Source organism: Trachypithecus francoisi, unplaced genomic scaffold (genome assembly GCF_009764315.1).
Source record: "Trachypithecus francoisi isolate TF-2019V2 unplaced genomic scaffold, Tfra_2.0 Lachesis_group8, whole genome shotgun sequence".
NCBI classification, from domain to species: domain Eukaryota; kingdom Metazoa; phylum Chordata; class Mammalia; order Primates; family Cercopithecidae; genus Trachypithecus; species Trachypithecus francoisi.
This window is the reverse complement of record NW_022681473.1, coordinates 5,007,278-5,077,850: the sequence shown is the minus strand read 5'-3', so window position 1 is coordinate 5,077,850 and position 70,573 is coordinate 5,007,278. Positions and strand designations below refer to the sequence as shown.

At 54.4% G+C, this 70,573-nt stretch overlaps 2 long non-coding RNA genes across 2 annotated transcripts; both read left to right on the top strand.

Annotated features, from left to right (window-relative positions):
- The first annotated feature begins 14,751 nt into the window (after nt 1–14,751).
- LOC117080445 lies at nt 14,752–19,949 on the top strand. The gene is made up of 3 exons (XR_004435828.1): nt 14,752–14,943; nt 18,954–19,111; nt 19,379–19,949. It is a non-coding gene; the product is annotated as an uncharacterized LOC117080445 (long non-coding RNA).
- A 37,238-nt stretch (nt 19,950–57,187) lies between these two features.
- LOC117080987 lies at nt 57,188–65,773 on the top strand. Its single transcript, XR_004436039.1, has 5 exons — nt 57,188–57,565; nt 57,669–57,772; nt 59,550–59,961; nt 62,738–63,674; nt 64,337–65,773. It is a non-coding gene; the product is annotated as an uncharacterized LOC117080987 (long non-coding RNA).
- Nucleotides 65,774–70,573: the final 4,800 nt, after the last annotated feature.

Here is a 70,573-nt window from a genome sequence, read left to right as displayed (position 1 = left end):
CACGTGACTGGTCAGGTGAGTGCCCAGGGCCTCGCTACGCTGTCCCGAGACCATCCAAGGGGCCGCCCGCCCACGCCACTTGGACAGCATGCAGCCTGGAGGTACTGCCCTGGACTCCTCCGCGTTTCAACATGACCCCTGACCCTGCTCGCTGCACGGAACACACGGAGCGCTTTAGGGAACGGGGCCACAGCCCAGGCCCTGCCGCCTCCTACCTGCCCAGACGCCTCATGCTGCATGGGGTTCCCAGAGCTGAGGCAGCCAAGGGTCAGCCCCAGCACTGCTAGCGTCAGGGGCTGCTTGGAGCCTGACATCTTCCACCCCTCCGCACCGGGCCCTTCACACTCGGCTGGGAGCTTCCCCCAGCGATGCCACACTGATCCTGCCCACCACCTGAAATCCGGCCCGCTCACTAGACCCACTTCACAGGAAAAGAAACCGAGGCTCAGCCTGAAGATGCCGCTTGCCCTGGGACACTTGGAGAAACAGAAGGAGAGGCCGACGGCTGAACCAACGCTGACCCCAGGCCTTTGCTTACCCAAGCACCTGCTCATGGGCATTTGGGTGGTTTCCAGCTTGGGACTGTGACAAATAAAGCCGCTGGGAACCTTCGTGTATGAGATCTGGGGAGGCTGTGCACTTTAATCTCCCTTTGGAGAATACCCAGGAGTGGAACGGCTGAGTCACACAGAGATGGATGTTTAGCTTCGGAAGAATCTGCAGAAGAGGTTTCCAAAGAGCTGGTACCCGTGGTGTGGGAGGGGTCCAGTGGCCCCATGTCCTCGCTGGCGCTGAGTCAGTCAGTCATTCTTATTTCAACGTCCTACCAGGCGGGTACTGGGTCACACTCGCTGGGGTTCATCGGGGACTCGAGTGACCTGGGCTAGGCCATTTGATGTCCCAGAACTCACTGCGGTTCTGTTCTTCCCTGTCTTTTTTTAAGTCTTTTTCTCCTTGTATTCCGTTTTGGAGAATTTCTATGACTGTGTTGTCAAGTTCATTATTCCCTTTTTTTTTCTTTTACACTGTCTCATCTGCTGTTAATCTCTTGTATCACATTGTTTTTAATCTTGGATGCTGCAGATTTTCTGCAAGCAGCTCAGTATGGGTCTCCTTCTTACCTCCCAGCCTTTCTCACCTGGGCAGGTGCAGTGCTGGCCTCTGGCCTGGCCGTCTGCCTCCACTCACACCCCCTCCACTCTGTGCTCCCCATGCCCCATGGCTGTGTGCTTTCTTCTAGCCATGTGGAAATTCCTCTGTTGGCTCCCTTTGCGTTTCGAAGAAAATTCCTCTCATGGTCTACAGAGTTTTCACAGCTTGGCCTCCACGCGTTTCTTCCTCCCCAAACCCCTCAATGCCCCATGTCCTGGCCCCTGGCACACTGGGCCGCTTTTCCTCCCTAAAGCATAACCCACTGAGTCCTCCCACCTCTGAGCTACGCTCGTGCCTCTGTTAGGAATCACACACACATTCACACATGCACACACACTCACACACATGTATGCAGGCACAGAAACGTCCCCTAAACCTGTCTGCACACAGACACACTCAAACTCGTGCACATGCACGTATGTGCACACACAGACACACAGACACACACAGGCACATTCATGCACAAAGCACACACATGGACATGTGTGCACACAGAGATACACATGCATACACACACGTGTACACAGATGAGCGTGCATGTGCACATATGCATATGTGTGTGTGCAGGCCCCACATGGCCAACTCCTCTTCCAGGAGACCCTTGACAATTTTTGTAATTGTATTATTCGCTTGTCTGATGAACCTGGATATTTTTTCTTTCCTCCCCACCAGAATCCAGCCTTCTTGAGAGCAGGGCCTAGCACATAGCAGGTGACCAGCGAATGAATGAATTAATTAATGAATTAATGAATGTGCGGATGGATAGAGGGAAAAGCAGGTAAATAGGCTACACCTGCTCTATTCAAAGGGGTGTGGCTTTGAACCCTAGCCCTTCTGCCCCCACACCATGGCCACCAGCACGTTATTTAACCTCCTGGCCCCCTGCTTCTGGATGGTAGGATAAGTGGATCTCACATGGCCCACGGTGAATGGTTGAGCTGATTCCCTCTCTTTCCCACTCGGCTGCGTGTCCCCTGTCCTGTGGGTCTTGCCCAGACGCCATCGCCTCACAGTGTCTAGCCCACCGTAGCTGCCCAGCAAGAATTTTGCTGAAAGGATGGCCATCCTGGGGCTGAGGTCCCAGCAACAGCAGCCCTGCCTGTCCAGCTCTCGCTCTCCCTCCCTCTCCCCAGCACCTTCTCTCTCATCACTGCCGCTTCCATTTTGCCCTCACTCTCTGCAAAACACCTGCAAGCCCAGGTCTCTTGGGCCCAGAACCTGGGGCCCAGGGAAATGGCTGCTCCACGTGCCCTGAGAAGTCAGAAGGCAGGTGGCCAGGTCTAGGGTGTGGCCTGGAGGAACCCGAGCTGCTGGAGACCGGCACGTGCTCACTGCTAGTGACTGGGAAAGCTGTGTGAGCAGGGGCCTTTGCTTTATGGTGATGTGACCTTGATGCGATGGTGGTCCCTGGAGAACTCCATTGTGCTTCTCAGCAGGCTCCCGGGAGGGACAGGGCCCTGTGCTCTCCTTCCAGAGTGAGGCTTGTCCACTTACCTTATGGTGCTAGGAACTGCCTGCAATGGGGGCTGTAGGGTCAGGAAGGGGGCTGTGGGGAGGGAGTGTGGGGCCCTGAACAGGACTGCTCTGCTCTGCTGCTCACATCCTGGGAACTCCATGCCTCCATTTTCTCTCCTGTCAAATGGATGGCAAAGCTACACCCCTTTGAACAGAATAGCTGCCTGGTCTTCAACTGGTGTGGAACCCAGCAAGTGTTAGCCCTTTCCCAGAAGAATAAAGCAAGAACAGTTTTACTCTTAGCTGATCACAGACACCAAGTCCAAAGGCTGGGATCTATGTGCTGGGATGTCTCCCGTCATGCCCACCCAAGAGGGAGGCCCTTGTACTGCAGTGTAGGGGGGTCTTGACACTCTCACTCTCTCTACCCATCAGTCTTTTCCACCCTCTGCCTACCTGGGGACACAAGGCTCTGGGGCTCAGAGGGTAACGAAGGGCTCCACCCTGGGGCTGGGGAAAGAGGTTTCTCCCTGCATGTCCCTGGAGGTGTCCTACCTCTTCTCCCTGGCGGAGTAGCTTCCACCCAAACCCTGACTCTTATGACTAGAGACGCCATTCATGTCATCTCTCTGAAGTCCCATCTGTGTCACCAGGTTTGTCTCTATGGGCCAGGGTGCTGATGGGGTGAGGCTGTGGATCTGCAGAGAGAGGACACACAGGTCTGCGGATGAATTCCTGATCGTGGATATGGACAGGGAGAAGCAAGGAGATCGTAGAGGTTTCTGGATGGAGCTAGTGGAGGGGCGGCAGTGGGATTTACTGAGATGGGGAAGACGGGGGTTGAGTTGCCTGGGAAAGGATTGGACACCCGCTTGGACACATTCTGCTTGACATGTCTGGGAGACCCCAAAGGGAGATGTCAAGTGGATGGCCGGATATGTGGGTCCAGAGTTCAGAGAAGAGGTCACGGCTGGAGAGACAAATCTGGAAGTCACTGGTATAAGGATATTTCAATCCATGGGAACCGATGAGGTCACCCAGGGAGAAGAAGGGTAGAAAGAGAAGAAACCAAGGAACCCCCAAATCCCATGGGACCAGAAGTCCCAGGCGATCAGGGATCGTAACGTTCCACACATCGCTACACTCCAGCCCCAGAGGCGCGCCCCCTTCAACAGGCACCCACCAAATCCTTGCTGACTGCAGGAGCAATGATGTCCGGGGGTCTCCAGGAGACCAGCAACTGGGGCAGCAAGAAAAACAGGGAGTGGAGAACTGGAGATGCTGGGAGAAGAGAGTGCTGGGAGGCTAGAGTGGCCTCCTGGAGGGGAGGGGAACATGGGACTTAGGATTTTGAGGGCTGGGGTGACTCCGGGGGGATGGTCTCTGATGGAACCACCTGCATAGGTTTGTGGGCCAAGGCCAGGAAGTCCTTGGGGAAGGGGGAGGGGCAGGGTATGATCACAAGGGAGAAGCAGTGGTATGAGACCTGAGACGGGGCAGATAGTTGACACACTGGGAGACTGAGGCCTGGGGAGGGGACATGGCTGCCCAGGCCACATTGCCAGTGAGAGGAGCCAAGACTGGCACCCGGGCAGCTGAGGCCAAAGTGCAGAGGCTCAGCCTCCAGGACATCTGCAGAACTGTGAGGATCTGCTGCGGCTTTCGGGAGTTTTCTTTCCTTTTCTCTATTTGTGAAATTACAATTAAATGCTCAAATCAGCTAGGGAAGCCGGAGCACTGGTCCCAACCCCGACAGGACCCACGTCTCCCTATGCCCGGCCCTACCCCAGCCCAGGCAGGGCCCTCTGGATTTCCAGGGCCTGGCCCTTCCCTGCTCTGGCTCAGACTTCCAGGCCCCAGGCCCTGGGGAGGGAGGGCCCAGGACTGAATTCCTAGGGCCGGATGGTGCAGGGTGGGAAGACCCACCTCCTGGGAGGTCGCTGGTTCATGAATTCGAAGGATCTTCCTTTGAATTTTCAAGAGGTGACACCTGAGACCTGCGAGAAAAAGACCAAAGCTGCCTGGGAAACCCAAGGTCAGACAAAGGCAAAGGCAGGAGGCTGGTCAGGGCTCAGGAGCGGGGCGAAGCTGGGAGGCTTCAGGAAGGGTGGGCAGGCCAGGCCCACGTGCTCTCAGCTATCCTGGAGGCCTAAACTCATGGGCCCCCAGGGCCCAAATGCACCCTTCACAGCACTCCCTAAAGAAAGGGGCAGGGAGGAAGGGGCAGGCCCTACCCCAAAAGTCAGGACCTGGAGCCTGCTTGTTCTCTCCAGGTTTGGTGCAGGGCTCCCAGCATTGAACTGAGGAGGGGACCACACCTCATCCAGGGGAATAGATGAGGTCACCCAGGGAGAAGATGGAGAGAGAGAAAAGAGAAGAAACAAAGGAACCCCCAAATCCCAAGGACCAGAAGCCCCAGGCTATCAGGTGATAGAAGCCCCACATTGAACTTGCCCGGGAGGCTTACACGTGGGTGCCACAAAAGGCCAGAGACCTACCCAGGCAGAGGTTTGCATCCTACGACCATGCCCTCGCCTGGGAACTCAAGGGGAATGTGGGCATCGGACTGCCCCAGGCAGTTGGACTGCTGCTGTGTGACCATGGGCGGCTCACAGCCCTCTCTGAGCCTGGGCATCTAGGAGCAAAGTCCCTTGGAGTGAGTGCTCAGCACCTAGCAAGGACACGCTCCCTTAAAGAGTTGTCCATATCCTTACCCCGGGCCAGATGTTAGGAATTTGAGCTGCTGGCACAGGTCAGGGGCCAGCTCAGGGCAGGCACGGGGTGGGAGGGTCCACCCAGGAGCAAACTGCATTCTTGAAAGCTTTTTTTTTTTTTTAAATGGTCTGCCCTCTTGTCCTTCCCATTTTGTGTTTGTCCCTTTCTTCTTTTGCCACCCTCTTCTGAGGCTTTTAGGACCTTCAAATTAGTTGAATACTGGGACGACAACGGGCTTGGAAACACACAAATCAACTCTAATTAGATCCTCCACGTTCGGAGGAAGAGACAAGACCTTTGTCCCCCGGGGCAGTGCCTCTGCCACCGAAGTGACGTTGCAGAAGCTTCCAACAGCTCAGATTCCCTGGCAGTCCCCCTTTGCATAATCCACCAAAATCTGCCACACAAAAGCCACTTGGGAGTGAATCTGGGATATAGGGAACATGGAGGAAGGTGTTCTGTTGAGACAGATGTTCTCAGGAGATCCACAGCCTCAGATCACACCAAGAAGAGCAGGAGCTCGTGTTTGGGCTCTGAACCCAAACCAGCAGCGACTTGAACCGGAATGTGGGGCTGGGGTTCTCCCAGGTGTGGGCTTGTAAGGGCTTCTGGGCAACCCCATCTCAGCAGAGCGCTGGGAAATCCAGCTAGGGCCGTCTTGTCTGTGGGATGGCAGGGGTGCCTCTGCTCAGGCAAGGTGTGGGGGCCGCTGACCACTCGGCCCAGAGCTCTGGTGGTCCACGGTGCAGAGTGTCTAAGTATGACCCAAGGGGCCTTCCCAGCCTGGGGCCACTGACGGGCAGGTGACACAGACACCTTGCCTGGCTTGGTGGACCTACAAATTGTATCATGGATTTGTTAGCCATTCAGCAACAGTCTGCTAAATGATGAGTGTGAGCCAGCACCCTAGGAATTGCAGGTGTAACAGCAAATGGGACAAAGACGCCGCCCTGACAGGGCTTACCGTGGAAGGGATGGGAAATCCAGACCCACAGCTAAGGGCAGGGCCAGAGGGCGCTGAGTGCTGGACAAAGTGAGACGAGGGAAGTGGGTGCGGACTGAACTGCAACCCCCCCCCCACAAGATGTTTATGTTGAAGTCTTAACCCCCAGGACCCCAGAACAATTCCTGATTTGGATACAGGGCCTTTACAGTGGTCACCAAGTTCAGAGGAGGCCATTAGGGTGGGCCCTAATCCAATATGACTGCAGTCCTACTAAAAGGGGGAAGTTCAGGCACAGAGGCCGCACGGGAGGGAAGCTGATGTACTGCAAGCCAAGGAGAGGAACCTGGGCCAGTTCCTTCCCTGCAGCCTCGGAAGGAGCCTGCCCTGCCTTCACCTTGATCTTCGACTTTGATTTCTATCAGTTAAGCTGCCTGGTCTGCGGACCTTCTGGCCCAGCATGTGGGGTTTGTACGCCACATGTCTCCAGGGCTCTGCAGCCCAGCACCGGGGACCCCACCGTTGTTATGACCTCCACTTTCCAGAGGGGGAAACTGAGGCTCACAGAGGCGGAGTCACTTGGACAAGCCCCACAGACAATGGCCCAGGCTTGCTAGACTCTAGGGACAGGGCCCTTCCTTCCCCTCGATGGGGCCACTGACCTCGACACGTGGACGGTGTTGGTGCAGTAGGGAATGAACCAGCTCACGTGCCCGGCCCACTGGCCAGACCACAGCATGGCTCTAGCTGCCCCATCCCTGGCTGCATTGCTCACAGCCGACAGGGGCAGACAGGTGTAGACACAGCTGCCCAGCCCTGCCACCCGGCATCCCAGGAATGTGGTCAGCCACCCACACCACTGCCCCCACCCCAGTCAGGCGTGCTGTGTCGGCCCTGGGCCCTCCTGCCCTTCCCTTCAAGCCCCTCAGGTTGCCCAACTCCCAGGGTCATGGCGTTCACTGTTCATGTCCAGGGGAAGAAAGGCCAGGACAAGGGGCTGGCCCTGGGCCTGCACCAACCAAGGCTCCCGCTCTAAGGGCCTGACAGCTGCTGCTTTGCCCTTAGAGGGGCCTTTTAGAGAGACAGGAGGAAAGAGAGAGCAAGAGAGAGTGAGAGAGAGGGACTGAGAGAGAGAGAGAGAGACAGAGAGAGAGACAGGGAGAGAGGGAGAGAGAGACAGAGAGACAGAGAGAAAGGGAGAGACAGAGACAGATACAGAGAGAAAGGGAGAGAGAGACAGAGAAAGAGAGAGAGAGACAGATACAGAGAGACAGAAAGGGATAGAGAGACAGAGACAGAGGCAGAGACAGAGAGACAGAGAGAAAGGGAGAGAGAGGCAGAGACAGAGAACGCTCCAACCAAATATCCTGTTCCAGTTTTGAGCACAGCTTGGAGGTGTCCCCCTGCTAGGGGAGGGGTTCCAGACTCCACCGTGTCTCTTTAGTGAAGAATCTCCTGAAAGCCCCCTGGAGAACTGTGGGTGCTTCTCCCACCCGCCCCATCTTGTCAGGAGCCTTGCTGATTGAATACCTGGCTCCCCTGAAGAAGCCTCCGGAGACTGCAAGGCAGAGGGCGGGCACAAGTGCAGGCACCAGGTTTGGTTGCCAGGCTGACCCTCAGGCTGGGTCTGGGGGTGCAGGAAGGTCACGCCCTTCCTTTGAAGACAAAGGGCCAACTGGGGTGGGGAGGGGGCTTCCCTCTGAACACCTCCCCCTGCCCTCCCCTGCTGCACTGGGGGCCCAGCGACTGCCTTTCCTCATGCAAACCAGGATGTACGGCCTGATCCACTAGGGAGAGCCCGGCATGGGGGCAGACGAGTCCTGACTGCAGGGGAGATGTGCAAGCGAGGAAGGGTGGTCCTGAGGAAGGGTGGTCCGCAGGGGGACTTCAGCCTCCAGAGCCAGGTGGCCACAGCTCCCCTAGGTCACATCCCATTCCTCAGTCCAAAGCGCAGGGTCTGATCACAGTGAGGCCCCAAAAAGGCTGGGCCTGTGCGGACACACTTCTCGCTTATTGCTTCCACTAACCCCACAAAGAAGACAGCTCCATCTCAAAGATGAGGAACCTCAGTCATGACAGGTTAAAAGAGCAGGGTGAGGGCACGGGATTGCAGTGGGCAAAGCCAGCCAGGCTCCTTCTGCGGTGTACCCTGGCACTCAGAGGAGCCTCTGAATACAAAACCAGGATTGCACTGAGACAGCCCTGCTGTTTCCGCGTGGACGTGGAATGAAGTCAGCCCTGGTGATGCCAGAGAGACAGGCGGAGCGTCGATGACAGCCTCCTGGCTCCTAGTGGCTCAGGTGTGGCCCGGTGTGAAAACCTCAACCATCCCAGAACTGACATGCTGAAGGCTCCTCTTGTTCCTTGATCAGCCAGACATTGGCTCCAGGACCAAGGCGGGGCCCACATAGGGTCTGGTTGGTGGGGTGGGCCTGCCCACGGCCCTGACAGCCCCTGTTGTCCTAGGCAGGGAGTGGGGGACAGGTCTTCAGGGCCTGGAGAGGTATTCCCAGGACAGGCGGGCTGGGGTGTGTGGGCGCTCCCGGGAGGTCCTGGCAGCCGGCGAGTGCAGACCAGGCTTGCGGACAAAGGAGAGAGTGCAGACGCAGTCAGCCCCCAGACCCACCGCCGGCGCCCGGGTGCACTGGGCCCTGCGTCTAAGGAAGCCCCTTACCCCTTGGGTTTGCCTCTTTCCTTTGGAAACACAGCAAGACAGATGAACCAGATTTCCTGCTGCACTCTGTACAGACGTCCCCACACGTCCCTAGGGTCCTCCCAGGGACCACCCCAAGGCTCCATCTCCCCCCTCCACCCCTTGCAAGGCACACATTTACGCCCCTTCCCAGGAGGACCTCTGAATCCCTGAACCTAGTGGGGTTCATTAGCCCACCTTTGTCCTGCAGGGAACTCTCTCACTCCCAGCTCTAGAGTCCCTGCTGGCTCCTGCTGTCTGCAGAACAAAGCCCAGAGACCTCCCACACCTGGCCTTCCCAGCCTCAGCCTGAGGCACTCAGCCCTCCACCCCCAAGGCCTTCAGCACACTTGTCATCTTTCCCCTGGAGGTCCCACACCCCACCAAGGCCCTGCACCTCCCCACCTCTGAGCTTCCCACCTGGACTCCTCTTTCTCCCAGCAATGACTCCCCTTAAGACCCAAATTAGCACCCCCTCTTCCAGGAAGTCTTCCAGTTGTCCTGGTGGTGCCTTCTGCCTGTCCGTCCTACTTAGAGCCCTGGAGTGGCTGAATACTGCATGCTTTCGCCCCCCCCAACACCGAAGAGTACGGCCAGGGGAACCCGTGAGTGTGACCTCATTTACAAAAGGAGTCGTTGTGCCTGCAGAGACGGCAAAAGATCTCAAGAAGCGATCATCCTGGACTAGGGTGGCCCTAAATCCAATAACAAGTGTCCTTATAAGAAGAAGAAAGGACAAAGAGAGACTGGGGAGAGGGTCTGCTGCGCCAAGCTGGCTTTGAGGCCAAGCAAGAAGCCAATGACCTTGGTGGACCTTGGCCACACCTTGGCTGTTGACCCGGCCCAGGCCCACTGCTCCCACCTCTTGTTTCCTCAGAGAGGCCCTTGAAGAGCAAGGCCACATGACAATGGAGGTGGAGGGTGAGGCGATGAGGCCACAAACCAGGGGAAGCCAAGGGCGGCTGAAGCCACCAGAAGAGCCATGAGAGGGGCCAGGGCTGGGTTCTTCCTCACAGCCCTCGGAGACGCCAACCCCGCTGACACCTGGATCTCCACTCCTGGCCTCCGGAACTGTGCAAGAGTAAGTTTCTGCCTCTTTCTGCAGGAAACCACCCAGGGTGTGGTGACTTGTCCAGCAGCCCCTGACACTCTGGCAAGCTCTATCCCCCCGTCCCCTCCTCCTAGCAGCTGTGACCTCACGTTCTTCTCCTGGACTCTGTTGGATTCATGACAAGAATATCTCAATAAAAGCATGTTAAAGGAATGATCTGTCAGGGGTGTTTCACCACCTCACGCTTCCAGCTGAAGGCTCACCTCCTCCCAGGGGCGAATCTGGATGGTTCATCCAACTTCTTGCAAACATAAGAGCAGGAAGGCAGGTGCGTAAGAATGAATGATGTACCGATAAGGATTCCAGCTAAGCTATTATAACAAAGACTGCAAAATACAGTAGCAGAAGCCCGGCTCTTGATTTCTTTTTCCCATAGGACCCCACATAGTCAATCCAGGACAAATATGGCAGCATGGGCTGGGCGTGGTGGCTCACTCTTGTAATCCCAGCACTTTGGGCGGCCGAGGCAGGTGCATCACCTGAGGTCAGGAATTCCAGGCCAGCCTGCCAACATGGTGAAATCTTGTCTCTACTAAAAATACAAAAAATCAGCAGGGCATTGGGGCAGGCACCTGTAATCCCAGCTACTTGGGAGGCTGAGGCAGGAGAATAGCTTGAACCTGGGAGGCAGAGGTTGCAGTGAGCCAAGGTCACGCCATTGCACTCCAGCCTGGGCAGCAAGAGTGAAACTCCATCTCAAAAACAACAATGACCAAAAAACAAACAAACACAAAACAAATATGGCAGTATGATACTGGTGACCCAGGCTCTCTCACACCTGAGGGTTGCCCTGTCTACAAGGGCCAAATGGACTCATGCCTCCTTTGTACCCCAGCCTGTGGAAGGGGGAGAAGAAGGGAAAAGCTCATTGGTCTGAGGCAGGATATAGCCACTGCACATGACTCCTTCACTCATAGATCTATCATGCTGCCCAACACCATCGAGGATGGCTCACAGTCCATTCGCCCAGGGTATGGCATGGCCGGACCTAGCCACAAGAAGTCTGGGAAATGAAGCTTTCGCCAGGCACCCACCGCCCAGCTCAATTTGCTCTCTGTAGAGCAGTTCTCAAAGTGTGGTTTCAGGAGAGCTGAGAGGTTGCAGTTAATTTCATGAAGACACTGAGGCATGAATTGTCTTTTTTCTTTTCATTCTCTCATGACCGTGCAGTGGAGTTTCCCAGAGGCCACAGGACCCACGATGACACTGTCACTCTGAGAGCTAACAGAATGTGTGCTTGCAGAGTCATGCGTTTTACAAATTTCTATGTTTTCATTTCTAACTCAGTAAATATCAGTAGGTAAAACCCGTAACAACAAAATCTCTCTGGGGTCCTCAATAACTTTTAAGAGGCAAACGGGTCCCAAGACCAGAAATTTTACAAACTGCTGGAATAGAAGAATACAAACAGATACTGGGCATTGGGCTGGCAGAGATAGATGCTACAGGCCGGGCAAAGTGGGTCACGCCTGTAATCCCAGCACTTCAGGAGGCTGACGTGGGTGGATCACCTGAGGTCAGGAGTTTGAGACCAGCCTGGTCAACACGTGGAAACCCCATCTCTACTAAAAATACAAAAATTAGCTGGGTGTGGTGGGTGTCTGTAATCCCAGCTACTCAGGAGGCTGAGACAGGAGAATCGCTTGAACCCAGGACGTGGACGTTGCAGTGAGCCGAGATCGCACCACTGCACTCCAGCCTGACGACAGAGTAAGACTCCATCTCAAGGCAGGTGGATCACCTGAGGTTAGGAGTTTGAGACCAACCGGACCAACATGGAGAAACCCCATCTCTACTAAAAATACAAAATTAGCCAGGTGTGATGGTGCATACCTGTAATCCCAGCTACTTGGGAGGCTGAGGCAGGAGAATCGCTCGAACCGGGGAGGTGGAGGTTGCGGTGAGCCGAGATCACACCACTGCACTCCAGCCTGGGCAACAAGAGTGAAACTCCATCTCAAAAAAAAAAAAAAAAAAGAAAAAAAGAAACAAAGAAAGTAGATGCTACAACTGGAAACCTACATGAATTTTTCAGGCCGCCCTCTGCTGCATACTCAAGCCCTCATGAAACCACCTGGGAGACCAGAGTCTGGCTCATAGAAATTTGGGAACAGATGCATTTCTCACCAGTCCTGATCCTAACCACTGCAGCCATGAGTCAGTGCCTGCCCCGGTGCTCAGTGATCCGCTCGCATTTTGTTGCGGAAGCCTCCTCACACCAGTCCCTGCGAGTGTGCTGCACCTGGGGATGCCCTTCCCCTATAGCAACAGGCAGAGATAGGTTCCAGTCCTCGTCTTGCCACTCCCAAATTGTGGGGCCCTTTGCAGATTACTCTGAACCTCAGTTCTCTCATCTTTAAAATGGGGCTTGTCAAGGGGTCACAGGAAGCTGTTTGCACAGTTCTAATTCGGAAGTTCCATAAAAGGTCCACCCCAGCCATGCACACGGTAGGTGTGTTGGCAGAGAAGTCCCTGCCGGGGAAGATTCAAGCTTCTGAAACGCTCCGAAATGTCACTCTGCATCTCACCAGCCTTCCATGACTCCCCAGGGCTTGGGACATCTCCTCACTTTGGCATTCAAGGCCTTCCTCATCCTGGCCTCAACCTACCTTGCAAAAGCACTTTCTAGACAGTTTTGAAATCTGGCTTCTGATGGTCTAATTTTCCCAAGTAGGGGGTCTTCCCCTGAAGAGCAGGCCCATTCTGTCAGCCACACAATCACTTCATCTGGGGAGGGGAGGCCGGAAGCTGGCCCATTAACCACGTTCTCCTCAATGAGCATTTGTAAACACATGCCTTCTTTATAACATCGGCAAACAGAACATGTTTTCCTACTTAACAGGAAATGCAGCAGAATGGCTGGGTTCCCCAACAGGGGCCCCAGCCGTTTCATACACGTGGCATATGAAGCTAGGACAAGGCCAGTGACCAAGAGGGGTGGCCAAGGCCCTCTGCTTTGCAGGAGAAGTTCCCAGCAGTTTGCACGTGTCCGCGGCCCCCCCCCCCCCCACAGCACTGGCCAGGAAGGGGCCCTACCTCCTCCCACGGCCCTGTCTTTGTCCCCAGCAGGGCTGCCTGCTTACACTGGAAGGCTGCAGTTCTTTCCCTGGAACTGGAATCAGTCGGGGCTATAGGCAAAGAAATCCACTTCTAGCTATGTAAGCCCTTTCACTGTGACAAGACCTTGAATGTCAACCTTGGAAGCCCAAGGGCTATTGTCAGGAGCTCCAGCCAAGCCTCAGATTGACGCAATTGCACGAGAACCCCGAACGGTCTGGGGGGGGAAAATTCTCCTGCTCCTTCTCCCTCGGGGGAGGGGGGCCCTCGCAAGGTAGGCGGTGGCTGCAGGCAGCTGAGGCTGCGCCATTCACGGCTGCAGGACCAAGGCCCCACGCGGAGCGGAGACCAGGCGGCCACAGCCGCTGATTGGGCGTCGCGGCCGGGGGCTCAGCCAATCGGCTGTCTGGGAAGCGGGGCCATTCATGAAAGCGCAGCGGAGAGGAAGCGCGGGGGCGGGGAGCCAGGGTTATCACCGCAGCTCGTCCGCCCCGTCACGGCCGCCGCACCTTCTGCCGGGTCTTGCTGCGGCTCGAGCGGCGCTGGCTCCTCGCAGGGCAGACCCCCGCCAGAGGCTGCGGAAGAGGCCAGGCTTTCTGGAAGCGCCTCCCAGGCAGGGCCTGGCAGCCAAACGCCGCCTGCTTCGGTCAACTGTGGCCATGAAGTCATTTTTTTCCCCTGCTGATTGAAATCATCTGTTTTCAGTTCCCTGACAAATTCATTGAGTTCCCTCTGAGGCTGGGGCCTCTCGGCTGCTGAGTCTCAGTGTGTAGCTGCAGCCCAGACCCACACAATTTCATCTTCTTGGATTTACATGGTCTCCGCTTTCCAGAGCCCCAGTGAAAGACGCGTTTGTGTAGGAGATGTGGGGTTGGGTTTAGCAGCCCTGGCCCTGGGGAGAATGCCTCTAAGATGGCTATCTGCTGGGCTCTGGGCCCCAAACGCTGGCCCTCGGGTCTGTAAGTTTCCTGGGGCCCCAGATGACGGCATGGCCAAGAACAGCCCAGAATCCTCCACATCATCTCTCTGAAAAGGGAAATGGCCCAGTGGAATGCTGGCCTCTCCCTGCAGGATGAGCACTCATTTCCTCTTGGGATCTAGCAAGTGGCTTAAAAACACACTCATGCAAAGGGCCCACGTAGAGCTGTACTTGTGGGGAGGGGAGGAGTCTGCTTTTTCCCTTACCTCAGGGAGGTGTGGGGTGGCAGGCTGCTGACTAGGGCCCCGACCCCACCGCCTTGCCTGTGTCCTCCTCTGTAAAATGGGCATAGGAGCACCTAGCCTTTGGTCATGCACGCGCCCAGGAAAGTCACAAACGCAGGGCAGCACAGTGCCTGGCATGTGGCCAGAGCTTAGTCACCAGCGTCGGTTTTTGTTGGTGACATGAGCAGTGACATAGAGGTCAAAAGTGATGCTCAATTCCATTTCCGGGTGCGACACAGCCCCGGCAGGGGGTGCTGGGCTCTGGAGCCCTGGGGACCCCTGCTTCTCAAGCCACTGTCACCCCCAGCGACATACCTGAGCCACTGGGAGCATGAGCACCAGGGAACTTTTTCTCAATGGGAAGATTTCTTCACAGCAAGCGTTTCGCAAACCTCTCTGGGGCTGTCAATAACGAGTCCTTGCTTCTTGACTTCCAAGTGTGTTACATAAGCCTAAGAGGTTGGTCGAAACAGACACGCGCACACACACACACAAATGTGGCTGGAGAGAGTGGATGGGCAGGCTCTGCAGCTGTTCAAACTTTCTCGGCCACCTTCCCAGGCCACGAGGACTCCCTGCTCATGGGCCTGTCGGAACTGTGCTGGGGAATGTGAGGTATGAGATCCGGGAGAGGAGAGCCCGGGAAGCCAGGGCTGCAGGGGAGGCGGAGGGCGGGGCCCCACATGGCTTTTCCCGCAGGCAGGACCTCGGGTTCCACCCCAGCAGCCTCTGTGTTTGGTGGGGGGCAGAGAAGGGTGTCCCTGCCCGTGGGCCCCTCACGTTGGCTCTGCAGCACCCATGCGGGAAGAGGGTGCACACAGAGGGACGGGGGCACCAAGGCCTGGGGTTGGACAAGATTGTTGTCCCCCACAGCTGATCCCTCCACAGGCCGCGTGAGCCGGGGAGGTGGGGGCTGCCCGGCACAAAAAGAGGAAGCAGACAGAGGAGCTGGGCGGCCTGGGGCAGCCGGATCCTACCACTCCTCATTTCTGCTCTGGGCTGAGCCGGCTTCCCTTTTCTTCTGTTGTTTTAAACGGATAGTGCTGGGGTAGAAAGGCCCATGGATCTTCTGCCTCTGCGTTCTGGTTTCCACAATGCAGACAAAACTTAAAAATTCTCAGGAGCTGCTCATTTTAGCGTGGGTGGCAGAGGCTTGGAGAAGCCTGAGGACACTTCAGACTGGCCACCTCCCTGGACCTTCCCTTCCTGACATACAAAATGGTGACTATAATGGAGGCTCTGCACTCAGCCCCTGGAAACAGGCCAGAAGCGCTTTACTACAGTGCTAATATAGCAGGTTTTGCTCACGAGATGGCACTCAGAAGTTGTGGGCATGATTAGAAAGTGTATTGGTCAGAATGCGCTATGCCATGCTATGGCAACAAACAGGCCCCCAGATGTCAATGGCTGCCAGCAGGGTCAGCAAATGGTTTCTGTAAAGGGTGACATGTTGTTGTTGTTGCTGTTGTTGTTGGAGACACAGTCTCACTCTGTTGCCCAGGCTGGAGTGCAATGGCGAGATCTTGGCTCACTGCAACCTCCACCTCCCAGGTTCAAGCAATTCTCTTGCCTCCGTCTCCCAAGTAGCTAGGATTACAGGTGCCAGCCACCATATCCAGCTAATTTTTGTATTTTTAGTAGAGAGAAGGTTTTGCCATGTTGATGAGGCTGGTCTCCAACTCCTGACCTCGAGTGATCCACCCTCTTCAGCCTCCCAAAGTGCTGAGTTTACAGTTGTGAGCCACAGTGTCTGGCTACTTTTAATATATATTTTAGGCTTTGCAGGCCATTCAGTCCCAGTCTCTGTCGCAACTCCTCAACCTGCCATTGTAACACAAAAGTGTGGCAGACAGCCTATCAATGAGTGGGCTGCATTCCTATAAAATGATATTGAGAAATGCCCACAGGCTGGCATTTGCTGACCGCCAGCTTCAGATAACCAAGGTTTGTCTTCCTCTTGTGCCACACATGTAAGGACTGAGGGCCTGCTCCAGACATGCTCCAGGGACCCAGGCTGATGGAGGATCGAGTCCCACCCAGGCCTCCGTCATCATGGAGGCCAGATGCACGTGCTGGTTCTTAAAACTTCGGCTCACAAGTGATGAGAAGAAAAATTCTATTTGCTCAGAAATCAGAGACCTGGAAATATTTGTAAACGGTCTTTAGTCTTCAATCATCCAAGCTAGAAGACCCGGTTTCTGGACTCCTCCTTTGCCAACAACTAACTTCGTGTCCCCCCAGCAGGCCTCCTCCCTTCTCTGGCCTGTAGATCCCCACCTGCAAAAAGGTGTAGAGCATGATCTCCAGGTTGTTCTGGGCCTGAGAATAGCACCACTATCATGGCCTCTGCTTTTCCTAGTGGGGAACAATGAATTTATTTCCACTGCTCTTCCGTGGAGCAAGGACAGGATGGCATTCAGGCCAGAGCACGACTCATCCTTTGCGGAGTCTTCCAAATACCCTAAGTTTTGAACCTCCACATTCTTTTTTTTTTGAGATGGAGTCTCGCTCTGTCACCCAGGCTAGAGTGCAGTGGTGTGATCTCAGCTCATTGCACCTCCGCCTCCCAGATTCAAGCGATTCTCCTGCCTCAGCCTCCCAAGTAGCTGGGATTACAGATGTGCCCCACCATGCTCGGATAATTTTTGTATTTTTAGTAAAGATGGGATTTCACCATGTTAGCCGGGCTAGTCTCGAACTCCTGACCTTAGGTGATCCACCCACCTCAGCCTCCCAAAGTGCTGGGATTACAGGTGTGAGCCACCACGCCTAGCCTAAAGCTCCACATTCAACTGTTACTCTGGGAATGCTGTGTGGGCACAGCTGCTGCCCCTGCCAGCCAGGCATGACTTTCCAAAGCTGGACCCAGGCTTGGTTCTGGTTGGGGCTGGGTGGAACTCCCAGGAGGGGAGGAGAGAAGGGAAGTTGGTTAATGATGAGGGATAAAGGGGGCGGGAGAAAATGGGCTGATGGTGCAGCTCATCCAGCTGCTTGTCCAGGGCCCCCCAGACCATCAGGAGGGGGATAGCGAGGGAGTTCCAGTGGGCTTGGAGTCCTGTCCTCCTTCCTGTTGGAACTGCTTGGATATTTCATGGCCTCAGGGCTTTTGCAGGGGCTGTGGCTTCCCTGAGGTGTCCACGTGCCCCTCTCCCTCACCGCCTTCAAACCTCAATCAGCTGTCAAGGCCTTCCCCGACCACTCTCTCTAAAACAGCAATCCCTCCCCTCAACTCTGGGGGCTCCCTGTGTCCCCACTGCCTGGGATTGTCCCCCCAGCTGTGATCTCCTTCTAAATGACTTTGGAGTTTTGTTCATTCGGACGATGATGTTTCCACTCTCCAGAAGCTGAGCTGCATCAGGACAGGAGCTTTCGCCTATTTTGTTCTCTGCATCACCCCCTGCACCTGGATGAGAGCCTGGTGCATAGTAGGTCCCCTGTGCACGGTTGCCGATTGAATGAATTTATATCGCTGAGACCAGGGAGTCACAAGCTACTTCTGAGTCAGCTGTTAAGGAGGAAATAAAAACAAACCCCAGGCCCAGCCATGCCAGCCGTGCCAGCCGTGCCAGCCGTGCCTGAGAAGCACCGTGGCTGCACAGAGCCTGCTCAGGTATGCAAAGGCTCACACGACAGCGCAAAGCCTCCTTGCAGCTCACCTGGCCATCTGGGACACAGCAACACTCAGGCAGCAGAAGGCACCCCAGCTGATGGCCGAATGCAGTGGCTCATGCCTCTAATCCCAGCACTTTCAGAGGCAGGAGGATCACTTGAGACCAGGAGTTTAAGACCAGCCTGGGCAACATCATGAGACCCCCCCCCGATCTCTATTATTTTTTAAAAATAGAAGGCACCCCAGCTTAGGTCTAGAGGGACTACCCCTCCTTAGCCTGCCACGGAGCATCATCTGCAGTTTCGCAAAACCTTCCCTTGTTCTCTGTGCCCTGCGGAAGCGGCCAAACAGCTCCTCAGTGCCCCAAGAGATAGAGTCGTGAAGAAAGCAGCTCATAGTTCAAAATGGAAGAACACGATAAAGCAAGGCCTCTCCATGGGTGAAGAGATTTCTCTTTTACAGTGGAAATTTGGGTGGGGGAGACAGGACTTCTGCTGGATCCAGAGAGGATCGTCCATTAGCAAAAGGACAATCATTGTGAGTGAAAAGTGAAAATTCTAAACTTAGAACCAGAAGGTGGGGAAGTGAAGAAAGTTCTTCCTTATTTTCCCCCAACCCTTGTGGTTTCCACCTCCATCTCAGCACATGCCTTTTGCCCCTGACTTCCCAGGTGTGGGAGTGGACTGAGGGTGTGACATGTGTGGGAGGCTAGAAAGTAGGGAGAATGTGGGTCTGAATCTTTTTTGGAAGAACTGCAGCCAAAAATGCAGCGTTATACAGCAGCCAGCATGCACTCAGGTGTGGGAGCCAATGCTGACCACACCTTTCCAGAAGGTTCTGTTGGGCCCCTAGTGAACCAGGCGGCACTGGGGCTCCAGTGGAATCCAGGAGGACAGGGGCTGGGCAAGCTCTGTTACCCATTTGTTGGGCTCTGAGAGGCTTGGGCCATACCTCTGAGCCCCGTGTGTCACTATAGACATTGAGAGGTAGACTGTCTTCCCTGTTTCTTCCCTAGCCCAAACTCGGCTTTGTGGCTCTTGGAAAGGGCAAGGTCTGTCATGTGATGGTCCTGGCCCAGCACAAAGCTCCCGATACAACGGACCATGCTGTGTATCCACGGATGGCAATGAAGGCAGTGCCCTGAAGTCTGGACAAATGCACAGCTGATTCCAGGTTATTACCGTATGGATTGTGTGGTCTCCGCTGCAGGCTGGCTCGGTTCAGGGTTGGTTGAGTTTCTGCATCCCCTCCACCCCGGCCCAACTACCCCCAACCCTGCATGCTAATGGAGGCGGAATTAGGCAGAATTCTGCATGCCTCCAAGTCAGGCGTTTCCGATGACTCTTCCTGTGGGAGTCAGAGGGCAGGATGAGATGGGGTCAGCTGAGCCCTACCTCTGAAGCCTTGCCTCTAAAAATAGCCCTTTCTTCCTGTGTCCAGGGCTCTGCCACGGGCCCTGCAGGAAAACGTCTGTTTCCAAGGCGGACGGAGCATCTGGAAGCTCAGACCAGCCACGCGCTTATGCTCAGGCCACGGCCAAGTGTCACCGGGGCCCTGGGGGCACCATCTGGCCTTCACTTCCTCGAGGCTCCTGTCCCCTTCACTGAATGAATCCTGCATGCTTGGAGCCTGAGTCACAGCAGATCCAATGGGTGTGTTGGGATGCAGCAGGTGTGCTGAGGCGAACCTACCAGAACCTTCTCTTCCTGCTGCCCTGGGAGCCTGTGTCTGCCCAAGCCAGCCACAGGGCCGGGTCCAGTGCCCAGGGATGGCTGTCCCCGGAGCTGCTGCTGTGTCTCCATCACGGAGGCTCGTCCAGCTGCCCGGGCATGAGTCATGGGCCAGCCCTGGGCGCTGCTGCGGATTCAGAAGCTCGAGCCGTTTCCTGCAGATAAGCGACAAGCGCCAGGGAAACCTGGCGGGGGTGGCCGCCCTGTGCGATAGCACTTCCTTCAAAGCCCCCCAAGCGCTAATTAGCCATTCCAAGCATAGTTTCAACAGCATTTAGGGATTTCCTCATCAAAATAAACTTCCTCCCATGTTATCTTCATTTTTGGCATCTGATGGGATCCTTTTTTGTCTTATTTATTTATTTTCTTTCTCTCCAAGATTCAGGGCAGACACACTTAGTCCTGCTGCGGGCGGATGGGCAGGTGAGGACACTGGGACACTGGCAGCAGGCCCACCCACCTCTCATCTGTGGAAAGTGGCAAGTCCCCACCCCATCTCTGCTCTCAGAGCAGCTTCGGAGGGGCTTGGTTCTGTGGCAAGGACCAGGACGGGTGGTCCACAGTGGCCTGCCCCACCTCTTCTTAGCTCCCCAGACCCAGGGGCCAGCTTGCCCTGCAGGTGATTTCAAGCCTCGGGGCTTCCAGGGTCAGCCTTCGCTGGAATGGTTGGGATGCCATCAAGGCAAATTAGTCCTGGGGGCTCCCCTAGCCCTGCGGGCCTCCTGGCATGCTGGGAGTCAGGTGGTGGACTTCCCCTTGGGCTCCAACAGGATTACTGCAGAGGTCAGAGCTTGAGACAACTTGAGCTGGAAAAGCTGCTCATTTGCAACTTCCTCCTGGAAAGAAGCCCCTCGCGGGTGCCTGTGGGTTAAGCCTCCTCAGCCCGGCAGGGCAAAGGCCTGCTTTGTGTACCAAGTCTCCAGGCATCCTGGCTGTTGCTTCCTGCGGCTCTGCACACGCCTTGGAGGGCAAATTTTAGCCACAATAGGTGATTTCCTGAAAGATCTGCTGATGCCTGGAGTTGACAGGCTGCTCCGAGATGGAACTAGATAAGACGACTTTTGTTTGGGGCTGGACAATTTGTCAGGAAATGAGGTAGTGGTTGGTATGGAACTGGTGTCACTGTGGATTATTTTGGGGGAAAGTGTCCCTGGGAGGCCCCCATCAGCCTTCCAAACACAGCCAGGTGGGGCCATGCATGCAACCTTGCTTCTGGGGGAATAGGATGCGGGCTCCAGGAGATCCTCCTGATGCCAGTAACAGAATAGGTGGGGCCTACTCCCCAAAGGACAGCTGTCAGGCCAGGCCCAGCTCATGACAGGGTATGGAGCCTTCACATAACACCAAGGGCATTTCTGCTATGGAGCATGGTGCTCGTGTTCTCAACCCAAGGCTAGCTGCATACAGCCCAAGGTTGCAGTGCTCACAGCCCAGCAAAGAGCTGGGTTGTCAGGAACCAAATGAAAAAATGAGGGAAGAAAAGGGCAGATGGAAGGATGGAAGGATCAATGGATGGATGGATGGATAGATGGATGGATGGATGGATGGATGCATGCATGCATGCATGGATGGATGAATGGATGGAAGGAAGAAGAAATGGATGGATGGATGGATGGATGGATGGATGGAAGAAGAAATGGATGGTTGGATGGATGGAAGGAAAGATGGATGGATGGTGATGGATGGATAGATAGACGGAAGGGTGGAAGGAGCAATGGATGGATGGATGGATGCATGGATGGATGGATGAATGGATGGAAGGAAGAAGAAATGGGTGGATGAGTGGACAGAGGGATGGATGGATGAAGAGACGGATGGTGATGGATGGATAGATAGAAAGAAGGAGGGAAGAAGAGAAAGATGAATGGATGGATGATTGGAAGGAGGGATTAATGGAATTATGGTGGATGGATGAAAGGAAGAAAAGAGGGAAGATGGAAGGCAGAAAGGGAGGGAGGATGAATGGAAGGAAAGAAGAAAGGAGAGATCAAATTGGTTTATTGGTTTTGTAGGACATTTCTTATCTTTCTTTTTCCAAGAAAGAAAGAAACACATTAGATAAAAGTCAATTCTATAACCTTCTTGACTGTGGCAGCTCAGCCAGCAGTATGGAGAGCCCATTTCCCAGGCATACCGGATGGGGGGCAGCTTTGCAGATAACGACTCTCTTGTGGCTCTGGGAAGAAGTCCACACACCTGTTCTCTGCCTCCACCACCCAGATGGCCTCCCCCAACCATGGTCCAGCCTCCCAGGCCCCATCTCTGGCCACCACAGGTCTGCCCAACAGAGTGCTGACCAGCCACGTCTGCAAGCCCCATCCCAGGCAGCCTGTCCCCTTGCAACGACCCAGCCATGACAGTAGTTACAGACACCGCATGTGTGGTGTGCTCCCCATGTACCAGACCCTGAACCCTCACACACAGAGTCTCATTTCCTCCTCTGAGTATCATTGTCCAGATGAGGCCAGCGAGGGCCAGTAAAGCCTTTGTGTGACCAGTGGATGCAGAGCCAGGACTGGAACAGGTCAGTCTGGGTCCAGGGTCTCTGGACTCAGGAGGATGATGCAGAGGTGGAAAAGGAAAGAAGAAGGAAGAAGCAGAGAACTAAGGCAGGAAGTGGAGCCTGCAGCGCTGGGGAGCAGTAAGGGAGTGTGTGGGAGGGAAAACTGCTGTATGGTGAGCAGCTTCGAGGGAAAGGGAACCATTTAAAAGGGGGTTTTGAAGATATTTTCTGCATCATGGTCAATATCACTCCTTCCTCATTACCTAGTAAAATCTACATGAGAAACTGAGGCAGACGTTACTAATTGCCTACCCAAGGTTCCTCTCTCTACCAACAGAACACAGCCACTGTTCAGGGTGGCATTGTGACCATCTAGAACATTCTATTTCCCAGCCTCCCTTGCAGTAAGGGGTGGCCCTGAGGCTCAGCTTTTGCCAGCAGAATGTAGAAGTAGTGAGGCTTACAGGGAAAGGGTTGGCAGCCCTCATCTAGCACTGCTCCTTATTCCTTCCATGTTTTCCTTCCTGCAAGGAAAGCTGAAGCAATGCCTAGAGCACAGCAGCCATTTTGCAACCATGAGGACTAAAGTCATATGCTAAGGATGGTGGAGTGGAGAGGTAGAAGGAACCTGGGCCAGTGGTGGCATGGTGGAGCTGCCACACCAGCCCTGAACTGCTAGCTGTGGGTAGACAACAGCTACTGTGTTGTCACCACTGGGGTGTGGCTTCCTGCTCCCTGCATCCAGATGTGGCCCCATGTGACATAGCCATCGGTAAAAAATCAAAGGCACACATTAAAATTCCTCTCAACAAACCAGGATAAGGCCATTCCAAAGTCACAGATGCCTTGCGGGGGCAGGGGAGGGGGGTCCTTCTCACCAGCAGCTGCCCTGACTGAAGGCTCCACAGGTAAGGCCAGAGGCAGTGATGCCTGCTGGGAATCCGTGGACCAAATCCCTTTGCATGTGTGTGGTTTCGACCTTCCTCTCTGCCCCAGACTTCACTTGCCACTGGACTCAGCAAGAATGCTTCTTTGGTTGGCCTTGGGCCAGGTTTGTACCCATCCTCTGGTCCATGTACCCACAGGGTCCTCTGTCCCTGTCAGCCTGGGACCCAGGAGCCAGTTCCACAGTCAGCTCTCCACTGGGTCCACAGAAGGGTGACCTCAGCAATGCCAGAGGGGTTGGCTGACCTGGGAGACCCTGCAGGGGACTGCATATTAGGGTTCTCCAGAGAAACAGAACCAAGAGGGGGTGTGTGTGCATGTGTGTGTGCATGTGTGTGTGCGCGTGTATGTGTACACACGTGTGTGCGTGTGCACGTGTATGTGTGCGTGCCTGTGAGTGCGCGTGTGCATGTGTGCGTGCACGTGCATGCACGTGTATGCGTGTGTGCCTGCGTGTGCGTGTGTGCGTGCGTGTGTGCGTGCGTGTGTGCGTGCGTGTGTGCGTGTGTGTGTGCACGTGTGTGTGCGCGTGCGTGTGTGTGTGTGTAGAGACAGAGAGAGAGAGATTCAAGATAGCCAGGGAAGGCTCAGGGAAGAGCTGACGCTGCAGCTTGAGGCTGAAGGCCATCTCTGGCAGAATTCTTTCCTAGCTGAGGGACCTCAGTCTATTTCTCTTAAGACCTTCTGCTGATCAGATGAGGCCCACTTACACTATGGAGGGTCATCTACTTCACTCAAAATCTACTGATTGACATGTTAATCTCATCTGAAAAATACCTTCACAGTAGCCTGTAGAACAATGTTTGACCGAACACTGGGTACCGAGGACTAAGCAAGTTGACACATACAAGTAACCAACACAAGGCACCCCCCAGGCTATGTCTGCACCCAAGAGCCCACCTGTGTTACCAACAGTCACAGAATTAGAGTCTGTTTCATATGACCCAGGAGGGCCTCTATTGCAGCCACCCACTTGAGGCACAAATGTCCCCTCCCTGGAATCTCCTAACCAGATGTGGGGACCTTCTCAGCTCCCCTTCCTGACTTTCCCAGCAACCCTTCAGAAGCTACACCTTCAGATGTACAAACACACATACACACACAATGCACAAACACACACGTGCACACACATGAATGCACACAGGCACACGTGCACATACGCGTTCACATATGTGCACACACCTCTCTCAGACAACTCAGTCCTACCAGGGACAAAGGTCTCTGCAACCAGGACGAAGTAAGGGCTAATCTGTAGCAGCGAGAGCCACTTCTGCCGCAGGGACATTACTTATATGCAAACCATGCTGCCATCCTGCACATTGGAGAGGTGGCTGGTGGCCCTGAGGTTCCTTCCCTAGCAGTGCGTGGGGACAAGACTGACCCATCCATGTATTTTCTGGGACGAGGAAGCCAGCCTACACAGAGCTTGTGAGCTGACGGGTCTCACCACCTTATTATTTATTCTTTATGATTGACAAAGCCAGACATGCATGCAGGACTCCTGTGACCACTCCTGGGGAAGAAAGGAAACTTCTGAGAGCTGAGGTCTGGGACATACCTAGCCCCACATTCTCGATGATCAGCCCGTAGATTCCATGCAGGGAGAGAATCCCTTAGGCGCACCCCCGCCTCTCCTTTGAGACAACAGAGTTGAGAGAAAAGCAGGGATGCAGGCGTTTAATCCATCCACGCAGAGGCTGGAGTGGACCAAAACCAATACTGGGCCTTTACTGCTGACCTCGGGCCTGTGTTACATGAATGGGGTGTTTGCACCGAGGACCACGCCAGACCCTCGGGAATGCTGCTCGTCCTTTTGCATTTCTCTGGCAGACTCGCAATGAAGCCAGGTCAGTCCCGAGACCTGCGTTCCAGTTCCAGCCCCCTTACCAGCCTTGGAAGCCAGGATGTATTTGTGGGTGAAAAAAAGCACTCTGTGACTCAGTTTCCTATTCTGTAATATGGAAACAGTAGCACCACCCACCATCCAGACTCTAACACCATCCCGACTAGGACCATCCTAAGCCAGAATAAGTGATGTCTCTACATCCCCAATGCTTGGAGTTCCCCAAACTTGTCTGATCATAAGAATCTCCCAAGATGCTTGTGATAGACAGAGGTTCTCTTGCCCTGCCACTTCTGCATGCAAATCTGCATTTTTACAAAGCACCCTTCCCACGGTGATTTTTTTTTTTTTTTTTTTTTTTGAGACAGAGTCTTGCTTTGTCACCCAGGCTGGAGGGCAGTGGCGTGATCTTGGCTCACTGCAATCTCCACCTCCCGAATTCAAGCAGTTCTCACCTCAGCCTCCCAAGTAGCTGGGATTACAGGCATGCACCACCACCCCCAGGTAATTTTTGTATTTTTAGTAGAGACAGGGTTTCACCATGTTGGCCAGGCTGGTCTTGAATTCCTGACCTCAAGTGATCCACTCACCTCGGCCTCCCAAAGTGCTGGGATTACAGGCTTGAGCCACAGCGCCTGGCCTCCCCCCAGTGATTTATATGAGAAGGGAATTCTGGGAAATGCTGTTCTTACTTGACAATCCGGTGGAAGGATACACAGTCTGACTTCCCAGCAAGCTTGGACCCAGTGCACAGGGAATCGAGGTGTGAGGAGTTTGAGGGGCAAGTAGTTTCATGTGGGTTTAAGTTGTCACCAGGGCTCCTCCGACACAGGAAGCAGGCACCCAGGGTCCTATTCCCAGTAGACCCAGCAGAGTGTGGTTCGGTCCTCAGATCATTCTCTCTAATGTGGATAGAGAAGGAAGCGTCAGCTCTGGGCCATGCCAAGGCCGTGGCTTGGGAGTCAAGCAGGCCTTTGATTACGGTCTGATTCTGTGACTTGGGGTGGGATGGTCTTGGGCACATCCTGACCCTCTTACTAATCAAGGTGAAGCCCCTGGGCTAGCAGCACCCACATCACCAGGAGCTTGCTAGACACGCAGGCCCCCCAGGCCCCACCCCAGACCTACTGAGTCAGAATCTACATTTCAGCAAGATCTGACGGGGATCCTTCTGCACTCGGAAGCTTGAGAGTAGTGTGGTTTCCTCTTTGAGTCTGGTCTCTTCAGCTGCAAAATGAGGAAAGACTGTACATCAATAACTATCCCTACAGCTCCAAGTAACACCAAGCCTGTTTCAAACTAGCTTGAACAATCAGGAAACGTGCTGACTTCTGTAAGTGGCACTCTGGGGCCAGACAGGCAGCAGGATCAGTGTGGTTCAGAGTACTACATCTGCAGCAGAAGCGTCCTGCCTCTGCCCTGCCCCACTGTGGCTGCAGCTCACCACACCTCACACCTGTGCAGGGCAATGTCCAGAGGGAAGATCCTCTAGGATCCTGTCTCTTGCATCCCACTGGCCTGAACCAATCCATGGCCAGTCATTGAACGGACTTAGGCCTGCATTCCTACACCAGGGACTGGCTAAGGGACAGGATCACACCCAGGTCCAGCCATGCAACTGAGAACATAGCTGCGTGCCACATCATCTCACATCAATGGCAAGACCCCAAATCAGAGCAGTAGAGGAGAGGAGGGAAGCAGATGCTGGGCAGATGCCTGATGCTGGTCACTACAGGATGGCCCTATCTCATGGGGCGATTTCTCACTTAACTCAATCCCTGGAACTTAGGAATCCCTGGAACTTAACTTAATCCCTGGAACACAGGAAATACTCATTAAAGAACTGCCATTCCCAATCTCAATCGTTAAACAGCTCCAGCAAATTGGATTTTCCAAACACGAACACAGCCGTATTTCTGTTCCCACATGCTCTTCCGCTCCTCATTAAGAGGTAGAGTCTACTTTCCCCTCCCTTGACACGGGGTGGGATTTTGTGACAGCTTGACAAATTCAATGTGCAGATGAGATACTGCCTGACTTCCAAGGCTAGGTCGCAAACAGTGATGCAGCTTCCTCCTGGTTCTCTCTGTCAGAAGCTTCACCTGTGGCACCCAGCTGCCATCTCATAAGGAAGTCCAGGCCATATGGGGAGGCTGCGTGCAGGTGTTCCAGCCAATGACTCCAGCTGAATCTCAGCCAAGAGCCCACATCAACTGCCAGATACATAAGTGAGTGCACTCACTCAGCTGAAATCAGCTGATGTCAGCCTCCAACCAAGATCCCAGATATCATGGTCTAAGCTGAGCTGAAAAGTGCTAAAGCCCAGTGGCAACACAGCATATATTTACAACGCCTAGGGTATAACTCAAAATTACTTGACATACAAAGAACCAATAAAATGTTCTGAGCTGCCCACACTGTGCTGCCCACACTGTGCCCCGCCCACACTGTGCCCTGAGCTGCCCACACTGTGCCCTGTCAGAATTCCTAACCCACAGAATCAATGAACATTAGAAAAAAAATGATTACTTTATGCCACTGTGGTAAGCAGATTAATGATGCTCCAGTGTGCCCATGTCTGTATATATATGACCTTTGCAGAGGTGATTAAGCTAAGAATCTTGAGATGGGAAGATCATCCTGGATTAACCAAGTGTGCGTAATGTAATCGAAAGGGCCTTCATAAGAGGAAGGCAGAGGGAATACAGTGAGTAGTAATAGATATGAGGACAGAAGCAGGAAGTCAGAGTGATGTGAGGAAGGGGCCCCAGGCTAAGGAATGTAGGTGACCTCTAAAAGCTGAAAAAGAGATTTTTCCCTGAAGTCTTCAGAAGAAATGTATAGCCCTGCCAACTCCTTGATTTTCAACTTCTGATGTCCAGAAGTGTAAGATAATAATAAATGTGCGTTGTTTGAAGCCACCATGTTGGTGGTAATTTGTTACAAACTAATGTAGACGATTTTTGATAATGGATTCAATTTTTAAAAATAGATACAGAGCTCTTCGGATTTTCTGTTTCTTCTTGTGTCTGTTTTGGTAAGTTAACTTTTTGAGGAATTTTTATACTATCAAGGTGACACATTTTTTGACCTAATGTCATCCATAATATTGTTATATTGCCTTTTCCTTTTTAATACCTGTAGGATCTGTAATAATGGCCCCTCTTCATTCTTGCCATTTGTGATTTGTGTTCTCTGTTTTTTCTCTCCTCTCTCTTTTTTCTTCTCTCTCTTTTTCTCTTGATCAATTTTGTTGATCTTTACAAAGAACCAGCTTTTAGCTTTGTCAGTTTTCTCCATTGTCTCTCTGCTTTGTATTTCATTGATGTCTTCTCTTATCTTTATTATTTCCTTCCCTTTGCTTACCTTGGGCTTATTTATCTCTTCCTTTTTTAGCTTTGTATGGTGGGATCTGAGGTTATTGATTTTAGATCTTTCTTATTTTCAAATATAAGTATTTAAAAATATGTTTCTCTTTAAGCAATACTTTAGCTACATCCTACATACTTTGGTATGTTCTTATTATCATTCAGGATTTCAATACCTTTAAATTTATTGAGATTTGCTTTATAAACCAGCATCTGACCTATCTTGATGAGTGAACCATGTGTACTTCAAAACAATCTTTATTTCATAATATCCAAAAGCAGTTTCTATAAATATCAAGTCATATGTTGAGATGGTTATTATTGTTTTTCAAATCCTTTATATATTTACTGACCTTTTAATCTAGTTGTTCTATCAATTGATGAGAGAGGGAGAGTTGAATACTCCACTGTGATTGTAAAGCTATTTGTTTCTCCCTTTAGTACTTTTCATCTTTGCTCATGCATTTGTGAAGTTCTACTAAAATTGCTGTGACTTCCTGATGAATTGTCTTTTTCCTTATTAAAAAATGTGCTTTTATATCTCAAAGATTACACTTTATCTCAAAGTTTATTTTATCTAATATTAATACAGGCACTTTGACTTTATTATGCTTATTACTTGCATGGTATAACTTAAAAAAATTTTTTTTTGAGACAGAGTCTTGCTCTGTCACCCAGGCTGGAGTGCAGTGGCATGACCTTGGCTCACTGCAACCTCTGCCTCCTGGGTTCAAGTGATTATCCTGCCTCAGCCTCCCAAGTAGCTGGGATTACAGATGTGTGCCACTATACCCGGCTAATTTTTGTATTTTTAGTAGAGACAGGGTTTCTTCATGTTGTCAAGGCTGGTCTCAAACTCCTGACCTCAAGTGGTCCACCCACCTTGGCCTCCCAAAGTGCTAGGATTACAGGCGTGAGTCACTGTGCCCAGTCACATGGTATAACGTTCCATCCAGTTACTTTCAACCTGTATTTTTACATTTAAAGTGCATCTCTTTTGGCATCTGATTCAGTCTTTTATTCAGATAACCACTTCCTTTCAACTAGAATATTCATGTTGTTAGTATTTAATGTAATTATTGATATGGTTGGGTTTAGGTTTACCATGTTATAATGTTTTATCAATTTGTCCCCTGTAGTCATTATTCTTCCATTTCCCCTTTCCTGTCTTCTTTTGACTATTTGAATTCTTCTTTTTTTAAATTATTTCATATTGCAGTTAAAATTTTTTCTTTTGGGTTATTTTTATATTGCTTATTTTTCTGCTGAGATATACGTTTTTCATTCATTTTCAATGTATTTTTCTTCACCTCATTGAGCAAAATTATAGTAGTTCTTGTAAACTCCCTGTCTGTTAATTCCAACATATGGGTCATTAGAGGTTGGCATTTATTGGTAATGGTTCGCATTTTATTGGTTCTTTGTATGTCAAGTAATTTTGAGTTATACCCTAGGCGTTGTAAATATATGCTGTGTTGCCACTGGGCTTTAGCACTTTTCAGTGGAAGCAGTCTCTCACTGGAGAGTGTTTGACCATTTTGTTTTAGCAGCAGTTAACCTGGTTAGACTCACACTGTAAGCTCTGCCTTACCATCTGTGTAAGGTGTTGAATTTTTAGTTCAATTATTTACACCTTTGCAGCAGTGCCGTTGAGACTGTCCTATGCATGCATGGTTCTGGGTCAGCCTGAGATATGTGTGGTGGGCGTATGCAGAATTAGGAGACCCCTCATCTGTCTCCTTTCTGAGCTCTCCCCTTCATTCTCCGGTGACAGCTGTGACTGCCTGGGCTAATTTCCCTGGTTCCTCCAGCCAGAAAGATGGTGGGGTTTCTCTTAGTATCTTTGTCACTTGTCCCTTGCCACATTGTTCTGAGACTACATCCCACTCCAGAGGCAAAGTCATAAACAATGAAGAACTCACTTCCAGACCATCACCACACCAAGTTCTGACTCCCTTCAACAACTTTCCTGCTCTTGTTTACTTTTCAGAATCCTTGGGTAGTTTTAATTTTTGTCCAAAGTTCACACTTGTTATCAGTGGGAGAGTTGGTCTATAGAGGAATTCATCCATTGTACCAGAAGCCAACACTCTAGGCAAAGGGTTGGCAGTGCTGGCTGACATCTTGCTGCTTGTGATGAAAGTGAGGGACAGAGACAAGCCAAAGAAGGAATGTCAAGAAGTCAAGAAGCCAAGACTTGCTGGGTTTGAAAATCAAACTGTTTCTTATTCCTAACTTCTTCAAAATCCCCAGATTAAGAAAAGGTTTCGGCCGGGCGCGGTGGCTCAAGCCTGTAATCCCAGCACTTTGGGAGGCCGAGACGGGCCGATCACGAGGTCAGGAGATCGAGACCATCCTGGCTAACATGGTGAAACCCTGTCTCTACTAAAAATACAAAAAACTAGCTGAGCGAGGTGGCGGGCGCCTATAGTCCCAGCTACTCGGGAGGCTGAGGCAGGAGAATGGCGTGAACCCGGGAGGCGGAGCTTGCAGTGAGCCGAGATTGCGCCACTGCACTCCAGTCTGGGCGACAGAGCGAGACTCCACCTCAAAAAAAAAAAAAAAGAAAAGGTTTCACAGTAAAGATCAAATTCACACTGAAATTATAAGAGCCTTTGTTAAGCTCTCAGAAAGACCTAAATTGGTGCCACAGTGTACTGTTTAGCCAACAAAAGTCCCTCTAAGGACCTTAAGTGCATGCCTCACAGGTCCTCTCCATGAAATAAAAGGCTCTTCATAAATCTTAAGAGCAATTTCCCACAGCATTCTCACAGGAAGCCCAAAGTAGAGAAGAGTTTATCTTGAAGAGGTGTGTGGCTCAAGCTCTTGTCTAGCAGAATGGATTATAAATTGATGCCTTAAAAACCACAAAGTTGTTGTTTTAAAGAAGTGTATCAGCTTGGACTAAGAGAGACACAGACAGCACAAAATGCAAAGAGATCTTTGGATCCCCCAAACTTCTACGTCAGGAAGCAGGCTGAGAAACGACTCAATTGCAAACACAGGCTACGTTTCAGGGAAAAGGGGGGCTGATTCAGAGGGTGGAGCAAGGGCCTGGAGGACAGAGCCAAAAGCCACAGCGAATCACTCTCAGGTAGTAGGACTGAGCCTCAAACAGGGAACTGGTAACTCATGCCCAGCTGGATTTCAGAATTGCTATGGACCAATTACTTCTGTATGCTCGTCATATTTACACATTCTGAATTGGAGTGTCTATGGTGGCTCTCCTCCGCCCGGCTCACCACTGTATTTGGGTGAGATGGGCAAGAAACCACAACTGAAGACCATCATTCACCTGGAGCTGATGGAGAGGATGCTTTCCTGGACTTTGAGCCTGATGCTGTGATGGGATGAGAGATTGGGGAAGTGCAATGTAGATAAAAGGAAAAGTCTATTTTGCATGCAGTAAGAATGTAAATGATGGATTCCAGAGGGGAGCCTGTATTGTATTTTCCAGAAATGACCAGAACAATATATCCAGGCCCATGTGCTCTTCCAGAACCCTGCCACTTCCCATCAAAAGGCGGGGTCTATTTCCTCTCTCCACGAACCTGGGCAGGATTTTGTGACTGTCTTGAATAGACTGTGGCAGAAGTGGATATGACTTTCAAGTCATCAAAAATGATGCAACTTCCATCTCAATCTGTCTCCTCCCCCAGTCTCACTCCCCACGCCCACCTCTTAATTCTCACCCTTCAAATCTAGCCACCATGTTGTGAGGAAGCCCACGTCCCATGAAGGGGCCATATGTAGGTGTTCTAGCCAACAGCCCCAACTGAGGTCTCAGCCAAGAGCCAGTGTCAACTGCCAGGCATGAGAGGGAGCCTCCCCTGGTGTGCTCCCAATTCCTGAGCCACAGAATCTGTGAGCATAACAAAGGGTAGTTTATGCTGCTAAGTTTGGGGTCTTTTGTTATGCAACCAGAGTAACTGGAACAATGGATTTGCAGCAGATTGCCAGAGTCCCAGAGGTGCACACACTCCCCAGGTCACACTTCCCACATTGGAAAAGGGAACGGGTCCTCAGGATAAGGAGCCTGGATAGCCACAGGAGAAGGATGATTCCTGCCCAGAGTGGGAGATGGAAGCCTCGCCCTGAGCCGGCCCAGCCCTCCCCAGGCCATCCAAAGGGAGTGACTGTTTTCAGGGGAACAAACCTCACCCACTGTTCTTCTCCCCTGTAGCAACTGGAGTCTGGAAGTACAGGGAAGGAGAAAAGCCCAGTGCATTTCTGAAAAGGGGAAGGAGCATGGCCCTGCAGCTTTCTCTAGATTCTGGTTCTTTAGCACAGATGGAAAAACATCTCATCAAATCAAAATGCGAGCCTTGGCTCCATTCTATGGTGTCTGGCATTTTTCTTCTTCCATTCTCTTCACCCCTGTTTTGTTATTTCAGCGTTGTCTGAACCCTTGTTGTTCCCAGTGTGGTTCTCCAACCAGCAACAGCGGGATTGCCTGTGGAGATGGTTTGAGAGGCAGGATCTGAGGCTAGCTCCAAGTCTGCAGAGTACGAATCTGCAGGATTCCCAGGCACAGAGCTTGAGAAAGGCAGCTCTATGCAACCTCACTGGCGAGTCCAGTTGGCTGGGAGAGCAGAGGGACGCTCAGCCCAGGGGAGGCCAGAGCATGGATAACCCGCACAGCTGATAGGAACAGCACCAGTTCCACACCCACGGGAGGCTGGGGACCATCTGCAGACACTGATGCTGAGGGGCAGCATCTGGCCCAGGGATGGCAGAGAAGGGTCTGTCTCATGTGCAAACCTGGTTGCTGGGTGTTGGCCAGGGTTGCTGGGCTGAGGATGATTTGGGAGGGAGAGTCTAGACGCTGGAGGAAAGAACTCTGTCATCAATTAGCTGTGTCTGCTGGCGCATGAGAGGGGAGTGGCGCCTCGTGGGTGTTATTTGCTCTCCTTGCCTAGAATGTGCAGAATTACTTTTGTGCCATTTAAACTTTCTTTCTTCCCCTCCTTCCTGCTGGAAGATTTTCCAAGAGACGTTGCCATTCGTGAGCCCATCACTGCACGTGCCAGTCACCCATCAGCCTTCCCTGGGTTCATGTGGACAGCATGAATGTAGGACCTGTGGTGTCCGGCCTGGACCTGGCCCCAGACATCCATGGCCACACCAGTTGCTCAAGAGCCAAAGAATCTTCCAAGCCAGCAGTGTGGGGCCACAGCCCGTGCGATTCGTTACTGTGCTCACTCCTGACAGCATGCTCTCCGCAGCCTCTGCTGCGTGGTCCGGCAGCAAGGTGCCCAGGTCTCAATATGTCTGGTTCTGGTTATTTTCTGAAAAGCAAAACAGCTGTGTGTCTTGGATCTGGGGACACTGTACAATTCCTTTTATCACCAAATGCCTGCTTCCCCGTGGGACATCCCAGTCCCTTAGAAGGGGCTGCTGAATGGCTTGCTAAACCCCTAGCTCAGACCTTCTCCCCTGTCTGCAAGCTGGGCAAGGAAAGCTATTCCCATTTACAGATGAGCAAATTGAGGTTCCGAGAGGTGAGGGGCGCTGCAAATCACATGAGCACTCAGAGCCAAAGCTGGGATGGACGAGTGGGGGCAGCCATAGCCCTGTGTCCTGCACATGGGCTGAGCGCCCCATGGGGCACCTCTGAGTTCACCCGCACTGAATGCCAGCCAGTGGGGCTGGGCGCAGGCACCATGGCTGGTGGGAAACCTCCCCAGTTCCTTCTAAGGAGCATGCTGGACCCACACCCTCCCACAGAAGCTTTTCTGGAAAGAAGCCTGATGACCTCAGCACATTTTTTCCAAACACACCCTTCCTCCCTCTCCCAAAATCTCAGTGTCTTTGGACCATTTCCCTGAGGATTGGCTAAGGCAGGGCTGAGGGCCCTCGCAGGGGACTCCCTCCTTGAGTGGCCCTACAGCCCCCATCCCACCCCCAGCCACTGTCCTGGCCTGCTCAGCTGGGATCTTCAACAGAAAAACCACAAATAATTGAGCTGTTTAGGAGAACATCAGTCTGGGTTTCCATGGCAACAACCTCTGGAGCCAGCTGCCCTGACAGCTAACAGCCCAGGGCCAGGCCAGCCTGCCTCCAGTCGGGCAGAGCACATGGGTCCACGCTGGCTTCTGGGGTTCCAGGTTAGGAGCCTGGTCCTCCACGACAGAGGCCAGGCTGGGTACCAGGAGGGGAAGCCTAGAGGGCTGAAGCCAGAAACCCCCAGAACAATCCCCCACCCCCAAATCATCACACACAGGCCAGTTGCTGGGGGCTGGCACAGCTCCGAGGCTTCACTTCCTCCCTTCTGGCCTCAGCCTCGCCCTCCTGCAAGGCCAGTCCCACTCTCCCCAACGGGGCAGGTGGGGAAACAGACGCCCCGCAGGAATCTGTGGCTGTCCCCAGCACACAGCAGGCGCCTGGTTCCAGAGCTCATTCTGCAATTTGTCTCAGCCTGTGGCTGTTCCCACTCCTGGAGTACAGACAACTCCAGGGGCCTCTGCCTGCCCAGCCTCTAAGGAGTAGAGAGTCTTCTGCCCCCGGGGAATCCTCAGGGTAGCAGAGGCTGTGCTGGTTCCCTGGGCTTTGTCTGCCCTTTCTTGTTCTCTCCCCATAAAGAGCCTACTCTCCTTACCCATTTTGCTTATGAGAAAAGAAAGGCACAGAGAGAGCAAGGAAGTCACCTGGAGTCACACAGCTGCTAAGCAGCAGGGCCCAGGTGGACCCAGGACAGTTCATAACCTGTGCCATCTGGGAACATCATCGATCCCACCACACTTGGGGTTGCCAGGCTGCCCACAGCCCCCCTCCCAGCATAGAACTGACCTTTGAGGGACACAGCCTCTCGGAGACTCTGGAGCCGCTCAGCAGACAACTCCCTGGTGCCCCACAGGGCTCATGCCTTGTACCTGGCACCCCACCCGGGGGGTACAGAGAGAAATAAGAGCAGGCTGCTGCCAACCTGGACCTCGCCATTGGGTGGAAAGGAGAGTTTTGTGGACCAACTGCCACAAAGCCATGAAAGAACATCATGGGTGTGGCTCTACCTGGCAGCAAGTCTCACCAGGAAAGATTTCCCAAAGAGGGAGGACTGGGGAGAGGGCAGCGTGAAGTCCTCCACGTGCTGGACCAGGAGCCCGCAGACCACCGGGAGGCCCAGTCAGGGGCCGTAGGAGATGCAGCTCTGCTGGAACCACTGCTGAGTGGGTGACAGGTGGGCCAGAGCAGCGACGTATGCAAAGAGAGAGGAGCCCAAAACTCCGAAACTAAAGAGCAACTAGAGAAAAGAAGCCTGTCTTTTATTTGTAAATTTGTGACTTTACGTCCCCACTTTGTCACAAAAAGAGGATTCTAGGAGGCTTACAAAATTACAAAAATGCACGCAATATAATGTGATTTTAGTAGGTGAGGAAAACATAAGATGAAGCAGAAGTCAAAATATACGCCTTAAGTCCTCAATGTGTACTGTGTGATGTAGTCGTAAAATTGACTCTGAGTTCCCCAGCAGCCAATGTGAAAAGGAAAACACACCCTGCCATTCAATTTACAAGGAGCATTGGGATAAAACTAATGAGCTGCTGGGAGACACTGGGCTACAGCTACTTCTGAAAAAAAAGAGGAACTTGTTATCAAGATCATGTTGACAGTGTCAGCATGACTAGCAACTGGACAGTGTCCCAGCACACACACAAGGATGCCTCTGGCCCATTTTAATCACAGCATCCCTGGGGGCAAGAGGTTGGCTCAGGCCCCCTGCAAGGGATAAGCTGAGGTAGAGGGGCCTGCAGCTGTCTGGTGCCTGGGCCTGAAGATGCTTGAGCACAGCTTAGAGGGTGGGGCATATTGGAATCCAAACCTTGCAACTCCCATGGGGATGGGGACTTTGTGGAATCCCACAAGATTCTGCCAAGTCCCCATCCCCCGCCCCTGCTGTCCTTCCAGTTGGAACTAAGTTACAGAAGCACCCACTTGGAGCCTGGTGTTCAAACTTGGCTGCAAGCTGCAATCACCTGGGAGTTTACAAAGTTACTGGGCGCTGGGTTCCACCCCCAGGTCTGATCTAATCTGTCTGGGGTGCGGTCTGGGCATGAAAAGTTTTTCAGGCTCTCCAGGTGATTCTCGTGTGCAGCCAAGTTAGAGAACACTGGCTCCCAGGGAGGTGGATTACCTGTCCTCCCGGCAAAGCGCAGGACTCGCTGTTTGGCAGGCTTCCAGCAGCAGGGAGTTCAGATGGCTCCGTGGGGAGCCTCACCCCAAGGCGACAACTGGGTGGAGGGTGCCCCAGCAAGCCGTGGGGCTGAAGGAAAGCCACCCACCTCCCAGCAGGGGTTCACCATCAGCCATGGGGGTCCTCAAAAAATAATATGGGTGGGCTGTGCTTCTAAGTGCCAGTTATATACGTGATTTTATTCCTTAGATGAGCTTTTCCCCAAGACTGTGTTCCGCACGGCGCTCATTTCATGATGGTGGGAGCCAGTGACACGCCAGAAGATATTCCATGGCAAAGAGGCTGTGGAGCCTGTGGCACCCAATGTTAAGCAGATAGTTTTCACTGCCAAAGATGCTGATTCAGCTCTAGTGCCTGGTTCCCCAAACGCTGGGCCATGAAACCCTATTTTCCAGATCTAGTGTTTTTCAGGAGCTGGTTTCATGGCACTGTGTTCCACAGCCCATTCATTGAGAAAAGCTGCTGTAATAATTTCAACCAAACCTGATAATTTTTTTTAAAAAAAATCATTAATTAAGGAGCTCTCGGGGCCAAAAGAAGGAGAACAACAAGCTTTGAATGCGGAGGCTTCCTGGAGAACCCTCGGAGATAAAGCAGTTGAAACATGTACCCGCAGGTAACCCAACGAACGAGTCAAATCAGACATGTTAGCGCTGCATTGGCTAAATGTCGAAAGAGGTTTACTAAAAATGACAATTCACATTTTGGAACAATTGAATCTATGCCATTCTTTCTGGCAGTAGTCCAATCCTAGGTCCAATCACCTGTTTAAGGAGATTTTCAGCTGGTGACAAAATAATTCCATTATTAAGAGCTAATACGTTTAAGGAAAAAATATATAAATCAACAGAAAAGGACAAGGGACAAGAAGAAAAACTAAGAAATACAGGCAGCCAACAGAGGTCTGGTGAACAGCCCGGGTTATGCCACAGTAAAAAGCATCTCCCCCAAAGCTTTGTGACTTAAAACCACGATGTCTGTTTCTTGCTCACACGCCGTGGCAAGCCAGAGTCCCAGGCCTTTCTTCCCATCAGTCTAGAGCAGAGGCTTTTGGAGGCTCAATCTCAGCCCGAGCTCTAAGATCGCAGGAGGACCAGGGACAGTGGAAGGAGTGAACATTGACTGGCTCTTAAGGTTCCTTCCAGAAGCAACACACACTGCTTTCACTCCCACCTCCTTGGCCAAAAAAGTCCCGTGGCCACACCAGTCCTCAGAACTGGTGGGGAGTGCAATCTTACCTGAGCCCTGGAGGAGAAACCAAATTCAATGGGAACAAAGACGGCCACCTGGAGAAAAAGTGCTCCACCTCATTGCCAAAGAAATGCACATCAGAACAACCAGGAGACACTGTGCAATTGTTTGCCAAAGCTGACAAAAGCAAAAGCAAAAGTGAATGGAACCTTGCCTTTAGGCAGTTTATCTTTTTAGCCTTTTGGTGGAGAGAAGGGAAGAGAGAGGGCTGGGGACCTGGGGAGGAGTGGGGACGTTCAGCTCAGTGCCAGGGAAAGTGATGTCAGGCACAGGTTAGGGAAGGGCAGGCCAGAATACCTCTCTCTGACTCTGCTGGAAGGTGATTCATGCACCGTGGTTCTCATTAAGATTAGGATGCGAGTGCCTTAGAAGCACCCTTTGCCTTGCGGGTGCCTGTAGCTAATCCTCACACAGAGAGAAAGGCTGAGGGAAGGTCAGGACAAACAGCATACCCTCATCATCCCCCTGTGGTTCTCTGGGACAGGACGATAGGACAATAGTCAATAACAGAAGACCAAGAAGCAAAGACCACCTATCCCATGAAAGAAACTTACAATGTATGAATAAGGAAACTGACCATTGCAGGGATTATCCAGCCCAGGAGTGGAGGTGTCTAGGAAGCCAGGAGACCTACGTAAGTGGGCGGTGCGGTGGGGTTAGGGAGTGGGGCTGTAGTTTATGAAAATGAGCTTCTGATCAGAGGGGCCTTATCTAGAGAATCAGAAAGGCAAGATCAGGGTCAGAGCTGCCCTTCAGGGAGGCCCCGAGGTGTCTCAAAGGCTGGGCCCTGGAGCCCAGGTAGGCACATTGCCAGGACCCAGGTGGAAAGACACTGGGATGGGCACATTTCAGGGGAGCTGGTCTCAGCTTCTAGACCTGGAGAAAGCCATCAGCCCTGACCTCACCACCCAGATTCTCACTCTGGCATGGTACTAGAACATTGACCCAAACACAGAGAGAAGAGGGGAGAGAGGGCACTGGGAAGAAGCAGCTAGAGGTGGAAGGGATGGGGGGATGGTGCTGCCAAGAAAATGAGGTGTTTCTGGAAGGTAGTGGCCTTCATGTCAGAGCCAGAAGAGCCAAGTACAAATTGGGCAAAAGATCCAACTGGAGGGTCCTCCACAAGAAAGGGCTCCGGGAGTAACCAGGACAAAGGGCACAGAATTCCTCACAGCAAGAACAGTTTTACGGATTCACTAATAGGTCATATTCGACAAGCATTGGCCCGCACTGGTCACAGGCCATGCATTGAGCCAGGTATTGGGGAAGTGGCTTGTCCACTCATTCATTCATTTATTCATTCATTCCATGGGTTTCCTGTGCATCCCCTGTGGGCCAGGCGCTGTGGTAGGTGCTTGGAATGAGGCGGTGAACTGAGTAGACATGATGTCTGCACGCAGGCTCCGTTCTCATAGAGGAGACAGACAGGAAGCGCATAAACCCGTAATAAGATAGAAAAATGGGGTACGAGGTGACAGGGCCATCAGGGAGTCATAGCAGTTAGTGTTTCCTCAGCACAAACTCAGTACCTTGAATGTGTCGATGTCATTTTCATCCTCACTGCAGGAGAAAGTTCTGTTATTTTCCCCATTCCACAGATGAGGAAGCTAAGTCACAGAAAGCCAAGGTGACCTGCGCAGGGTCCCACAGCTCATAAAGGGTAGCCTGGAAAGTTGAAGCCAGGCAGGCCAGCTGCAGAAAACCTGCAGGAACCTCAGTGCAGGGTGGTTTTATTGGAACTGAGGCCTCAAGCAGGGGAAGGCGGTCTCCTGAGACGCTCTGGGCAGCCAGGGCCTGCTGAGGTGGGAGCAAGCGTGGTGGAGTGGCTGGAGCCTGGTGGGGAAGGGAAGGAGGGAGATGGCCTTGGCAGGAGCAGACATGAAAAGCAGATTGATTTTATTCTACTTGAAACGGGATGCCATTGACACCACCTCGCTCTAGTGGAAGCAGACATGGGGCGGCCGGAGCCAGGCGTTCAGGGGTCAAGGCCACGGTGTATTTTAAATGGTCGGAGACGGGTGTACGGCGCAGGTTTCTGGGCCCACTTCCAGAGATTCTATCTCTGCAGGTCTGGGCAGGGGCTCCGGGGCCGCCTTTGAAACTCTCTCCAATGCACACACACCTGCTGGGAGCCCTTGGACACACTCCTACCCCCAGGAAACCGAAACTCCCTGTGGACACCAGGGCCCTCTTCCCGGAGGAAGAACAGTTGAGCTGCTCCCTGATGGAAGAAAGACAGTTCCAGAACACTGATGGCGAGGACAAGAATTTCAAGCCAGGGAAAAGAAGTGAAGGAAGGCCTGGGAGCCCGGAAGTGGAAATTGCAGACCAGGGCTGAGCTGGAGGGGACTTTGGGGTAACTGGATCACAGAGGGCAGAAAGGGATGAAATAAGCCTGGGTCATAAGTTGGGGCTCCTTCAAAGCAGCCACAGACCCAGGGGGAGAGGCTGTGGGCACAGCTAAGACCCTCGGTTGGTGGATGAACTCTGACCCTCCTGGGGCAATCCTGATGATCACAGCAGAAATAGTTCATTTTCAGGGTGGGCCAGGCCGGGCACTACACACATTCCTAGCAGTGCTTGGATTTGATCTGTTGGGTTTTTTCTGAGACAAGGTCTTGCTCTGTCATCCAGGTTGGAGTGCAGTGGTGCAGTCACCACTCTCTGAACCTCAACCTCCCAAGCCCAAGCAATATTCTAGCCTCAGCCGTCCAAGTGACTGGGACCCCCGGTGTGTGCCACCATGCCCAGCTCATTTCTTTATTTTTTGTAGAGATGAGGTTTCACTATGTTCTCCAGGCTGGTCTCAAATTCCTGGGCTCAAGTGATCCTCCTGCCTCAGCCTCCCAAAGTGCTGGGATTATGGGTGTGAGCCACCGTGCCCGGCCACATTTGATCCTTTTAACAGCCCTATGGGCAGATGCAATGATCACCTCCATTCTATAGGTGGAATAACTGGCGCTCGAGTCAGACCACATGGGCCGTGATTAGCAGAGGCTAGGTCTCTTTGGGGACCAAGCCTTCAGATAATAAAAATAGCCACACGGACAGTAACACAAACCCACCTCACTTATCCAAATTCTGAAATCCAAAAACTCTGAATCCCAGAATTTTCTCATAACTCACTTGGCATCAAAACCTGACCTGGAATTCTGGCAGCAGAAAAAGTTTCACCGGAACAAATCTTCATGTGTGTTCTTCAGGGTGAACATCCGTCTGTTTTGTGGATTGGAATACAGGACACTAGCCCAGCTGCACTGGAGGGCAATAATAGATGAAATTCTCACCCAATTCCCTTTCTAAAATCCACAAAAAAAGGCCCAGTCTTTTAGCAGAAGGGTGGTCTTTGGCGCTACTGCCAAGATCCTGCTGTCAGTTGGAGGGAGGTCAGGAGTCCTCATTTCTAGTTCCAGTCCTGCCACTCCCCCTGGTTTCTCTCTGTGGCGGAATGGGAGAGGCTTCTGGGTGAGGCTTCCGGGCAGGTGAGTAAGAAGCTCTCTGCATGACGTTCCCTGCACGAAGGGAAGCTGTCGGCCACCCTGTTTCTGGGACTGATGACCCTTGAGGAAGGGTTGGTCTTTTTACCCAGTGAGAAGGAGATTTGGGCCCAGGAGACCTGGGTCCTAGTGGTGGCCTGCTCCACCACCAAACTCCATTCTCTAGGTGGAATAACTGGGGCTCAGCTTGGCCTCATTTTTCTCTTTGCAAAGCAAGAGGACTGGGAGCAGAGATCAGCAGGCCTCTTGGCTGGGGCTGCCTGGGACGCGCTAAAGCCGGACACAAGGCATTTTCTCAGACCCAGCCCCCCAAGCCCCCAGGCCCCCAGGTCCTAGAACGAGCTCTGCGCACCCCGCGCTCTCATTGATGGGTGGGCAGGCCCGGCGTCCTCACTTTCCGTGACTATTCCTGCTTTTCGGGGTGGAGAGCAGGGGCCTTCCCGGAGCCTGGATTCCCACGGGTGGGGGCCTGGGGGAGGCCGTGGTGGGCGCTGAGCAGGCCCAGGGAGGCCGCGCACCCCCGGCCCCCGCGCCGCCCGCCGTCCAGGCGGCCCGGAGCCGGCTGCGGGCAGCAAGGGCCGCGGGGCCCCGCGCTCAGTGTCTGCCCCACTCAAACCCCAGGGTAGGGAGGGATTTCCATGGGGCTTACGGTGATTTATAATGGGAAACCTCCGCTTTCCTCACACATTGTTCTCCCTGACAGAGGAAAGAAAGACGGCACTAAATCTCCTCTCATCATAGTAATGATGAAGCCCGCGGCGTCCCGGCCCCATCCCAATGCCCTCGACGACAACAAAGTGCTCTATTGTGATCTATTACATTTTTCTCAAAAAACCTTCAGCCGCGCACAAGGCCAGCGCCATATCCTGCACTGGCCCTCCCTCATTGTCCTCGCCGAGGGAAACGGAATGTGTCAGTCTGAGTAATGCGCCTTCAATGCTTCTCAGGAACCGCTGGCTCGGCCGGGATAAAGCCTCCCCCATGCTTTCTCAGGCCCCGGCCCGGGATGAAAGCTGCCCGCGCCGCCGGGCAGCCACCGCGCCACCTGGTCCACGGGCCGGGGCCAGTTCTGCCGGCAGGGCTGGTGGCCGGCCCCTTCCCTGCTCCCACCCCCCATCGTGGGCCCAGTGAGAATGGGGGCGGGGGAACTAGGAGAGGGGAAGCAGGCGGTTACAGGGGCAACAGGGAGCCGGCCCTCAGGAGCTGGAGGGGAAACTGAGGGACTCAAGAGCTGGGAGGAAGCGGGTATGGGGAGGTGAGCCTGGCCACAGTCCTGGGGCGACCCTCCCCTGCTCTGTCCTACCGTACCCGGTCCCAACCCCTGCCCTGCGGGTGACCAAGAGGCAGTAACTCCCACCACAGTCTGAATTACAAAGCCCTAAACACACCCTTCCCATGGCTTCCACGTGCATGGTAATCAAAATCAAACCCAGCTACCTACATGATGTGATTCATTCATTCACTCACATGCATTCATTCCCACTCTGACGGGTGTTTCAATGAGTGGGGAATGGGCAGGTGCAGGTGGGGGGTGGAGGTGAAGGTGGCTATGCCTGCAGCTTGGGTCTCACCTGATGCCATGATCCCCAGCAGGACCTGCTGCATCTGCTGCAAGACCTGGTGCCAAGTGAGAATGCAGACCCCTGCATTTTCCAAAACTGCTGCAGGCTGTTCAGCAGGGACAGCACAGCATTGAACCAAACACTGACACCAACTGAGGCTGGCCTTGTGTGACCGTGCGATCACCAGCCGGCTGGTGACACTGACCCTGCTCTTCATAACTCTTCATTCCCTCTGTGTGCTGGGGCTCGGCCCATGCAAGGGCGCTGACTCCAGGTTCGAGGGGAGTCATTAGCCTGTGACTGAGTCTGGCCTCCCTCTTGCTGGCCAGGTGAGGCTGAGCCTACACACAGTTGACAACTCTGGAAAATTGTGTTCAACCAGACAAACTCAAAGCCCCCCACATCCTAGCTCCACACGCTAGCTCGGCACACAATGCAGTGTTCACCCCATGACTGCTGTGGACCCCTGCTCTGCAATCACTCACTGGTGATTAAGGGTTTGCAGTGGTAAAAGCCTTGAATTTCACCTCATCCAACTGCTTTATTGATTAGATGGGGAAACTGAGGCCTAGAGTCCATCTCCAGCCCCCGCCTGGCTGCCTGCCTGCCCTCATGAGCCTCCCCTCCCAGAAGCAGCAGGCTGTGAGAGGCAGGCCCCAGTCTCCCCTCCAGCTGATCTTCAGCAGCTGGACCAGAGCACAGCTGACCCAGGAGCAAGCCTGGGCCACAGAGTTGCATATGGTCCCCAGACCTCTGCGGTCATCATTCACTGTGCCCAGAGGAAGAACAAGGCCAGTCTTCCAGGTAGCTGGGCCCTGGGAGGACCCAAGAAGAAGAGCCTGTCTCCAAGGGCTTGCCCTACTCCAGCGTCCTTTTCCTGGGAAACCCAAGACTCCACGTCAGGGCCTCTTGGCCGGTGTGGAGCCTCTGCCTCGGCACGAGGACACAACATTCTCACAGGCCTTCATGCCTGCCCCCAGAGGCCTGGGTATAGACAAACCAGCAAAATGGGCTCTGAGGCTGTGTGCCAGCTGGAGATGCAAGGTGAGAGGGCAGAGGCACTGTGGCAGGTAGGAGCTCACCCCAAGCTGGTACCTTCTCGTGGAAGAATTGAGGGAGAAGACTGAGAACAAACACCCTACCCAGCCATGCCTTTTGCAAAGAGACTCTGCAGCATCTCCCATGGAGAAGTGGGTTATGTCTCCCCACCCTGAACCTGGACTTGTTGTATGACTCACTTTGACCAACAGAATATGGTGGAAGTGGCAGAGTGTTGATTCTAGCCCAGGCCTCAAGGGACCTTGCATGCTGCCCTGTGGTCTCTCATACCTCCACATAGCCCTGGCAGCCTGCAAGAGAATGACCAATTTGTGGAGGCAAGCCAAGCTGGTCCAGATGTTGCAGTCAAAGCTCAGAGATGAGAGAGAACCCAGGTAATAACAGTGAAGCTGCCTACCTGACTTGCCACTGATGCTGGACACACCAGTGAGCCCAGCCCAAAGCAGAAAACCGCCAAGCTGAGCCCAGCCTCACCTGCCAAGCTAAAGATTCAGGCATTGTTTTAAGCTCTTTTATTTGGGATGGTCTGTAATGCAGAAATTAATTGCATCTACAGTGCCAGGCAGCTAAAAAGGCCACTGTTCACACAGTTGCTGTCTTTCTTTCTTTTCTCCAGTATCAATTCTTTCCCTACCCTAGAAGCTCAGCTCAAGTACCCACTGCCCTGGAGCCTGTCCTGACCATGTCAGCCTGTAGTACAGAGGCATTGAAGTGTAGCAGAAAGAGCTCTGCAAAAGGGAGTGGAAAGCCCCACTTCACAGCATCATTCACTCATTCCCTGAGATTTGTGCAGAGGAGACCCAGAAAGCAGGGCAGGGAGCTGACCGTCACACAGCTGGCAGTCCAATGGCAGACAGGCTAGGAGACAGACGAGGACCACGTGGGCTCTTCCCTGCTCTAACCAGGTGAGCCCATGGGAATGCAAAAGCTGCCCCAGGAAAACATGGTACCCAGACCTGAGCCCACGTCCATGGCTACCTCACTGGCCCACCTCTGACAATTCCCTCTATCCTGTGGACTCTGGCCCCACTAGATTGGAAGGGCCAGGAAGGCAGACAAGGAGGCACTTATTCTACATCTCACAGTGCAGACAGGACCCAGGCTAGCATGCCACCCTCAGAGATACTTGGAAAACCTTTGCTCAGTTGAACTGGATGAGACTGTGTTGCATTGAATTGAATTAACTGAGTTGAATGGAAATGAACTAAATCAAATTAATAACACCCTTGCCTGGCAGTAACACAGTCTCATCTCCAACAGTGTCTCCAGGGTGGGGACCATGTTTCACCCCCTCTGGTCTCCCCCTCCAGATGAGCACAGGGCTGGGAAGTAGGCCAGGACTTGGGGGCTGTTTGGCTGACACAGGTTGACCATATTTGTAAAGATTGCCTCTCCTCTGGATCCAAAAACTCCAGAATAGGAATTGTCTACCCATCTCCTTCATTTGTGTTTATGCCACGATTTTTGGAGGGTGGGGGGCTCCTACCATGGGCCAGAAGCTTTGCTGGGTCTCGGGGATGTTAGGGTAAATTACCTCATTTAAGTGATCTTGTTTATGATTTATTATTATTTACTTTGCTTTCCTTGCTGCCCCCAGGGCCTAGCAGAATTTCCCGAGCCCCAAAGCTCGTGATCTGGCAGGCGAGGTGAGCACAAAGAAACCTCAGAGGTGGGAGTGGCGGCAATGCTACGCAGGAGCTCTGTGGAAGGTGCTTTTGGGGGACACAAGGGGTGTTCTGCCCCAACAGTGGGGTCCAAGAAGCCTTCTTGGATGAGGGGACCCTGGGCAAAAATCACACACAGGATTTCGCAGGATGGGCACAGCAGGGTAGTGGTTCTGGAGGAGACAGAAGCCTGAACCCATGTGTCAGGATGGCACAGCCAGAGGTGGCCAGGGAGGGACAAGTCCAGGAGCCCTTCCTTGCCTCCTTGAGGAGTTCAGGGTTGTCCCCAAAGCAAGTGAGGAAACCTGGAGGATGGCGTGATGGATGGTGCCATGGTTTCCAGGCCTTCCCCACTCCTGGATCCACGCCCTCTGCTGTGTGACTTTGTTGTTCCTTACCTGGACATGCGCACCTCCTTCCCCACAGAGGCTGGGCTCCAGCCAACGGGCCAGGGGCAGCAGTGACGGGAGCAGAGGTTTGAGTTGTCCTTGCACAGAGCCAACGCTGAGAGCAGTTGCCCAGCAGCTGCCGGCCCCAGGAAGCAGAAAGGCCTCACGCAGACCGAGAGCCTGAACCCAGCCCAGCCCCCTAGAAGCAGCCTTGGCCCCTCCCATTGCTTCCCAGGGTCACTTCCCAAATCAGATGCTGTCTCCATCAGTTCAGACTGCCAAAACAACCCCACAGACTGCGCAGTTTAAATAGCAAACATTTATTTCTTACAGTTCTGGAGGTTGGAAGTCCACGGCCAAGTCACTGGCAGATTCAAAGGCTGTTTGCCAGTGGCCATCTTCTTGTGGGGTCCTTGTGCGGCAGAGAGCAGAGAGAGAGCTGGTTCTCTGGGCTTCTTCTTATCAGGGCACTAATTTCATCACGGGGCCGCACCCTCAGGACTCAACTACATTCCACAGGCCCCCTCTCCAAATGCCATCGCATTGGGAGTTGAGGCTTCAACATATGGATTTGGGGAGGATGCACACATTCGGTCTGTAGCAAGAATTCAGACTCAAACTCTCGCCTCAGGCTCTAATGCACCCAAACCCAGCAGCCACGCACCGCACACCCTGGAGAGCGTGCAGGGGACTCCTGGGTGGGTGAGGACAGGTTTTGGGGCTCAGGAGCTAGTCCCTGGGTTTGTCTCGCCAGCCTTCGCCCACCCCTTGACCTAGAATGGGCCTCCTGACCCAGAACGTAGGGATCGGGGCCTGGGAAGGTTGAGGGAAGCATTAAATGAAGTGGCCCTGTGTCATCTGTCTGGCACCCCGTAGGCACTTAAATGGTGCAACCAGGATGCCACGGCCCTAACCTGCAAACACGTTTCCGCAACTTCAGGCCGGAGGCAGGCAAAATGCTTCCCAGCTCCCTTTCCCTGGGGCCCTCCTGGCAGTCCCTGGAGCCAGCCCCTTGGATCCTGCCTGGCCCCTCCCGGGCGGCCAGCCTGTCCCAGAGTCCCCACCCAGCCCTGGCGCTGGCAGGCAACAGACGCTTGCTGGTGGGTGGTTGGGAGCGCGTGCCCGGGGAGAGCTGCCTCCACACCATTCACTGATCTAATCAATATCCTGCTCCTCCCGAGACCCCGATCACAGGCCCATCCAAGCGGGGATCTGGCTGTGACCCCTTCTTCACCCCAAACTTCCCCCATGGCCACCACCTCCCCCTTCCCTCTCCTCAGCCCGCCAGGGTGGGCCGCTGGGAGGAAACCCATCTCTGACGTGGACCCTGCATACAGGGGGTCGTGGGCCTGTCAGATTGGGTCACCCGAATCAAGGGTGATGATAAAACCTGTCCCTCCAAATTAGGCCAGAGTCCCCGGAGCCCCGCTGATTATAGCCTGTGCACCGCGGACAAAGGGTCTCTTGAGGGTCATTAATATGGATTGAGGCCCATTGTTTTCTCAAATTAGGCCACAGGGAGCGCTTCTTGGGGAAGCACATAGCGGGTGGCATGGTTGAGGGTTCCTGGGTTCCCGCCCAGTGTCCTGCGAGGCCAGTCTGGCGGGCGGGCAAGGAAGAGGCCAGACCATTCCCAGGCTGAAGGCTGGGGCTCGGGGGTGAGGCCAGGGCCAGTGGGCTTCCCCAGCTCACCTGCAGAATGTTCTGGAGAAGTTAAAGGATCCCTCTGAGTACCTGCCGGGACTGAGTGAGAGTTCTTAACTCACACAGAGGGTCTCGCTGTCCGCAAAACATGTTAGATTCTCAATGCCTTTCAACCTCAAGCACCCTGGGAATTCCACTCCAATTCTCAGTGTGGGAAACTGAGGCTCCAAAAAGTCCAAAGGCTGTCTAGCTGGTTCATAAGCCTGAATGCAGGCGCCCCTCCTTCAGCTCATGACATGCCACATCACCGTGGGACTCACTGCCCGCGTTCAAGAACAAGGGTGGCTCAGATACATCGTGTGCACACGTCACCATGACGACAGCCATGGGCTAGGCACATGGAGGCCTTAGATCCTACAGCAGGTTGCCCTTTCCTCTCCTCTGACTTCAAGCCCAGTAGCCTAGGGCTTCGCTGGGTCCCGGACACTTGTTCATGCGCTCACCACACTCTACAGTTTATCATATAAGGTTGCTCCATTACTTCCTGTGAGCTTTGCAACAGATCGTTTTTTCAGGTGAGTTCAATGATGGCACAGTGTCATCTCTATTCCAGGAGAGGGAAGGCTCCGGGAGCCAAGGAGTCCTCATAGGCTGTCACAACCTGTCTGCCTGTGGTGAAGAGCAGAGGTCAAGGTTGAAGGGATGAAGACCCCGACCGTGCCCTCATCTGGCTGAGGTGCGGTGGGGGAGAAGGACTCGTAGCCAGCACCCTGCACCCTGCGGGGTGAAACTGGGCTCAGGAAAGGAATGGGCCCCAAGCCACCACAGCCCGAAGTAAGAGGGTTCCTGCCCAGGACTTTTTAAGGGGCAGGATGTGGGAACAGCAGGGCACCTACGAGATTCGTGGAGCCCTGTGCAAAACGAAGATGCCAGACCCTCCTTCCAGGATGATCAGAGCATCCAACCACGTGCAGGGCCCTTCTGAGCCACGGTCCCTGTGGTGGGCCTGGGGCGAGGAATGGTTCCTTCGATACCTGTCTGACAAGCACCTGTCTGCTTCGTGCCAGGCACTGCCCTGGACAAAATGGGTGCAAGTCCTTTCTCCATAGGTCCAGGAGGGCCTGCTGACAGATGAAAAACAAAATGACTGCAGATCACGCCACTGTTCCGTAGAAAACAGACTGGGGGTGAGGTAGGATATTGCTGGGGGGCCCCTTAGTGGATAGGATGATCAGACAAATGGAGGCTCCCAGAGGATGAGGGACAGCCGTGTGGGGCAGTAAGACAGGAGAAGGGAACAGCCCAGAAAGGGAGCGGAGGCTGGAAAGTTGCTGCTTGGTCCTCGTCCTCCGTCCCGCTGGCTCCCTGCACAGGCACCAAGAGGGATCAGAGTCCCCACCCCTGGGTAGGCCCTACACCCCCGCCCCCACCCCTCTGCTGAGCCCAAGCCTCTGCAAGTCCCTAGGGACCTGCCTCCCTCACCCTGACGGCCTGCTCCTGTCTTTCCTCACTCATGCCTCTGCTCGGGGCTGGGCTGGCGTCGTCCCTCCCCAGATGGATGTGTTTTAACATTTCGCAAAGGAATATGTTTCCAAAAAATAGCAGTTAGGCTGGGCAAGGTGGCTCACGCCTGTACTCCCAGCACTCTGGGATGCTGAGGTGAGGATCACTTGGGGTCAGGAGTTTGAAACCAGCCTGGACAACATGATGAAACCCTGTTTCTACCAAAAAATACAAAAATTAGCCGGGTGTGGTGGCAGGCACCTGTAATCCCAGCTACTCAGCAGGCTGAGGCAGGAGAATGGCTTAAACCCAGGAGACGAGGCAGGAGAATCACTTGAACCCAGGAGGCGAAGGCTGCAGTGAGCTGAGATCAGGCCACTGCATTCCAGCCTGGGTGACAAAGCGAGACTCCATCTCAAAAAAAAAAAAAAAAACCCAAAAAACCAGTAATCAGATGGCAAGATATCATAATATGTTTTCTTGTGAAAATATAAGTTACAAAACAACACTGTGATGTGACTTAAGAGAAACAAATGTGGGCCGGGTGCGGTGGCTCATGCCTGTAATCCCAGCAGCTTGGGAGGCTGAAGTAGGTGCATAACTTGAGGTCAGGAGTTCAAGACCAGCCTGGCCAATGTGATAAAACCCTGTCTCTACTAAAAATACAAAAAATTGATGGGCATAATGGCAGGCACCTGCAATTCCAGCTACTCAGGAGGCTGAGGCAGGAGAATCCCTTGAACCCGGGAGGCGGAAGTTGCAGTGAGCCAAGATCGCACCACTGCACTCCAGCCTGGGTGACAGAGTAAGACTCTGTCTCAAAAAAAAAAAAAAAAAAAAAGAGAAGACAGAGAGAAAAGAAAAAACAAGTGGGTGGTATATGTGTAGAAGAACATAAAAAAGACCAGAAGGAAACACATCTAAGCATGAGCATGTGAGCTGTGATGATCTCTGCCGAGGTTGCCTGTGGTGCCCTAACTGTTCTCTGCTTTCCCTATGGCTTTTGCAATCAACATGTATTATTCTTATAAGCAGAAAAACGCCCTGTTGTGCACATTTGGTATAAGAGAAGGGTGCTGCAGATGAGGAGAAGACAAAGGGGTGGAGTGGGCCAGCTTCTCTAGTGTGGCATCTTCTCCTCTCCTCCTTGCCTGGCTGCCCGGACCCTGAGGGTCACAGCCTCCAGCCACTTAGCTTGAACTCTCGACCTCCGCAGGCAGCCTTACCTTCCCCAGAATGCATACCCACCCTCCACTTCCCTCAGGACCTGCCATCTCCAAACCTCTACCCCTGCTGGGTCCTCCCCTGGGCCACCTTCTCCTGCCCAGCTCAGCAGGTGCACGTCTTCCTAGCCTGGGGGGCTTGCTCAGAAGGCAGCTCTTTCAGGAAGCCCCTGGCTGGAGAGACCCCACCTTCCCCGGGCTCTCCTGCTGCCTCCTCTGGCCTCTCTGGTGAGCTGCCCACTCTCTTCCTTGAGACAGAGTTCAAGGTGTGGCTGTCTTGCCTGTGAGGGCAAAGTCTGCAGCCAACTCCTCTCCCTGGCTGTCAGCTCCACAAGGTGGGCGGGTGCTCAGTAAACATTACTAAACTCATCAGCCCCCTTCGGGCAAACGGGACAGTGGGGCGAGGCCTGGCATGGCTGGAAAAGCAGTCTGGATGCCCCAATTGCGGCTGGCTCAACGGCTTTATCCGACAGCCGTGGGCACCAAGACAAAGAGGTGTTTCCTGGCTGCCTTGGCCTCCTCTCTCCCAGGGGAAGGCAGGGTGACATGGCAAGCCGGGGCCACACAGCTAACCCAGGCCGGAGCCAGCAGCGGTTCCCAACACTGGCTAGGGTCCTTCCGCAGACCTGACCCTGAGCACATCCCAGGACCCCGTCAGCTTCCCAGGGAGAGTTCCCAGGAGTCTGTGCTGGTATGGACAGGAGCTGGAGGCCCTTGGGTGTGCGGCTGCAGACATCACGGGCACCCAGAACCCTGACCAGAGTCAATGTTGTTGTCCCCTTGGCATGCTGGGAAAAAGTTGCTCAGACAGGGCTGGAGGGTTGTCAGACCCTTTGTATTCTCTTCTTTGAGTCTGCGTCTTGGGAAATTGAGAAGTCCTCTGAGAGCTTCCCTTCACCTGACAGTCCCACCCTCAGGATGCAGTTGAGGGGGAGTCTGCACCCCTCAACGCTCTTCTCTGTGAAACAGTTAGGAAAGGTCTGCAGACATCATCATCCAGACTCAATTCCTCCTCCCTGCTATGAATCGTGGACCTAAGTGTTCAGGTCACCACAGTGATGACTCTGGTGCTGAGCCAGCACTGGGCAGGATCCGCAACTTGGATGGAATGCCAGCAGGCACCCTGCTGACCTCATCATGTAGAAGAGTTTTGGAGAGGTCAGGAGTTGCCAAGGGCCTGCAGACAATGGGGTGTGAGGAGGAGAGTGTGAGGTAGCACAGGCCTCTCTGATTCCGAGGTTCCCTTGAACCCTCAGGATTCCCAAGGAACCCTCAGGTCGCCCCATTGCCACCCAGTCCAGGGACAGAGCCATGCCTGAGTGCACAGCTCGCTAGCAACTGTATGTCAGGTGCCAGGCACCTACAAGTGTGCTGGGCATGGGGCTGAGGTGGGGCTGTGCTGGCAACGCTATAGACAGCATGTTCACACCAAGCATGGCTGCAAGCCCAGGACCAGCTTCCCTCCTTCCATCAGAGCAGCCGCTGGGGCAGCCAGTGTTACTAGCATTTCCCATTTGACAGATGAGGAGGCGCCAGGAGGCTGTGCCACTCAACCGACCTAGCGGTCCACACATCGGAGTCCACACTCTGCCACCGTTAGAATGGGGCTTGTGATGGCTGCCCTCACTCAATTCAGGAGTTCCCACCAGAAGCTCTCAGGCCGCACCCTGGGACGTCACATACACTCTGGGCAAGTGGCAGGGGCCCTGAAAGGTCCACAGTCCAGCCAACTTCAGGTCTCCCAGGCAAAAGGAGCCAGACCTCCCACACACCCCCTCGAACTCAGCAGTCACTCCAAGAGGGCTCCTCTGACAGTCCAGGCTGATGCAGCTCACTGTGGCAAAAGACCTTCCCGGAACCAGGTCCTCACATAGAGGCCCATGCAGCCCTCTGGGAATGCTGAGGCTGGGGGCAGCCATAGGCACTGGAGCTCCCACCTTGTGACAAGTGCCATCCCGTGCGGAGGAGCCAAGCCCAATGAACACCCCAAGGCAAGAGGGAAGAGCTCTGTAGGGCAGAGGGCAGCTTGAGCATCTGCAAACAGAGTGGCTCACAGAGAGGCCCTGGGGACACCTGCAGGAGATCCCTACAGAGGAAGGGCTACACCAGGCTCCATCCAGCAAGTAAGGTCTCTGCCAGCTTTGAGATTGTAAGCCCTTTAGATAGGGAGGGAGGGAGGTGGGTGAATGGATGGATGGATGGATGGATGGATGGATGAGTAGACGGATGGATGGATGGATGGATGAGTGGTGTATTAGTCTATTCTCATGCTGCTAATAAAGACATACCCGAGACTGGGTAATTTATAAAGGAAAGAGGTTTAATGGACTCACAGTTCCACTTGGCTAGGGAGGCCTCACAATCATGGCAGAAGGCAAAAGAGAAGCAAAGGCATATCTTGCATGGTGGCGGGCAAGACAGCGTGCGTAGGGGAACTCCAATTTATAAAACCAGCAGATCTTGTGAGACTCTTTCACTACCATGAGAACAGTATGGGGTAAACCGCCCTCATGATTCAATTATTTCCACCTGGCCCTGCCCTGGACACCTGGGGATTATTAAAATTCAAGGTGAGATGAGAGTGGGGACACAACCAAACCATTATCAAGTAGATGGATGAATGAATGGATGGATGGATGAATGGATGGATGGATGAGTGGATGGATGGACAAGTGGATGGATGGACGAGAGGATGGATGAATGGATGAATGGATGAGTGGATGGATGAATGGATGGATGGATGGATGCATGGATAGATGGATGAGTGGATGGATGGATGGATGGATGGATGGATGGATGGATGGATGATGAGTGGATGGATGGATGAGTGGATGGATGGATGAGTGGGTGGATGAATGGATGATGGATGAGTGGATGGATGGATGAGTGGATGGATGAATGGATGGATGGATGGATGCATGGATGGATGTATGAGTGGATGAATGGATGGATGGATGGATGATGAGTGGATGGATGGATGAGTGGATGAATGGATGGATGCATGGATGGATGATGAGTGGATAGATGGATGAGTGGATGGATGGATGAGTGGATGGATGAATGGATGGATGGATGAGTGGATGGATGGACGAGTGGATGGATGAATGGATGGATGGATGGATGCATGGATAGATGGATGAGTGGATGGATGGATGGGTGGATGGATGGATGGATGGATGGATAGATGGGTGGGTGGATGGATGATGAGTGGATGGATGGATGAGTGGGTGGATGAATGGATGATGGATGAGTGAATGGATGGATGAGTGGATGGATGAATGGATGGATGGATGGATGGATGCATGGATGGATGGATGAGTGGATGGATGGATGGGTGGATGGATGGATGATGAGTGGATGGATGGATGAGTGGATGGATGGACGAGTGGATGGATGAATGGATGGATGGATGGATGCATGGATAGATGGATGAGTGGATGGATGGATGGGTGGATGGATGGATGGATGGATGGATGGATGGATAGATGGGTGGGTGGATGGATGATGACTGGATGGATGGATGAGTGGATGGATGGATGAGTGGGTGGATGAATGGATGATGGATGAGTGGATGGATGGATGAGTGGATGGATGAATAGATGGATGGATGGATGCATGGATGGATGGATGAGTGGATGGATGGATGGGTGGATGGATGGATGGATGGATGGATGCATGGATAGATGGATGAGTGGATGAATGGATGGATGGATGGATGATGAGTGGATGGATGGATGAGTGGATGGATGAATGGATGGATGGATAAGTGGATGGATGGACGAGTGGATGGATGAATGGATGGATGGATGCATGCATGGATAGATGGATGAGTGGATGAATGGATGGATGGATGGATGGATGGATGGATGATGAGTGGATGGATGGATGAGTGGATGGATGGAAGAGTAAGTGGATGGATGAGTAGGTGGATGAATGAGTAGGTGGATGAATGGATGAGTGGATGGACTAATGGATGGATGGATGGATGGATGAATGGATGGAAGAAAGGAAGAGAGAGAAGGAAGTTACACTGATTGATTTATATAGTTCATCATACCAGAAATTTCTGCAGACTGGGTTGCTTACAAACAGATGTTTCTTCTCTCACTGTCCTGGAGGCTGGACATCTAAGATCAAGGTGTGGCAGGGCTGGTTCTTCTGCAGTCTCTTTCCTTGGCTCGTAGACAGCATCTTCTCCTCGCATTTTCACAGGGTTGTTCCTCTCTGTGGGTCTGTGTCCTAATCTTACGAGGATGCCAGTCATATTGAATTAGGGCCCACCCTAGTGGCTTCCTTTTCACTTGATTTCATCTGTAAAGATCCTATCTGCAAATGATGTCACATTCTAGGGTCCTGGGGGTTAAGACTTCAATATGCTAATTGTGGGGGGATGTGATTCAGCCCATAGCACTAAACTCTCACAGACACTTCGGAGGTCCATGGAAGGAGGGAGTGTGGGTACTCACTGCTTCCCAGAGTCCCAGCAACGCTGCCCAGAGCAGGTCTGTGCAAGAGAGGGCAGTCATCTGCTTTGCCAGGGTCTGGAGTCCCCTTCTTTCTTTCATCAGGACTCCACGTCCTCTGCCCCATGGATTCCTCTTCCCAAACTTCTCTCTGGCCAGAACTTACACTCTGGAGCCCACAGCCTGGGGTGGAATTCCACGTCCTCCACTTATTAGCTGTGTGTCTTTGGGCCTGTTACTTAACCTCTCTGTACTTCAGTTTCCTTCTCTATAAAGTAGGATCATGATATGCCCTACCTCATAGGTTTTTATAAGGATAAAATGAGGGACATTCACAGGATATTGGAACAATGCCAACCCCTAGCAAACACTAGGTCAGTGTTTACTAAATAGATGAAGAAACCTTCTCCATGGGTAGGCTGAAGGTAGAATAGCATCAGGACCTGTCTGTGACCCAGGCTCGAGGGCTGTGGGCTCAGAGGAGGGGAAGAGCCTGCTGTGGTCAGGCCCACATCCAGAGGGGGCTTTTGCTTAGCAGAGGCTGCTGGTCAGGCAGTCCCAGCCGCACCCCATTTTATGCATATTAGAGAGAAATCCAAGCGTGATGGTCTGCAATTGTCCCGTTTGTTTACAGCATTTGTTGGAGCATATTTCTGGCAAGGAAGCTGACAATAAACCAAGGTCCGGGCCGGCCCGGCTGGTGGGCAGCAAATGAAGACAGCTGCCGAGGCGGGTGCCTCCCGGTGGGCTGGGGCCGGAAACCAGGGGCTCTGTCTCAGGCGCTTCAAAGAAGAGCCTTTGTCTAAGGCAGCCGAGCCAAGGGCCCCGCGGGGGCAGGCTGGCTGGGGCTCTGGGTGATGCCCAACTCATTCCACGACCCCACACGGGCAGCTCCCGCTCCCCAGGCCTCAGGTTCCCAACTGTGAAGTAAAGGGGAACTAGGGCCCTATGTACCTGCTGTGAGCCCCACGTCAGCTCCAGGGAAGGGAGGATGCTCTCGGGGCGCCGCCTCACTCCTTAGAGCCTGCGTTCTGCAGCTTTGAGATAGAGACCTCAGAACACTCAGCCAAGAAACAGACAGGCCAGGGCATGGCCTCCAGACACGAGGTCATGGGAGAAGGAGAGTCAGGGCCGCCCAGTGAGAGGACACAGAGCCTCTGTGGGAGAAAGGAGGGACAGTTGCGGCATGGGCACACACAGACCCGGCAGGAGGGTCTTCTGATGGCCACCGGGCCTGCACCCCTGCTGTGAGCCCAGAGCCCCATGCACCTGCTCCTTGTCCACCTCCAGAAGGGTGTTGCCTTCTGCACATCCTTGTTGAATGGTGTCCCAAGGGAACTCTGAGATGCCACAACTTCAAGTGACTCCCCTGCCTCCCAAAAGCAGTTACTGAAGGCGTTTTCACAAAGGACGCCTCATGAAGGCACAGCTTTTAAGGACCTCTAGTGTGAAACAGGAGTGTTTCAGGCATGAGAAAAGGCCCAGCAGTTTCTGGAAGGAGAAGAGGACACTCCTCTGACTCCGCCAAGCGGGCCTGCCCTGTGTCGCGCTGGCCCGTGCAGCTGCTGAGCCCGGCCGTTGGGCAGCACTCGGCAATGGGTGGCCGTGGGCAGGTTCCCTGGGCTCCTGGGGTCTCATCTTCAGTCTGTGCTTTGCACTGTCCTCCTCCCGCTGGGTCAAACCCTGCACTCAGGACCATCTGCAGGTCACCTCCCTGAAGCCGTCCACAGCACCAGAGGCTTCACTGGTTCCTTTGTTTTCTCTGAAGGCAGAGAATCTTCTAGTGTGTGTGATTTACAATGATTTGTGTCCCGGTTTTATCTGCTACAGCTGACCAGTAGTTTGACACAAGCGGACTGTGCTCAAATCTCTGAACCAGCCACCACCACCACCGCTCACCCCACACCTTGTCCTGAGCTCAGCATGTCACTGCGTACAGGAAGTGGGGGGCGGGGGGTAATTCATGGCCAGATCCTCCAAGTCAGGTGCTTTGCACACTAAATCTTACTTGACCTCCAAGCAAATGGGTGATATAGTGCCCAGGCCACAGACGAGGACCCAGAGAGTCAGAGAGGCAAAGGGTTTTCCCCCAGGAACATAATGGAGCCAGGAGTTGGACGCAGACCCTTAGGGTTCCAAGGTCTTCTCATCCGCTCTCAGTGAAGGTCAGCGGCGGGGAGAATAAATGTGCTGGGGGCTCAGGAATTCTCGGAGTCAGGGTTGATGGTGCCACTGACCTCGCTGGACTTAACATTCATTCAACAAATATTTGTCCCAGACACCAGAAGAACCAGGGGAAGCTCCGCCCCTAGCCCCAGGTGCCTGCCTAGGTGCAGGCAACACTGCTGATAAGGTGGGACCCTCTCGTGGGGGCGTGGGCTAGAGGGTAGGCATTGGCCATAGGCTCTGGCTTGCTGCAGAGGTGCCTCTTGTCTGGTGAGGGGAGCACGGGTGGGGGATGGGGCTGGCCCCAGCCAGGACATCGTCTATGTCACTCAGCAGCAGACTGACCGGCGCCTGCTGCCTGGCCAGCACTGCTGACCCCTCTGCCTGCCCTAGCCAATATTTGAGGTCAGGAGGCAAGTACAACATCTGTGGACTGGCCACCTGGCCAGTGGGGTTCCCCTCCCGGCCTTCTGCTGCCATTCTGCTTCCTGAAGCCAGGAAGCCCAGTTCAGGAGCTCTGCCAGGGCTCCCGTGGTCCTGCCTGTAGCGGGGAGGTAGCAGGACCCCCTTGTTTAGCCTCTGCTGCATCCTTAGCTGCAGCGGGGAGCCTGCCAGGCAGGTGTGGGGTGGGTATCTCTCGCCGAGGCCCCCTAGGCACTCTTGTGTCAGGGTGGTGCTATCTGAGATCCTGGAGGCATCTCAAATGGGGACCCTGTCTTAACCACACAGACAGGCAGGACAGCGGTGTCTTCCTGCATGACAGAAGGGGAAACTGAGGCCCAGGGTGATGCAGCCTGGGACCTCCCAAGCCAAGGTCCAAGCTCTTACCTCAGGTATGGAGTTCCCATGATAACCGTGGGTCACTGCAGCCCCACTGCTGGGCCTGGGGTCTGCACTGTCACCAGCATCCCCAGGGACTCGAGGGATGGCACAGCTTTGGGAAGAAATCCTGCCCGTGGTGAGGTCTGTGTCCTGCCCCAGGCAGACCATCTCAGCACCAGATGTTAGCCAGCTGTGGGCCATCTGGGGGAGCATCTGAGAGCCGGGCCTTGAAACTTGGCTAGAGTTTGGTCAGCACCACGAGGTCCACCTGCCCACTAGAGCCCCCACGTTCATCTCCCCGGGTGCTGCCTGAGCTTGGCTTCTGATTCCAAAACGAGGTGAAGGCGCAAAAGCGGTGCTTCAGCCGCGAGGGGCCCGTGGGCCCAGGAACGCTTAGAATTGAGCTTGCTCCAGAGCAGACACGCAGGGCCAGGGAAGGTGGAGGAGCAGTTGCCCTCCCCTCGCTGTCCTGGGAGGTCTTCCTGAGGAAGGTGCCATCTGCTCAGAGATTGAGGATGAGGAGAGAGGGCACAGCCTATGGGGACAGGGGAGGGGCCTCTCCCAGTCCCAGGGATCATCTTCCAGGAAGGCCCAGCCCATATGAGGAGCTCCACACGCCCCCGCGATGGGTGGCAGGGCTGGGGCTCTGTGGCAGGGCTTTGAACTGCCAGCCAGCCCCAGGACGGCTGCCTGGCTGTGTTGCTGGCCCTCCTCCTGGCGCTGCCCCACTGTCGCCGAACTGGATCCAGGCAGACAGGGAAATGTGGATGTCAGCTCTGAACCACCACATTCCTGAGGTCCTCTCCGGGCCCGGAGCTGCGCGGTCTCCTCTTTCGCGTTAACCCGAAAAGCCATGCTGGGGGGTCCTGGCCCCCGCTACTCTGCCGCCTCTGCATTCCCTGCCCCTGCCAGCACGGCCCAGCCAAGGCTTGCAAGCGCATTCCCAGGGGGCCTGGGGCGGCTGCCGCCTCCCGCAGGCGGAGTATTTTGGGGGCGTCCCCTAAATGAAAACAGGGCAGGAATGCTGGAGGCCACACCGTGTCCCCAAGGCTTGGGTGCGGTGCTTGGAGCTGGCACAGAAGAGGGAAAGGGGAGGGAGGAGGAGAGCGGAGGATGGGAGGAGAGAGGGGTCTGGAAAGCCCAGGAGAGCCAGCTGGACAGGGTGGGATGGCATGGGAAGAAGAGGGAGCCCTGTGAGGGCTGCAGGCCACCGGGGGCCTCAGAAAAGTCACTCGCGGGAGCCAGGGTGGAAATCTTGTCTGCCGTGACGCTCACCCTCTCTGTGGCCCATTTTCTCATCTGTGAATCGGGAGATGGTGTTTTGAGGTCCCCACGGGGCAGGGCCCGAGTAAGGGCTGACGGGGAGCTAGGCTTGGCCTCCGCCCTGTCCTCAGGAAGGGGCCGTGTGGTGTCCATGTGTGCTGGCCCTGGTGGTCCCCTTGGGGTCCTGGTCCCCATCAGTCACGGCACTGGGCCTCCCTGTGGCTGATTCCTTGTGGGTCGTGGAATTTCCAGTTTTAAGGGGACCAGTGTGGCACAGCAGGGAGCTCCTGAGTGGCAGCAGGGTGCTCCCCAGGCAGGTGTGGATGGGCGTCTCTCGTGGAGGCCCCCAAGGCACTCCTGAGTCTGGGTGGTGCTGTCTGAGCTCCCAGAGGCAGGTCCTGGCTCAGGCAGAAATCTTGTCCAAGGAGAATTTTGTCAGATGCCTCCCACTCCGACATCCCCATCTCCTTCCCCACAGTGATAGCCTGGTAACCGGCTGTGCCTCTTTGTCCCCTGTCCTCCCAGGTCCCTACATGGGTCAAGATGGGAGCCGCCTTGAAGATCTCCATTCTGCAGAGGAGGAAACTGAGGCACCGACATGGATGGAGGGAATTTGCCCAAGGCCCTTCGGCCCTCTGGGCCAGGACCCCAGCTCCAGCCAAGTGGCAGGAAGAGGGTCTCATGCCGCCCCCCGCGACCCCGATAATCCTGCATGCACGGCACAGGCCTCGGCCCTCCTCTCCCCTGGCCTGGTCCCACCCTAGTGGGCCCGGCAGTGGGTCCTTCCATCCTGCCACTGTCACTGCCACGGAAGAACATCGTGATGCATCCCGGGCCTCTGTCCTGCAGGCCAAGGGGGACTTCCCTGAGCACAGCCACTCACCACACCCCCGGGTCTGGATCCCACGCAAGGACAGGCCTGGGTCCCTGAACCAGGGTAAGAGGGAGACACAACAAGGCCCAGAGAGGTTGACTGACTGCCTAGGGTTTCTGGTCAACAGGCAATGGAGTAGTTTTGACACCCAGGTCTGGCCTCTTTGGTCTGAGGCAGGCAGTGTTGGGAAGCAGGCTTGGGCCCCTCCAGCCACCCCAGTTGCTCCTCTGAGCCCCTGAGGTGGGCATCAGACCCAGGCCTCTCCCACGGCAACAGGAGGGTACAGAGAAGGAGCCTTTGTCCAGCCCTGGAGAAGGCCCTGCTGGGCAGGGGAGTTAATGGACCTGCCCGGGGTGGGCCCCACACAATGGCACGTTGTGCCACCTGTCGGGGATGATCATTGTGCTTGTCCATCAGGGCCCCATCGCGGGGACACACAGCTCATAGGTGCAGACCCACAGCAGCTGCCCAGGAGCCAGGCCCTCCAGTCTGAGAACACAGTGGCCATCAGTCACCAGCATGGCACGGGGCCCTGGGCATGGGGAACTGGCAGGAGAGGGCCGACATGAGCGCCAGTGGCACCACCAAGACGCCCAGTCTTGGAAGGGTGAGGCCAGCCTGGCCCAGCCCTGCACAGCTGTAGCCTTGACACGCACCTCTCCTTCCTGAGCCTTGGTTTTGCATGCCCACAGCAGGGCCACAGCCCCCTCTGCCACACCTGGCAAACTGTGGGAGAGATGACAGGAAATCAACAACGAAAAGGTTCATGAGAAAGAAAGTGGGCAGAGAAGGCTGCAGAAAGGTAATGGGAAGCTAAGCCTTGGTCCAAGAAGCCCAGTGAGAACCTGCACACCACGGCTGTGGCCCCCAAATGCCCCTTGGATGGGAGACAGCTGGACCAGACCTCGCATGCCAGGGAGTAGTCCAGGGGTCTCTCCACCGCAGACCACACTGTGACCCTGGGTGCCCGCTGGTCTCTCCACTGCAGACCACACTGTGACCCCAGGCACCTGCTGGTCTCTCCACCGCAGACCACACTGTGACCCCGGGCACCTGCTGGTCTCTCCACCGCAGACCACACTGTGACCCCGGGCACCTGCTGGTCTCTCCACCGCAGACCACACTGTGACCCCGGGCACCTGCTGGTCTCTCCACCGCAGACCACACTGTGACCCCGGGCACCTGCTGGTCTCTCCACCGCAGACCACACTGTGACCCCGGGCACCTGCTGGTCTCTCCACCGCAGACCACACTGTGACCCCGGGCACTGCTGGTCTCTCCACCGCAGACCACACTGTGACCCCGGCACCTGCTGGTCTCTCCACCGCAGACCACACTGTGACCCCGGGCACCTGCTGGTCTCTCCACCGCAGACCACACTGTGACCCCGGGCACCTGCTGGTCTCTCCACCGCAGACCACACTGTGATCCCGGGCACCTGCTGGTCTCTCCACCGCAGACCACACTGTGATCCCGGGCACCTGCTGGTCTCTCCACCGCAGACCACACTGTGACCCCGGGCACCTGCTGGTCTCTCCACCACAGACCACACTGTGAGCCCGGGCACCTGCTCCCCACTTGGAGCTCATTTCTCCGAAACTGAAATGAGGGAGCTCAAGACCCCCAGGCCCTTCCACCTCCCTGGACACCAGAGGTGGCTGCCGTTGGGCGCTAAGGACGCTTGACACAGAGGGGCCCCAACATGGGCTGAGAGGGACCCTGGGCGGTGCAGGCCACAGTGCCCTGCCTGTCCTGGCACCATGCAGGGACCCCAAACCTCCAGCGAGAAATCACTAAAATAGCCCGCGGCAGCTTTCCCACAGGCCTCCCATGTGGTATTTTTAGCCCTGGAGCCAGAGGCTTGGCTTGTTAAGAATAGCCTGGGGCAGTGGGAACATGCTCCGGCTGCAGGCGGGCTGCGGACTCCCATGCACCGGTCAGTGGGTGCTCCAAGGGCCGAGAGGTGTCCGCAGACCACAGGCTCCGCCACAGGAACAGGGGCAGTTCTCACTTGCAAAATCAAAAAGGCGCAATCCAATGCGTCGGGCTTCTGTGACTGCAGTCAGGAAAGACGGTGGCTGTCCTCACAGGGACCCCCAGTGGCCGAGCCTCCCAGGGGCTGGCAGGCTGGATTTGGCCTCCCACCTTGCCCTCTGCAGCCCCAGCCCGACACTCTCAGCGGGTGAAGAAGTTGAGCTTCCAGGGTCGGGCTGGTGGGTGATGAGGTTGAGCTTCCAGGGTCAGGCTGGGTGAGTGGTTCCAGCCCCAGGGGTGGGGGTGCCATTCCCGGGTCACCCAGCCAGGACCTGATGCACCCGGGTCAGCTCCTGCAGCCTGGACTGTCTGAGAACTCCTCCCCAAGGAGATGTTCCTCCACAGCACAGGGCAGAAAGGGGCCTGGAGTTTTGCAGGGGGGAGCCCTTGGCCCCTCAACACCCCAGCCAAGGAGGAGCGCCCCAGCCCCTCACACATGCTCCTTGGGGATTTGGTTCAGGCCCCAGGGATGGAGTGAAGCTGTCCCACCGTCAGCCCAGGCACCTCTGGGGCAAGAGGCCCATCCCTAGTGAGCCCTGTTCTGCCGCATGGGCTGTGGTGTGAAGCTGTGGTCTCTGTCGTGTAGAGCAGTGAGGCTGGCAGGACTGCCAAGGCTTGGGATCGGAGGCATACACAGCCAACAGTCAGTGCTGTGAAGACAAAGAACCTGAAAAGTCAAGGGCTTCCAAGGGTGACAGAGACAGCCTTTCATCCAGTACTTCTTGACTCTGAAACCTCCCATGGCTCCCCAGTACCTGCAGCAGCTAGAAATCCAATTCGCCAATGAATCCTTGTTTCCTTCCAGATACAAACTCATCTGGAAGCCTTAAAACAATGGAAGCAGGTGAGAGCAGAGAGATCCCGAGCGCAGGTGAGGTGGGGTCCCTGAGGCAGGCTCAAAAACTGCTTCTCAAGGCAGGGGGTGCCCTGTGCGCCCTCTGAGAGCACAGCCTGCAGACAGAGTCCAGACGTCTCCGGCAGGCCTTTGAGGCCTTCGTGTCAAAGCCCACTTCTACCACTTCCTAGCGTTATACCTTCGGCCCGGTGGGAGTCCCTGGTCCCCAGTTGATGGTGTCATTGGGGAAGTCCAGTGGTGGACCCCAGCACAGCAGGCACTCAGCAGCGCAGCAGTATCATTGCTTAGCCCCACCTCCCTTTCCAGACTCCGCACCCCTCCTCAGTCTCAGAGCAAGGACCTCCCCTTGCCCCTCCACCCGGCCTCTCCTCACTCCCTGCGACTCTGCCCAAGCAAGGCCTCCCCGTGGAATTCGTTCATGTGTCAACTCATTATGCAGCCGGCCAGCCATCACTTCTTTTTTATCCACATTTTCTGAGGGCCTGCTGTGTGCCAGCTGCTGGGGACGTGAAGACATCGAAGACCCTAGGCCTTGACCTCCTAGAGCCCCAGTTTGGTGGAAGAAAGAAACAAGGAGACTGCAAAACACACCCTGTGATGGGGAGGGTTGAGGTTACCAGTGGGAGAGGTGAGCTGGCAGGGCTCAGTGGTGAGGGTGCAGGTGGGGGACCAGGGACGCTGCATGAAGGAGATGGCTAGGTTGAGCTTTGCAGGCTCCAGGGGGAGAATGAAGAGCTGACACCTGCAATGTGCCTGGAGCACAGCAGGTTAGTACAACCAGGACCATCCCATCCTGCATCCCCACCATGAACTTGGACTTTCTGGAAGGTCCTTGCTTATCCCAGCATCCACACACCCTTGACCAGACCTGGTCAACATTTGCTTGGTAAGTGAATCAATGAATAGTTTGCTCCAAAAGACTCCTTGGTAATGGGGTTAGCCCATGGGAAGCTGTGGGGTGAGGGGGGAGAGAGAGGATTCTGACCTCCCAAGGAGCTGGGCTGTGGTCTCCTGCTCTGCCTGGAACCAGCCCTGGGCCCTTGGCATGAAGACCCGGTGAATATGCCAGCCCAGTGTTCTGTACCTTCCTCCTCCCTTGAGGCCTCTACCAGCCTCCTCTCACCCATTCCTGCACCTGCCGCACCAATCTGTGTGGAGTGCCCACTCCAGCCAGGCCCTGCTCTATCAGCAAACTCAGCGGGCAGAACCTCTGCCCCATGGCACTGCTTCAGCCTGCTGAGACCGGCAAGGAGATCGTGAGCAAGAGGGCAGTGGGCTCTGCTAGAAGTCACAAGTGGTGCGGAGAGGAGCGGGGGCATTTGGAGCACAGTGGACAGGGATTACGGAGGTACAGGGCAAGGCAGCCCAGGAGGAGGGAGCAGCCAGTGCAAAGGCTCCGAGGCAGGAGGGCGCAGAGGCCCGTGGGGCTGGAGCAGAGGGAACTGGGAGGATGGGCAGATGGGGTTGGGCCTCATTCAGCCACTGGAAGCATTTTGATTTTCCTCGAAGGCAGGAACTAGTGGGAGGCTTGGTCTCACATTTTCCCAGGATCGACCTGGCTGCTGGGGTGAGAAGAGACTGGAGAGAGACCACGATGGAAGTCAGGAGGCCAACAAGGAGCCGGGGTAGTCCTCTAGGGAGACATGATGTGGCTTCAGCCCCAGTGGTGACGTGGGGTAGAGCCAGCGGGGTTCTGAACTGAGTGGATGTGAAATGAGGGAAAGAGGGACGCTGTGGTCAGCAGAATCATGTCTCCCTTAAAGATGCCCCATCCTAACTCCTGTCACCCTTGACAGTGTGACCTCCACCGCAAAGGGGACTTTTCAGGCATGAAAGTTAAGGAACCCTGAGACGAGGAGATGGCCCTGGACTGTCCGGCGGGCCCAGCGTCATCACAAGCGTGCTTATAAGTGGAGGAGGAGGCAGGGGAGCCAAGCAGATGTGAGGACAGAAGCAGAGGTCAGAGGGACGTGCAGTTGGCTTGAGATGGAGGAGGAGCTATGAGCCAAGGAGCATGGGCAGCCTCTGGAAGCTGGAAAGGGCAAGGGTTTTTCCTGGAGCCTCCAGCAGAACCCAGCCCCGCTGCCACCTCAACTGTAGCCTGGTGAGACGGTGTCCGATTCCCGACCTCCAGAACTATGAGATAACACATGTTGCTTTAAGCCACTGCAATTGTGGTAATGGTCACAGCAGCCATAGGAAACTGTACAGGGGTTGAAGATGACCTGCTGACCTCTGAGCTCACACTGAAGCCTCCTGGAACACTGTGGGTTGTGAGCAGGGATGAGAACGCAGCACGGATCCACCCGGGAAGGCCCACTGGCATCGCAATTTCAGGGAAGATTCCCAGGCTGAAAAAAGAGAAAGTGGCCAGGGTGGCACAGAATGCCGCATGTCAAAGAAATGGCACCCAAGCCATCCGTCAGTCCCTCACCTGCCACACAGACAGCACCTTGGACCCAGCAGCATGTCACTCACCACACTGATGCTGCCCACAGGCATCGCCTTGCTTTTGCAACTCTGTGTGACATTTGTCAGCTTGGTTTGGTTCTGGGGCTGTACCAGAGATGTCAGCCGAGGAACTCACCCTGGTTTTGTGTCCATACTATTTCCACAGCATTGGAATAAAAGGCGTTTTAACCAACACCAGGAACCCATGGGAATCTTTTCAAAGGCGCTGTATCAGCACAACCTAAGGAGCACTGTTGTCAGCGATGAAATCGGTTGAGGATCTGAAGCCGGCATGTGGTGCACACAAATTCCTTCTTTTTTTTTTTTTTTTAAAAATCAATGATTAGACGACTCCTTAGAGCAGTTTTCGGTTCACTGCAAAACTGAACGGAAAGTGCGGAGTGACCATATCTCACCTTCCCAAACACACACACAGTTTTCTCTGTGACTAACATCTTGCATCTGTGGCACATTTGTTGCAATTGAGGAACCAATATTGACCCATTATTATAAAGTCAGTAGTTGACATAAACATTCACTGTTGGTGTGGTGATTCTGTGGCTTTGGATAAATGGAGAGTGACATGTATCTGCCATTACAGTATCACGCAGAAGAGCTTCACTGCTCCCAGTGTCCTCCATCCTCCATCCACTCACCCCTTACCTCCCCCAGCCCCTGGCAGCCACTGATCCTTTTCTGTCTCCACAGTTTGCCTTTTCCGCATGTTGCAGTGTTGGGATCATACAGCATGTAGCCTTTTCAGATCAGCTTTTTTCACTGAGTCACCTGCAGTTAATTGCTCTTCCTGTCTTTCCGCGACTTAAGAGCTCATTTCTCTTTAGCACTGGATAATAATATTCCACTCTCTGGACGAACCACACTTGATCTCTCATCTGCTTTGTGAAGGGCATCTGGATTGCTTCCAAGTTTGGGCAGTTACGAAGAAAGTGACGAAAACACGCCGAAAACTTGGCTCACGCGCTGTGTTCGTGGCGTGTGGAGGGGGCGCTTCAACCATCAAAGGAAGTTTGGAAAGAGGTGGAGTTCGGTGGCCTTGGGGCCCCTGGGGCAGCATGACTCCAGGGCGTGGGAGAGCTTTCTGGAAGGTGAGCTGTCCAGCAGTGTGAGGCCAGGGCAGCTAGGACATCTCAAGAAACCGTTGCCTGACATCTCGCCTCCTCCACCAGGTGTAAGCAGAGGACAGGAAGACCTGACAGGGATGTGCTCTGCTCTGTGAGAAGACTGGGCACCGCTACGTCCCGGGACTCTGGGCCTGGGCAGCTCTTCCCTTGGCAGAGGGCACCGCTCTCCTGCTGCTGCCATCTCCTGCTTGCCATCACCCCGAGGGGCAGCCCTAGGGCAGGGCGTGAGAACCTTTCATCTCTATCCCTGCTTCCCATCTCAGGACCTCCAGGTGCCCCCAGCCACACCTGAGCCATTAGGGCTTTGCCATCTGACCCCTGCTGTGCACAGGGAGAAGCAGGAGTGGCACAGATGGGCGTGGAGCCAGAGCCACCCCAGCCCCGCTGCAGGACCACCCCTCAGCAGAGTTATCAGTGCCCATCTGAGCCAACTGCGCACAAAAACAGGAAGACTGGGACAAGATCTTTCACCTTCCTTCGATTGTCATCATCCAATTGTTCTTCCCACGGTGACGCCATCCGGCAGCTTCACCGATATTCCTCTCTGGCATGGCAGGGCCAGGCCCACCCCCCACAGAAGAGACAAGGCGGCGGAGAAGCCGGCCTTTCTGCAGAGCACAGGCAAAGGGCTGTGTGGTTGCCAGATGCACAGAAAGACCTTGACCACAACCTGGGCTTTCAGGGCAAGCCCAGGGGCCTTTTCTTGACCACGCGGGGGCATGGAAATGACTCCTCAAAATGCAGCACTTACAGTAACAGGGGAGCAGCCCTGCCAGACAGGCCCAAGTCCTGGGCTCAAGTGCCTGCTGCGTGGCAGGTGGTCCCGGACAGCGAGGGCCCACTCAGAGGAAAACATGGTGAGACCTGGGGTCTGGGCTTTGACAACTGGCCAGTGAGACGAGGCTGGCAGGCTTGGGGACAAATTGGCCACAGCAGCTGCTGCGCTCCTGGAAGAATTACATGAGGAGTAGTGTGGCTTCCCCAGAGCTCCCACCTCCAGCAGGAAAGCATGGACAGGAACCAGAGGGCTGGAACCTCTGGAGACCCAGTAGGGAAAGGCCACCCAATCCCTCGGTGCTGCTGGGAAGATTTTTCAATATATAATTGTGACCAGTGGGAAGGTGCCACAAAGCCCTGAGGCTGGGAGAAGCCATGCACCAGGATAGCAGGTCTTAAGTGAGGAGGGCAAGGACAGACATGCCCCAGGATGCCCACCCAGAGCCTGGAAGGTGGAAGAAGCTGCCCTCACCAGCCCCCGCTAGATACTCCCATGATCACACACACGGGTGTGCGGCTGCGTGGTGAGTGGGTCCTTGCTCCCTGTGGAATGTGTGAAGCCCCTTGGGAGGACGCACTCTCCCTGGCCTCCAGGGGCTCCATGCATGTCCAGCAAGAACACGTGGCCAGGAGGGGAGGCTGGCTTTGCTGATCCCGAGGCCCAAACGTTCACAAAGGTAACTGGGAACTTGAAGGGCATGGGGTCGAGTCCCAGCTCCTGCACCTCTGTCCTCACCTCTGCACCAGGCCTAAGATCCCTGGTCCTAAGTACCTCCTGGGGATGATGTGAGCTCTGGGAAAAAAAGAGGAGGCAGGGCTTGATGACAGGAGCTCCTGGGACAGGCAGGGGCAGCTAGGATGACAATGCTGGTGGCAGACTTTGAGGGGTACAGGATGCCTTGCTCTCCTCCACCCCCAGGGCTTTAACAATATGAGGCAAGCTCAGCCGGATTTGGGAGGCCATGACAGCCCAAGCCCTTGCAGCAACAGCGGATGTTTTTGCTGACCAAGATTGGCTAGGAAGAGACAGCAGCGTGCCACCAGGTGGAGAAGGTGGGTTGGTCCAGAACATTTCAGCTACAAGCGACAGAACACCAATTTAAACTGGTTACAGCCAAAAGGAGAGGGTTAATTGATGTAGAACAGCTTCAGGCATAGCTGGTTCCAGGAGTCTGTCATTGGAACTTGGGGTCTCCATCCCTCCTTCTCGAACTCTGCTTTCCCGTGTTGGTATCACTCATGGGCAGACTCGCCCTTCTGCCTTTTCCTTCTAGTCCAAGATGGGCATGGGGCCAGAGCCAGAGCCATCCTGGTCCTGGGTGGCCGCCTCACCAGCTACAGAACCAACTTCCGGCAGTGTTATCAATGCTTTCCTGAGTTGACGAGCACCATGCACCCAGAGGAGGTCTACCTTGCTTTGAGGGTGGTTTGGATGTTCTCTCTTTCCTCTCTTTTCTTTCTGCCCCCATCAGAGAGACAGTTGTGGGGACAACTGAAGGGGCTTGGTACTGGCATCTGGAGGGCAGACGCTAGAGATGCTGTTAGATACCCTACAGGGCCCAGGACAGTCCCCAAACAGAGAATTAACAGGCTGTGGTGCAGGAAAGAGAAATCCTGGGACAGTGGCTGTGGACATCCAGATCTGGTCATTCCTCCAGCCACAGCAGGCTTTCGGAGGTTGTCCTGAGACTGCAATGCAGGGGGACAGTCCTCAGGAGCAGGGTGGTCCCCACCTGGGCTGAGGATAGATCTTTGGGAGGCAGCAGCGGCCTGAGCCCTGGACCAGAAGGCAGGGGTCCTGGCTCTCATTTCCCCTCATTCTCTCTCTGCTCAAATGTGTCACCCCCTCCTTACCACCCGCGTTTACTTGTCTGAGGCAGGAGCTGATCTAGGAGCGGGGGAACCACTCACAGGCCTTGGGCAAAGGTCAGTGCCTGCATAGACTTGGCCAGCGCAGTGTGCTTGAGCCCAGCATCTCAGCCTCCTCACCACGGGGATCGTGCGGCCAGGGAAGTGCTGGCTTGCTTCCAGGTTGGTTTGGGTGTTTTCTATTTCCTCTCTTCTCGTGGCCCCCCCGCCCCACCCCGCCCCAGGTTCCCATTGAAATGCCGGCCAAACGGACAGCTACAGAGGCAGTTCCAGACCGCAGCCTTCCGGGGCCCCTGCTCTGAGCAGCTGCCTGAGAGTCCCAGGCCGGGCGTACATTGTTCCATTTTTGGAATTCTTCGGGAGTGAGAGCAGCCTCGGCTGTCAACAGTGCTCTGTTCACAGAGGCCGGCCCGGCAAAGGAGAGAGGGTGAGCTATTGTCCAGGGCCGGGCTGCGGGCCGCAGGAATGTGCTGGAATGCCGGCCAGCATGGCACAGCCCCAGAGCGGAGCCTTTGTGTGCAAACACCACCGGGCAGCAGGGCCATCCCATAAATAATGATGACCTCACCCCCAGATATCAGTCTCCAGTGGCGGAATGGGGTGGGGGCGGGGGCCGGCCCGCAGAAGGGAGACCACAGGGGAGGCGCACCCTTCCCCACACACAGGGCACCGCAGCAGCCTCTATGCAGGAACGCCAGCCAGAGTGGGGCTGGGGTGGATGCCTGCCCCTGGAAGCAGGCTGCATTTACTGTCAGGGCCAACTGATAACCCACAGTGCCTGAGACCTTGGCATCAGGGCTCAGAGCCTCAACCCCAAAGGGTCCTGATGAAAATGCTGGTATAAGTATAGGCAGTTCAGGTATGGGTGCAGAGGTGCAGGTATGGGCATGTGCAAGTTGCGGGTACAGGCGGAGGGATACAGGTACAGGCGGAGGGATACAGGTACAGGCGGAGGGGTGCAGATACAGGCGGAGGGGTGCAGATACAGGAGGAGGGGTGCAGATACAGGCGGAGGGGTGCAGGTATAGGTGGAGGGGTGCAGGTATGGCTGGAGGGGTGCAGGTATAGGTGGAGGGGTGCAGGTATGGCTGGAGGGGTGCAGGTATGGCTGGAGGGGTGCAGGTATAGGTATATGCAAGCTCGGGTATAGGCCGAGGGATGCAGGTATAGGCGGAGAGGTGCAGGTAGAGGCGGAGGGGTGCAGGCATAGGTATATGCAGTGTAGGTTTAGGTGGAGAGGTGCAGGCATAGGCAGAGGGGTGCAGGTATAGGTGGAGGGGTGCAGGCATAGGTGGAGGGGTGCAGGCATAGGCAGGGGGTGCAGGTATAGGCGGAGGGGTGCAGGTATAGGTGGAGGGGTGCAGGTATAGGTGGAGGGGTGCAAGTATAGGCGGAGGGGTGCAGGTATAGGTGGAGGGGTGCAGGTATAGGTATATGCAAGTGTGGGTATAGGTGGAGGGGTGCAGGTATAGGTGGAGGGGGACAGGTATAGATGGAGGGATATGGGTGTAGGTCGAGGGGTGCAGGTATAGGTGGAGAGGTACAG